Here is a 72,089-nt window from a genome sequence, read left to right as displayed (position 1 = left end):
CATCGATGCCTTGAACGAACAGTTAGGACTAGGGCTAACCTGGCATGACTTAGCATACATGTATGAGTGTCATAGCCAAAAAGGGGCGGGATACTATCTTAAATCCCGTTCTGACGTCGTTAGACTGTTCTCCTGCCATCCCAAATCGAATAAAGGGATGAAAGATGACTACTTGATCATCACGGGCGCATGGCATGACGGTCTACACTGTCCGACCAAGCCAGGAGAGCCAAGTGTGCCTTCTTAGACTTAGGGTCTCTAACAATAGTTGTAGGGCCTTCATTCTCCATAGCCTGTTCTTTTTTATATCATCCTGTTTCAATTTTCTGACCCGACCTGTTTGTTTGTTTTACAGATAAGCACATACTGCTCCTCGGCTCAGCCTTATCAACGCCCCCGCCCTCAATTACTTACTAGGCTCGGAGATACTCTTCAACGAGGATGGACAGCTGCGGTCCATCCCACTCATACTCGGCTACACGCCTAAGAAAGCAGACATCCAACCAGCTGGCAACGCCATCACACAAGGTGATCACCGGCTACGGCGAATAGACATTGCTCAGAAAAACTTTTTGGCCCCATACGACCTCGCACCTGTTTCACACCCCAACCCCCAGGGCGTTCCTTTGCTAATCCGACCAGTTCAACAAGTCCCCCTCGAACCGGCGGCTGCAGGTGAAAGGGTCGGCTCCTCATCCACCTCATTAGAGGAGCAGATTGACAAGTTTAGATTTGAAGGGGATACTCAATGAGGGGTTCAGATAATACCCTCTTCAGATTCAGAGGAGGAACCCGACAGGCAATCCTGCATCCGCCCACCCCTGCTGCTGACTACAGTCCCTGAGGACTTTTCAGAGGAAGAAGAAGAAATGTCTGACTTGAAGCTCCTTTTGAAGAAAAGAGGCAATAAAGCTGAGTCCAAGGGGACGGGGACCTCTCGGCCAGCGATGAATCTACCTCCACCTCCACCCCCACCCCAAGTCTTTGATCCGGCTCTGAAACCGATACCGGATTTAAAGAAAAAGAGACCAATCGAGCCCGAGGAGCGGGAGGTGGTGGTACCACCAAAGGCCAAGCAGCAAAAGGTGGGAAAAGACCACCGCAGCAAGAGGGCCTCTTCTGTGGAGAGCAGGGAGGAGCCCCTAGTGGCCGACGTACGCCGAGGGCAACGCACGTGGTCTCCCAGGCTGGAACTTGATGGCGTTCCTTTTTCCTGGGAGACTTCTGTCAGGAATTATGATAGGGGTAGAGCTGGACTCATAGCCGAAGCGCTGGAGCAACCACTGCTCCTCCCCCGAGACATGGAGTCATACAGGTGCTTCAGCCAGTATGATCTCTTTATGTCCCTGAAGATGGACTTGGCCATGGTAAGCATGCTCATTCGACTCCTCGGTTATAGTATTAATTTTCTATATTTTTATGCTAACACTATTATCTTATTTGTTCAGATTACCCAGCAGGTCTTCGTGGCCGAAGAATGGAATTGAAAGGCTTATGTAGAAGCCCAAGCGGAGGCCCAGGCTAGGTCCGAGGCAGAAAGGGCATTGGGCAGCCTAAAGGATGAAGTCTCTCAGATCTTGGACTAGCTAAAGGGAGTGACCCAGGAAAGGGATAGCTTCCATGCTGGTCTTAGAAATGCTGAGACCCAGGCCGAAGCCCAACGCAAGCTGCTAAACGAAACTCAGAGAAATCTGGCAACTGAAAAGGAGCTTGTGCGGAAGCTTCGCGCCGAACTCCTGAAGGCTAAGGAGGTTGCCAAAGAGGCTCGGAGGGATGCTCAGCTGGCCAAGAAGGCAACCGAGGCCGAGAAGAAAGCGTCTTACCAACTGGGAGTGGAGACGACAGAGAAAGGTCTTACCGAGCAATTCGCTTCAGTCGCTCGGGACTACTGCGATATGACCTGGGGCAAGGCGCTGGATGCTGTTGGAGTGCCTGCTAATTCAGAGATGAGGCTGCCTGAGAATATCTTTTATGATGCAAACATCCGACAGCTTCCAGAGGCTGACACCCCTCCTCCAACACAACTCCCAGAGGTCTCGGAGCAACCTTTAGTTAACCAAGCTCCCCTAGTCATCCTTAAGCCTACCAAGGATTCCAGCCAGCTAGGTAATCAGGGCCCCCCTACTGAGCCACAACAGGAGAAGGGCGAGGTCTTGGAAGGAAAGAAAATACCCTTGGATCCCCAAGACCAAGCCCCCACAAAAACTTAGGTTTTAGTTGTTTTGTTGTTGTTTTTTTTTTTTTTTTTTTTTCCCCTTCTTGCAGGGGGTTGTAAACTGTCTAATTTTGATCAATAAAATAGTTTTTCTTTTAGCTTTTGTGCATTTGTTGCATGCTGTATGGTTTTCTTTTGTTACGAGTAACTTCACTTTGTAATTATAGCAATAGAGGCAAACATAATTACTCTGTCTTGCTAATAATATATGCAATTAAAATTGGTTCCGAAGAAGACAACACATAGAGGTTATTGTTAAAGGATGGCCGTAACAAATATCATAAGAGTGGACAAATCCTTTTGCATGTATACTTAGGAATGTTAACACATGTTTAAAGTTGACACTAAACACAGCCAGTAATGTCAGGTAAGATTTATTCTAAAAATAACTCAGTATTAATAACAGCACAACAGTATTAACTAACTAAAAATCACTTGGTCCGAAGATCACAAACACGATTAGGTTTAAGCATAAGTATTTAGAGAACCAACAGGGAGTGTTAACTAACCCAAAATCATCTGGTCCGAGGACTACAGGCATGATTGGGTTTAAGTTTAAACACTTAGAGAACTAACAAGGAGTGTTAACTAACCCAAAATCATCTAGTCTGAGGACTACAGGCATGATTGGGTTTAAGTTTAAACACTTAGAGAACCAACAAGGAGTGTTAATTAACCCAAAATCATCTGGTCCGAGGACTACAGGCATGATTGGGTTTAAGTTTAAACACTTAGAGAACCAACAAGGAGTGTTAACTAACCCAAAATCATCTGGTCCGAGGACTATAGGCATGATTAAGTTTAAGTTTAAACACTTAGAGAACCAACAAGGAGTGTTAACTAACCCAAAATCATCTGGTCCGAGGACTACAGGCATGATTGGGTTTAAGTTTAAACACTTAGAGAACCAACAAGGAGTGTTAACTAACCCAAAATCATTTGGTCCGAGGACTACAGGCATGATTGGGTTTAAATTTAAACACTTAGAGAAACAATAAGGAGTGACAAGTTATCATAATGAACAAAGAAACGATTCGATTAATAATAGTACCTTTTGAGGTTATTTACATTCCAGGGGCGTGGTATTACATGACTATCCAAGTCCTCTAGGAAATATGCCCCAATGCTAGCACATGAAGTAATGCGATATGGTCCCTCCCAGTTTGGTCCTAATTTTCCCCAGGCTGGGTTTTTCGCAGTGCCGACGACTTTCCTGAGTACCAAATCACCATGTTCTAAGGGTCTTAGCTTGACGTTGGCATCATAGCCCTGCCTAAGCTTCTGCTGGTAATGCGTCAGCCGAACCATTGCACTTTCTCTTCTTTCTTCGACCAAATCCAAGCCTACTTCTAAGAGTTCATCATTGCTGGCCAGGCTGAACGAGCTAGTTCTTAAAGTTGGGAAACCTGTTTCCAAAGGAATGACAACTTCAGCTCCATAAGTCATTGAAAAAGGAGTCTCTCCAGTAGATCTGCGAGGTGTAGTTCTATAAGCCTAGAGCATGTATGGCAACTCTTCGACCCACTTACCCTTCGCGTCGTCCAGCCTCTTCTTTAACCCATTAACTATGACTTTATTAACTGCTTCAGCATGCCTATTCTCCTGAGGATAGGAAGGAGTAGAGTATCTGTTCGTGATTCATAGTTCGCTACAATAACTCCGAAATGCGTTACTGTCGAACTGTAAGCCGTTGTCCGAAATGAGAGTATGAGGAACTCCGAAACGGGTGACAATACTGTTCCACACAAATTTTTGCACATCCACGTCTCGGATATTGGCCAGAGGCTCGGCTTCGACCCATTTCGTGAAATAGTCTGTGCCAACCAGAAGGTACTTCCTGTTTCCTGCAGCCTTGGGGAATGGACCCACTATGTCCAAACCCCATTGGGCAAACGGCCACGGGCTAGATAGTGGGTTGAAGACTCCACCTGGTCGGTGTATGTTTGGTGCAAATCGCTGACATTGATTACACTTCTTTACATAGTTATGGGCTTCTTTTTGCATGTTCGGCCACCAATACCCTTGAGTAAAGGCTCGGTGGGCCAATGACCTGCCTCCAGTGTGACTCCCACAAATTCCTTCATGCAATTCCTCTAATAGCAACTCAGCCGCCTCTGGGTGAATACACAATAGGTATGGTCCTGAGTAGGAATGTTTGTATAACTTTCGGTCTTCGGATAGCCAAAACCTGGTAGCCTTCCTTCGGATTTTGTCAGCCTCTCCCCGCTCTTCTGGCAAGGTGTCATCCTTCAAGAATTTGATTAGGGGATCCATCCAGCAGGAACTTTCTCGAATTTGGTGCACTCAGACTGCGTCCTCTCCTGCTCCGGTGGGCTCATGGAGATCCTTAACGAGGATAACTCTCGGCAAGTCTTGCTCCTAAGAGGTGGCTAGTGTGGCCAAAGAATCTGCGTGCGCGTTGCTAATTCTAGAAACATGTAGCAAGCTAAAAAATTCAAATTCCACCTGCAGACGTTTGACTCGATTCAAGTATCCTTGCATTCTTTCATCCTTCACTTCAAACTCCCCTTGTACTTGGCCCACGACTAATCTTAAGTCCGAGAACAACTCCACGGCCTTTCCTCCCATTCTTCGGACTATAGCCATTCCCATCAATAGGGCTTCATACTCTTCCTCATTATTGTTCGCGCCAAAATCCAGCCTTAGTGACTTTCCAATGATGATTCCTTCTGGAGATATCAAGACCAGCCCCACTCTAGAACCTTTCCGGTTCACAGCGCCATCTACGTACACTTTCCATCGGGCAGGATCTTGTTGAGAAATCATGCCGACCGATTTTCCATCCATGTCTCTTTTTATCGTTACTTCTTCTAATCTAGGCTCCGTGAACTCGGCCACCAAATCCACAAGGATCTGCCCTTTGACTGAAGTACGAGGCATATACTTGATATCAAAAGCTCTTAGAATAGTGCCCCACTTGGCTATCCTTCCTGTGTAATCGGCACTCCGGAGTACTGTCTTAAGTGGGAGTTGCGTGAGCACAACGACAGTACGTGCTTGGAAGTAGTGGGGCAATTTTCGTGTTCCAAGTACTAAGGCCAAAATGGCTTTTTCCAATGGCAAGTATCTGATCTCGGCTTCATGTAGAGACTTACTTACACAGTAGACCGGCCTTTTTACACCTTGATCCACTCTTATCAGCACTAAACTTACAGCATGGGGGACCACTGCGATATAGGCAAATAAGACCTCATCTGGATCAGGGCTAGACATAATTGGTGGCCGAGACAGGTAGTCTTTAAGTTGTTGGAAAGCCGAGGCACATTCTTCAGTCCATTCAAATCCCTTCCACTTGTTGATCAGTAAGAAGAAGGGTTTACATCTATCTGTGGACCTGGAGATGAATCGGTTTAAAGCGGCTGTCATCCCCGTTAACTTCTGGACCTCTTTCGGATTCTGAGGAGGCTACAGATTTTGAATAGCCTTTATCTGATCAGGATTGACCTCAATTCCCCTGTGCGTTACCATGTAACCCAAAAATTTGCCTGATCCCACACCAAATGAGCACTTCGACGCGTTCAGGTGCAACTTATGTCTCCTTAGGGTCTCAAAAACGCTATCAAGATCCTTCAAATGCTCAGAAATAACCTTGCTTTTAACCACCATGTCATCTATATAGGCCTCAATGCTTTTGCCCAATTGTGATTCAAACATCTTGATCATTCGTTGATAAGTAGAACCTGCATTTTTCAGACCAAACGGCATCACTTTATAGTGGTAATTACCAATGGGGGTAACAAAAGCGGTTTTCTCCTGGTCATCTAGGGCTAATGGTATCTGATGGTAACCTTGGAAAGCATCCAAGAAACTCATCCGAGGATGGCCAACAGTAGCATCTACTAATTAATCAATTTTTGATATAGGGAAAAGATCTTTAGGAGAAGCTTTATTCAAGTCTGTGAAGTCCACACAAACTCGCCACTTTCCACTTTTCTTTTTTACCACCACAATATTTGCCAACCATTTGGGGTAAAAAACTTCTTTAATAGCCCCAGCCTGTTTGAGCTTCATCACCTCTTCATTGACTGCCTCAGCATGCTCTTTGGATGGCTGCTGAGAAGGTTGCTTCTTTGGTACACTCAGAGGGTTAACCCTCAAATGATGGCAAATGAACTCCAGGTCCACTTCTGGGGCTTCATAAGTACTCCAGGCGAATACATCAATATTTCTTTTAAGGAAGTCAATTAGCTCTTCTTTCTCTGGTTGAGGTATTTGAGATCCGATTTGAAAATATCTCTCAGGGTCGGTCCCGATTAAAACCTGTACTAAGTCCTCGCATTTAACACCTTCATCTTGACCCTCAACGGGTGACAACCGACCCTTTAACTGCTATAGGTCTCCTTCCACCCTGGCTGAGGATTCAATCTCAGGCTCGTGTCGTATGGTAGCCACCAAACATTGCCTAGCCAAGGATTGATCTCCGCGGATCTCACAAATGCGCCCTTCGGAAGGATATTTGACTTTCTGATGCAGAGTGGAGGAAACAGCCCCTAATGTATGTAACCAAGGCCTGGCTACAATCGCCGTATAAAGGGAATAGACATCTACCACAATGAAGTCCACCTTAACTACTTCTGAGCCAGTTTGTACAGGCAGCCGTATCTGTCCTTTCGGAGTAACCATCCTTCCCTCGAAGCTGACCAGGGGAGAATAGTATGGAGTTAAGTAATCAAGCGTGAGGTTCAGCCCCTTGAAGAGGTCAGGATACATGATCTCCACCGCGCTGCCCTGGTTCACCATCACCCTCTTCACATGATATCCCCCGATCCTAAGTGTGACTACCAAAGCGTCGTCGTGAGGCTGAATGGTCCTAGCTTTATCTTCATCCGAAAAGCCTAAAACAGACGGGGAAACCTATCTAGAGCTCCTCAGATCTCAGCCAATATCCCTTATTGGCAGCCGAGCTACTGACATAACCTTGGTCGGACAAGACCCTGTTCTTCCTGGCGCTGCAAAAATGACGTTAATAGTGCCTAATGGGGGTTTCGTAGAATCTCTCTTTTCAGACTCAAAATTCGCCTGACTTCCTCAGCCACTGGAATGGTGCAAAAGATGCCTCAACCTGCCTTCACGAACCAGCTGGTCCAAATGATCCCACAAACTTCTGCAGTCTTCAGTGGCATGCCCATGGTTTTAGTGGTATTGACAATAGAGATTGTGATTGTGTCTCTCAGGGTTCCCTACCATTTTACTTGGCCACCTAAAGAATGACTCGTTCTTGATCTTTTCCAAGACTCGATGAACGGGCTCTTTGAACACTATATTGACTGCTTGAGCATTTGCTGAGCCTGACTGCCCGACGAAATCTCTCCTCGGTTTGCTGTTGTTATAACGATCTAACCTGAAGTCCTTCCTGTCCTGGGGGGTAACTTTATCCTTACCCTTCCCTTGCTGTTGATCTTCCTCAACCCTTTTGTATTTCTCAATACGGTCCATAAGCTGACGCATGTTAGTGACAGGCTTGCCAGACAAGGATGTTCTTAAACCATGATCAGTGGGGAGACCCAGCTTAAACATCTCTAAGGCCATTGCATCAAAGTTGCCCTCCATATCATTAAACATCTCCCAATATCTATCCGAATACGCCTTAAGTGACTCGCCCTCATGCATGCTTAAGGATAGCAGAGAAGACAAGGGCCTGGCCACCCTTCGGCATGTGACGAATCGTGAACCAATAGCTTGAGTGAGCTCTTGATAAGAATCAATGGAGTCTGCTTTCAGGTTATCAAACCACCTCATGGCCATGGGTCCAAGACTAGAAGGGAATACCTTACACATCAGAGCTTCATCTCTGAAGTAGACAGTCATCCTTTGGTTAAAATGGCTCACATGTTCCACAAGGTCAATTTTACCGTTGTAAATAGTAAAGGTTGGTTGATTAAAACACCGAGGAAGCTTTGCTCCTTCAATCTTGCGCGTAAAAGGTGACCTGGAGATTTGATTCAAAACCTTGCACACGGCATCATTGCCCACCCCTCTAGGTGGTGGCCCTTGAGGTTGCTTCTTACGAAGGTGCTCATCCTCATATGAAAAAGATTCGCTGATTGGAGTTCGAGACCTCTGCTCATAGGTGATGTCTTGTCCGTCATCCGAGTCGTCATCAGAGTGTGAGGCAACACGTTTTCTTTTCACTTGACGCAACTCCCTTCTTAACCTTTCAATCTCTATTTGCATGTTGTTTTTCTCTGCATGAGAAACATGACTTCCGCCACGAGGTTGAGTTCGTTCAGTGTGCGTAGTATGCACACTGCCTTCACGGTCTTGCCTCCGCTCCAAATTGAGAAAAGGATCAATATGTTGGGACGCCCCAGACTCTGCTGGTTGTTGCCCTGGTTCAGCCATGATCAACTGCTACTACTTCCCCTTACACTCAAGCTCTTCCCACAGACGGCACCAATTGTAAGGTTGGGATTTGTGGCCCAAAACCAAAACAATAAATTTGTAAAGTATTGGTGAAAGAGATAGGTTAAGTATTGGATTGACAACAATGAATCACAACTTTCAAACACAAGCCAACATGAATTTACACGTAAAACCTGAAAATTCGAAGAGCTATACTATTATTTATCTGATGAACAAAGGTCTTAGGGTTACAGTCAAGTTCTCTCTTTCTTTTTTTGTTCTTCTTTTTCTCCTCCCCTCTTTCGTTAGGAGCCTCCTTCCTTTATATAGCCACCCTTCTCCTCATCTCCACCATCCACTTATCCCTCATCCACGAGTTTGCTTGAGTACATGTCACGTCAAGCATTTTCTTTTAGCTTTGTATGAGTGGCGGTAGGTTAGGATGCACTGTTCAGGGGTCTTCTCCACATAAATGCGGCCAAAAAAGTTGCTGCAGTGTATTAAATACGGTGGTAGCAGCTTTCCGCTTAGATATTTCTCCATCCTTATCGTTTCCCAGCATACTCAGAACTTATCTTGATCAAGTGGAGTCCTCGAAAGGTCATTTTGGCCTTTCACCCACAATTGATTTATAATATTTGCATCAAAGGATTATAACCTCTTCGGACAGGAGATATCCTCTTCGGATTGTAATAATTCTTCCTTCTGAGGGTCCCACTCCCAGATGGGCTCTGCCTTTTCCATCTCCTTCTTCTCGGTCGCAAAATAGCTCTTCTATGGGATTTCGGCCCATTATGTTGGGCTGGGCCCTTTTCCCCCCACACTTTCCATTATAGATGTTTATAGGGATACGGAAACTCGTGATAAACTCATATTACCTTCAGCTATCATAAGGATTTTATGCCATTTTTCTGTTCCCTTTCCTACATCTGACCACGTCGCCATTATGAGTGCCATAGACGCCGCTATCATTGAATGGAGCGAGGCAAAGCTACATTCGAGGCGGTCTGGTACGGTAGCTCCTCCCACTCCTTCAGCTCCATTCACCTCTATTCCCTCTTCTTCTGCGATTGGTGTGACTCTAGATGCGATCATGGCACAGCTTCAGGGCATGGATGCTCACCTTGACACTCTTACTGATGAGTTGTGTCTAGTGAACACCCATATCGACCGTATTGCTCTACGGTAGGCTTGCCTTGGTGGCTTTGTGGAGTCTCCCTCTCCTCCTTCCAAGGCATCCGAGGAGTTCGACGACGACTCTGATGACAATGATGATGATGGAGATGGCGATGCTAGCTCACCCAATGATGACAAGATGTTTACTTGATACTCTTACCCTTTATCACTCGTGACAAAAAGGAGGAGTAGTTTTGGATATGAGAGTAGTCATTCTCATAGGGGGAGGGTTAGTATAGGAGATTTTTGTTAGGGGGAGTGTTTATACTGAGGGATGTAGTGAGGATTAGATGTATTTTTTCCTTTTCTTTCTATTTTAGATACATTATTCTTGTATATGGGTCTTGTGACCATTTTGACATACATTGTACTTATATTCTTTATATATTGATGTATGTTTTTTACCTACCCTTACATGTGTTGTTTCTTTTCTTTCTTTATGCACATGCTTCTTATATCTTGTATGCAATCTATTATTTCTATTTCACACAAAGATGCATTGATGAGTTTTGTTTAAAGTGTTTCAGAAATATAGGTTGTCAAAATCTACTTACCATAAACTTTCTTCATGCAAAGTTTTTTAAGAGTTTGTGTTAAGATAAATTTTATTGTATTTAACAAATGAGTATGAGTTGAGTGATTTATGACTTCTCTCATATGTTCATTTGTTTCTTGTGGTTTTATCACGGATTGCCAAAGGGGGAGATTGTTAGGACATATGTGTTTCACATGTTAGGAACATATGTTACTAATCCTTTGACAAAACACACTTTACTTGTATTTGGGTAGATCTAGGATGTGTTTGATGCTTCAAGAAACCTTGTTTCAAGTTCAAGTGTTAAAACCATGCAAGTCTATCCAAGATTCAAGTGCAGAAAGTGCAGTTCATTAAAGCTCGATAGCTAGCTCGACAGCTAGCAATTTATTGAGACTTAAGAGCTGTCTGAATCCCGTGACTTGATAGAAGCTTAACAAATAGGTATCTGTTGAGGTTTATGAAACTCAGTTTTCCAACTGTTTTTCATCCAATCTGTGATTCTATGTTTAAGCTTTCTTTTCTCACAACCCTAAACATATATAAGGATTATTTTAAGGGCCGTAAACAAAGACACAAGTTGCACAAGTGTTGAGCAAAGTTTTGTTCAAGCAAATTATGACCAGAGAAAGAATTTACCCTAGTTCATCTTTCTTGTGAAGAAGCTGTTGTGTTTGTGTACCGTAGGGTTTTATGACCAAGAAGCTTTTTGATCTTCATCGTGTGATGAACTGAAGAACTTTGCAGCCAATAACCTTCTCTAGTTGGTGATTAAAGTCGCTTACTAGGATCTGCGCAATTAGTTAGTCACATACTGGTAGCTGAGCATTATAAGGAGAGATTGTCACTACAGAACAAGTCCAATTGAGTATTGGGGTAAGGGTTCAACTGTAGATTGGTATAAGGTACTGGGATTCCTTTACTTGTAACCGCTTGTTGTGATAATAGTAGATTCTCGAGAGTAATGACCTTAAAATCACTTGGTGGGGTTTTTGCCGTATAGGTTTTCCCCATTCATAAACAAATCACTATGTCAATTTATTTTCCTCTGCATACTTAGTTTAATTGGTGATTTGTTTATGCAACCACACGTTTTCATATTAATTTGATTAATTAATAAACTTGGCTAATTAATCAATTAATTCATCACAAGGGGTCAATATGTTTTTGGCCTATCTTCTTTTTTTCTTTTTTCTTTTTTTTTTTTTTAATTTTTATGTTGTAGTCATTGTTGGAAAGTTAGAATAGTTATATAAGGTTTTCTACTAGTTAGCTAGAAAACAATGATTTACTTGGTTTTAATTTTCTACACTTATAATCTTATCTAACGGAAACTTTGAATACCCATATATGCCTTTCGTTATCTTGTTCTTTTTAATTCATTTTATCATGCATAAAGGAGTTCATTAAGAACTAAGTAAGCTAAACATCATAGCTAGATAAGATAACAAAGGAAGTATTAATAAAAAAATCTTGATTGTGAATGGTTGTAAGTGTTTGATGAAAAGCTTTAATTGTAGCATATGACATCGCACATTTTAAAATTTTATCTATCATGAAAATGTCATAGCAAAACTTAGTTGCTTATTGTTGGAAGTTGATGATATTCCTTATCATTCTTAAAAACTGTTAGTCAATGGATCTAGCCTTTAACAAAGGGGTTTTAAGGGACTATCATAGTAAAAGAAATATAAATTTGTTAATTTTCTACTCTAAGTTTTTATGTAATCAATATTCTTGTAAAGGAGATAGTATTATATGACATACTTTTTTTATTATATTGTTTTGATACTTCTTCAAATAGAAGCTTTATCTTAATTTTTCACTCAATGGCCAACCAAACTAGTATATATACATACAGGTATAGTAGCCAGAGAGATGAAGTCCATTGTTGCCCAACCCACCACACAAAAATCTTCAACAAGTATGGCCCCCAATACTGCCGAACAACATTCATCTTTGCTACTATTTAAGGTCAATGGTGGTGATTTTTGGTAAAAAAATATATATGTAGCCCAAACTTATAAGTTAAAAATGACAAAGATGTTCTCAGCAATAAATAAATAAATAAATAATGACAAAGATGTAAGGTATGATAAAATATTTGGCTACTAAGACCGGCTCAACAACTTTGGGGCATAATTTTGAAATCAAACTGTTCAATGAACCATAAGAAGGAGAAAGTCAAGGTTTTCTTAGGTTAGACTAAGGTCTAACCGTGATGACGTCTGTGAGGGTCCTTTTTTTGGACAGCGTCTAGGCCCAAGCTGAAGCAAGGACCTTAGGCCTTCGAGTTGTTGTTTGAAGGCACTGGGCTTGGTTCACCACAGCTAAATGAGTTGTTTACAAACCAAGTGGTGCACAGAGCAAGAATCCTACAATATGTGCATACTAGCAAGCAAGAATATATATGTATTGAACAACAAGAAATAGTAAAGGAGCAATATAATAAAGAAAGAGACAAATATATTTTTAAGGATCCTTAAAACACTATGAAATATTTCATTATTTTCTTTAGTTGTAAATCACAATGTGCTCACTAAGACGTGTTATAAGGTCCAAACAAGCTCTAAAATTACAGACTTAGATAGTTATCTAAACTTCTAAGACTTACAAAATTTGAATCCCTTTGAATCCAAGTATGTTCTATAATGGCTGTTTTTGGGATACCAGGTGATATTTATCTTTCTTTTGCTACTTTCTTTGAGTTTTTGACAGAGTTTTCTTAGTAATTCTGTTATGATTCCCTATTGCTAAATACCCCTCCAATGTTGGCTGCTTCCCCCTTTTATAGTGTCACTCTAGGGTTCCGAGATACCACTGATTCCCCTCCTCTGCTCCCCTGGGTACTAGAGCCTACGTCATGCCAACCATTATGATAACTGGTCCTTTCCTTGTTTCTCATAGTTTTCTTCTTTCGATGCTGTTTCCCTAAAAACTTCTTGCTGACTTTCCATTCTGGAGTGTCCTTAGAGGGCAGACCTTCAATCTCTCTTCCCTCAAGGCTTCTAAACCTTACCTTTTTAGACTCAGCTATTTGGTTGTCCTTGTTTTTGTCATTTTCCCAGGTGATTCGAATTCATTCCTGCCAAATTGAAGGTTTTCCTGACTACTTCTCTTTATAATTATTTTTTCTGGGTTGCCCGAGGTACCAGCCCCCTTCTTCATGACTTGTAACTCTCTAAGCCTTCTGGTTCCTTTCTGCATCATTAGGCGATTGAGAAAGACGTATCTGTCCTTCGTTTTTCTTAGGTGCTCTTTTTGAACTATCTCAATCTCCTCCTAGTTGTTACACACCTCGAGGATCCCGAGCCCCTGGCAGCCTCTAGGTATCCCGGCCCAATTCTTCCCACTAAACTCTCTTTGATTTTCTGATCTTGACAGACTGCGCTTTTTTTCCTTTCTTCCCTTCGTTTTATAGGCCCTAAGGCCTGACCTTTCATGGGTTCTAGGCTTTAAATCCCTTTTTATTGGACTTGGGCCATCCTTTTCTCTTGCGGTGAGCTTAACTCCTTTATATGGGGTTCACCCATCATGCTATTTTTGGGCCTTGGTGTTATAACTTTTTAGACCTCAACATTTAGCCCCTCGAGCTTGTGGGTTACCTATAGCCCACACATGAGTAAATTAGAGTTTTAATTTCTGTAGGACTTCCTTCTTCACTATTTTAATTAACTTCAAGGTTCCCTTTTTCCTCCCTTTAGAATCCTAACTTTCACGTTACTTTTGGGTATCCTGGTCTTGTTGTGTGTTGTACTTCCTCCTTCTCCTTTTTTTTTTTGTAACCCCCCTTTTACTCGAGACGTGGCAATTGAATGTTGGAGTAAAAAAACTTCCTCTGCCCACTTTCCACGTTCCTCGTAACTCCCATTAATAACTGTCAATTAACTCTCCTCTTTAAAATTAAATTTTGACAATTAGCACGCCTTTCCATACATTGTCTTCTCCAACTGCTCTTTGCACCATTATTACAGCCAATTCATATTTTCCTTTCACTTTCTAGAGCTCTCTATTCCCAAGCTTATCTCCTTTTTTCCAATTTAGTATGCTTGTCTATTTTCTTCTTCTGGTCTTCTTTCCTTTGACTTTCCTATTTCCCAGTACATTCATTGTTCTATGGCTTCTTCTTTCTCACGAAAAAGGAGGGGGCATACTCCCAGTCCTTTTAAGGGTGAGAGTTCTTCTGGGTCTACTCAGGGTGAGTCACGAAGGGTTATGAAGCGCCAAGCCTTCCTTTTACAGGACCCCTGGTACACCCCCAGCCTGTTTTTTCCTTATGTGTCTCACAGTGAGACCCTCCTTCCCCTCATACCTGAGTGTTCTCTGGTTAGTCTAGTTTTGCCAATTTCGCCCAAGTTCCAGATTCAAGAGAGGTTTTAGATCTCCAAATTAGGCGAGGATCTCAAGAGGTGGTTCCTATTTTCTTTGACTTCGTTCTTGGAAAGATCATCAGCTGGCCTATTTGGGTGGACAGGGAACTTTCTGATAGGGAATTTGTTGGTTGTTTGGAGCGCACCGGGATCCTAAAAGCAGTGGTGATTTCCAGGAACCTTGAATGTTTCAGAGATGCCAAGGGCCTCAAACACTTAGTACACCATTGGTGCCCTTCTCTTCATACCTTCTTCTTTTCTGTTGGTGAGCTTACAAACACCTTGAAGGATGTGGTCAATAACTTCCTCCTTCTGGTGTTTGGAGATGAGAATCCTTTTGACATCAGTCATTCTAACGAGGATCTTGAAGTGGAAGGCAAATTATTCAATCATTTTGGCGGCATACTGTTTCTCTTGGTGGGAAACCGGCCAGAATGGGTAAGTGGATTATGAATCCTTCGCAAGAAAAGGACAAGGCAGTTAGGCAAGCTGGGTTCTTGGTGCTCTGGCTTAGTAAGTTTCTGTTCAATGAGTTACCCGAGTACGGGGTCAAGTTTGTTTTCTTCCCATTGGCAATCAAATTGGCCCAGGGTGCTTAGTATCCCCTAGCCCCCATGTTCTTGGGCCATGTTTACTCTCAATTGAATCTGCTTCATAGAGATGAAGTTGAAGGTGATTCTTGTTATGCTATCACCTCGTCCTTCCACTGTACCATTCTCTAGGTATTCATGTCAAACCGTTCTCCTGTTACTTTAGCAAAATGTTGAAATTTGAAATTTGTGAACGATAAATACCAAGGATCTCCTGACGTAGTCAAGGGTTTGTGTGGTAGTTCCACTGACAGTCACCCCATCATTTTTTGTTGGGCTAGTTTGAAAGGTGGCGGCCTTAATTTGGTTGAGTTATTTGATTAGGCAGGGCACTTGAGTTATTTGTGTATTATCATTATTATATTTACAATCCAATCTGAGAACTATACATTTTCTAATTTTAAAAGTGTTGGCGCATTTTAATATTATTCAATTAAAATGAATAAATATGACAACATAATTATAATGATATGGAAATTAATATGGAAGATAAAGAGTTGGTGAAATATTTAATCTCACATTAAAGAGGATAGAGACTCTTTTATTCTTTTTAATTATAGTGATTAATGAGCTAATATGTATTGAATAAGATATTGTACTAAATACATGCGCAAGGGGGAGGTGAAGGGAGCCAATCAAGGGCTTTAATCTCCTTAAAGAGAGCGAGTATCGTGCCTCCATCCAAATAGTGTTGTGTATTTTTATCTTCAAATTAATAATATTCAGAAGTATTATTCAGTTTCTATTTGTGTTATTTCCATTATTAGTGTGTTTGCACCAATAAAAAGTATATAAAACATAAAAATTTATAAGCTTAAAAATTACATGCTTCTGATTGTATAGTCATATTTAATTATATTATTAAAAAAATGAATATATTTACTCAATACTATAAGTCATTACAAAAACACTGCACCGAATTTGATCCTTCAATCTTCAGCTGACTTTATGTGTGTAGCCGTTTTATTATAACAAGATAATGTGCAAATGCTTGGTAATTTCATTTAAAAATAATTTTTATTTTTTTAAGACCCATATATAATTCTCATTTTTTATATAGTATTTATAATATTTCCCATAATATTGCTAAATACTTTGAAGCTTAATTTTCTTAATTCATATTTTTTTAATTTTTTGTTATCTTAGAAGTAGTTTCCAACTATTGAGTGGGCTTTCTTTACTTATATATATATATATATATATGAGATTAGAATTGCGTAGTTATTAGAAATTTCTAGGAATCTATACCATATTATAAATTTGATATTTAAAATAATAAAATAACATCTAAATAAAATGTAGACTTTATTTCTAAAATCAAACAATTCCTCATCCACTTCATTCTCACCACCAAATCCCGAGACTCCAATCTCAAACACTTCGTTCATAATCTAAATGAAAAAAATTATTTGTGTACCAACATAAAGAAAACGTAATCAAACAAAGAAAAATTGGATAAATATACTTCCATTTATCAATATTTAATTGCCTCTAATAGGACATTTATATCCTTTAAAAAAAAAAAACAAAGAGAATGCTAAAATTCAAGAAATTAAAACTGTAATTAGCTTACAATTGTATATCAAAACTGTAACAACAAATTAAATAATTTGAAACTAATCCTAACAAACCACAACAACTATAATTAATGGCACTAAGAAAAGTAATAAAAAAGAAACAGGTGGATAAGTATTGCACTTGGAAGATACATGAGAAAGAACATAAAAATTATGTGAAGGACTATTTAATTGTAGCTTTGATGGAGGGAACTAACAATATGATTGTAGTCTGTATACCATTTGCACACTATTCTTGAATAGTTGCAACTAAACTTGAGGTTGCAACTAAAGCTGAGATAATCTTGATTCCCAAAAAAAAAAATCCAAAATAATAATCATTTTTCACTTTTATGGTTGAGGCTCATACCAATACCACACTAAATAGTAGTAAAAAAATTACAAAGAAACCAAGAAATTATGAAGGCTAAAACATAATAAAAAACACCTAACATATGGCATCAAAGTTTTTTAACATTAGGTGTATATAAAGTAGTAGAAGTGCTATAGGTGAAAATGGTGATTGGAAATATGAAAAGTTTTGTGCTTGAGAGAAGGGAAAGTCTTGAAACAAGTCTATATTTTTAGGTTGGCAACCATGAAAAAAATGTAACTATTAGAACTTAGTTTGTCTAGTTGTTTAGTCTAGCAATATTAAGTTAAATAAGACAAATGAAGTTGTTAGGTTCTAAAACTTTAGAACAATTGGCAAACCGTAAGCACAAACTTGTCTAGATATAGATCTTAGAGTCTATAGGATTTATTAGACAATACTCAAGGTAATGCAAGTCAAAATACAAGAAAAAGGAAGCAGCAAGTTCAAGAATTCAAAACATGCCAGGTTCGACCAATCGGGAATCACATCTGCAGAATTTAAATTTCGGCCCAAGAGTCCGTATGCCTATTAAGTAATTAGGGTTTAAATCTATTTCACATAGTATATAAAGGAAACCCGAAGGCATGTTTTTTAGAGACTTTGGAAGTGCTCTTATGAGATCTAAAAGGTATTATGCCTTCCCCTTTCAAAGTCACTACTGAAAATCATTCTCAAACCATTAAAACCGGTAGATCTAAAATTGCTACAACAAGATCAACACCTGTTGATGATCTAAACCTTCAAGGGTAGTCTTGGAGTCACAAACTAGAAAGTTTATGTTGCTAAACCTTTGAGTAGGATCTCAAAGTCACAAGTGTGGGTGCTTAATATGGTGCAAATCCAATAGAGAAGGAGTCCATGAATTCAAAACTTGCACGTAGTCATGTCAGTAAGTAACTACTGGAGGTAGCAATAGATTTTGGGTTAAAACTTATTATAAAATCTTCAATTCTCTTATAGTGGATTTGTTTTACCTTGAGGATAGCTAGATTAAATCTTCCACATGTTTTATCTTGAAACAGTTTGTTTCATTGGTTTTCCTATGTAATCATATCGTTGTGTTATTTATTTTTCCGCTACTGTGTATGATATTATGTATTACTGTTTAACCTAGATCTCATAATTAACCTAAGTAAACACTTAGCTAATTCATTAGGTTAAACAATCTTTTTTAAGGAGTCTAAACAAATAAACAAAAGTTCTACAAAGATGAAGACTCAAGAAATCAGAAAAAGATAAGTGCAGAAAAGAATCATTTATCTCGACTGATCAAGATTCAACCCAGATTTTAGGTCTTGCTTTTATTCTCAACAACATGAGGTAGCAATAGATTTAGGGTTAAGCCTACTGTACTAACTTCTATTCTATTAGTGAAATGTTGCATTGAGGATTTTTTTAGGTTAAATCCTCTCTAGTTTTTTTTTTTTTTTTTTAAAAAAAATTTGAAATCACGGTTTCAAAAGTTTTCCTAGGCCATCATTCTTGGCATTCATGTGATTTGTGAATGTTTGATATTTGTTTAAATCATATCTACAGCATAATTAATCTAACTAATTATTTGGTTAAAATTTGATAAAATATGACTCAATTAGGGTCTAAACCTAACACAATGAACCCAAGAACATAAAGAGTCCTTATCTTTGATATGACACTTGAGTAAAGAATTTATGTGAAAAAAATTCCTTGTCAAAGAGAGCTCCACATGACAATGCTTACAATGTTTGAGTTGTCTTTTAAAGTATGTGATGTCATATGCATATGGTGTTTGAGTTGTCTTGAATACTATTAGCAATGCTTATTTGAATATAAATCACCTTGTTTTGAACAGTAAACACAAAAACACTTTGCACAATTCTACTCGAGAAGACTTAACCCAAATATAACAACAAGATTTTCCCAAGTGGTTCAAAGAACGTGTAAGACATTTTGAATTTTATCACACATTAAATACTATTAAACAGTTGTATAGTTTGATCATTGCTCATTGCTAATTAATGTCACATGTTGTATTTCATTATAGATAAATATTGAAAGTTAACGAGTCATCAGAAGTTACAAAACAATTATGGTCATTAGCAAACAGTCCGAAGCCGCTAGTGAAAGATTACACAGTTTGTATGTTCAATGATGCAAGGTTCCATACAAGTAACCTAGACAATCATTGTGTAACTGAAAATAGTGGTGTATCTATCGAAGAGGATCATGAGGGAGAAATGCACTACTTCTATGGTCAGGTGTGCAAAATTTGGAAATTAGGATATATGTTTCACCATAAAGTTATTTTTTGTTCTCATGTGAATGGTACAATACTGGTACCAATGGTCAAAGAAGAACAATAAGAACCGACGCACACTACACAAGCATTAATGTCTTGGTGGTATCAAAATGACCATTTTATACTACCTAGTCAAGCAAAACAAGTACTCTACCTTCATGATACCAAATTGGGTGAACCTTGGCAAGTTGTGCAATACATCTAACATAGATGCATGTTTGATGTCCTGGAAGTCAGGGATGGAGAATACAATGACAATACAGAAACTAATGATGCATTCCAACAAGAAGAAATTGTTGATGTTATCCCTATCAATGTTGAAGATAATGTTCCTGAAGGTGGAACTTTAAGAGACGCTAATCAAAATGAAGAGCATGACATACCTAAGCTTAATCTTGATATGGATTATGATATGTAAAATTCGTAACAATTGTCTTAAAGTTTTGTGCTTGTCTTGTCTTGATCTTGGCTTTGTTTATTAATGTGGATTATGATATGTAGAGTTCATAACAATTGTCTTAAAGTTTTTAATGGTCTTAATCTTGAAATGGATAATGATGTGGATTATGATGAGTCATTTATGTAGCAATTGTCTTAAAGTTTTGTGCCTATCTTAATCATGACTTTGTTTATTCATGTGTAATACATCCAACATAGAAGCGTGTTTGATGTCTTGGAAGTCGGGAATGAAGAATCCATTGACAATACAAAAGCTAATGATGCATTCCAACAAGAAGTAATTGTTGATGTTGTCCCTATCAATGTTGAAGATAATGTTCAATATTGTATGGGTGATATTGAAGTTGAGGTTGTTCCTAAAGGTGGAACTTCAAGAGACGCTGATCAAAATGAAGAGCATGTCATACCTAATCTTGATCTTGATATGGATTATGATATGTAGAGTTCATAACAATTGTCTTAAAGTTTTTAATGGTCTTGATCTTGAAATGGATAATGATATAGATTATGATGAGTCATCTAAATAGCAATTTTCTTAAAGTTTCATGCTTGTCTTGATCATGACTTTGTTTATTAATATGGATTACAATATGTAGAGTTCATAACAATTGTCTAAAAGTTTTTAATGGTCATAAACTTGAAATGGATAATAATGTGGATTATGATGCATCATCTAAGTAGTAATTGTCTTAAAGTTTTGTACTTGTCTTGATCTTGATATGGATATTGATTTGGAGTCATCTAAGTAGCAATTGTCTTAAAGTTTTTTACTTATCTTGATCTTGATTTGAATTATGATATGTAAAGTTAGTAGCAATTGTCTTAAAGTTTACACAATTGTTATGGATATTTTAACGTTTTGTACTTATCTTGAACATGATATAAATATTGATGTGAATTATGATGTGTGGATTATGTTTGTAACAATTGTGTTAAAGTTTTGCCCTTGTCTTGATTTTGATATGGATAAAGATGTGAATTATGATATATAATGTTAGTAGCAATTGTACTTATTTCTCATGTCAATATATAGTTCCAAAAAGGCCAAAGATACTCATCATATACCAAAGTATGAGATGGAAAGATTAGTTAGAATGAAGCATAACCAAGAGAGAATCGATGCTTTAGGGTTGAAGCATTTGTCAACTTCTCTAAAAGATTCTTCTCAGCCCAATTGTGCAAATGGGAAAAAAAATAGAGCTAGACCTGTGGTAAATGATGATGATTATGTACGACCTATTAGTGAAGATAACAATGATAATGAGTCATCTAATTTATATTGGTTTGTTTAGATTTTTATTTTTGTTTTTGGTTATGGATATACCCATTTTCTTTATTGATTTTTTTTCAACCTTTGAAAATTTTAGCTTTCAAAATACTTGCATTAGGAGCAAAATTCTGTTTCCAAAGATTATCGGGCTCCCAGTCACAAGTTGCAAAACTCAAAGGCATATTTGTCATGGAATTAGCCAATACCAAAAAATCCTATCACCAAACATGAAATTTGTATACTATGAACAATTTTTTTCTCTATATGCATGATCCTACTCATTAAGATCATTGGTTACTTATTGAGTTGTTAAGCCAAGATATTTCCTTCTTTTATTTCAAATCTTAAGGAATAGCAAGCAGATTGAAATTGAAATCGTATCGGAATGGTGTGCAAATAAATTTTAGGATTGTATTATAACATGTTAGACATTTAGGGTCATGGTAACTCTTGGAATTCAAAGAAATTTGTGGATTTTCTTTTTAGTTAGAAAATGATTTCATTTGAAGGTTTTTGAGACCTTGTAAACATACCAGAGTATTTCCATTGGGTAATGCAAAATTTACCAGGTAGCGAACAAAATGCTTAAAAACAGCACATTTATTACCGTGGCAAACAATACATATAGCATAATGCATCTAATATTTTAGCGTTGATGTTTTGTTTTTTATTTTAAAATATGTTCATTTAATTGATGGGATAAATTGAAAAATAAAGAATGGGATAAGAGTTAAGTTTTATTAAAATGATAATGTAAAATAAATAAAATGTATAATGGTGATGCAAATTACATATATTTTTTAAGAAGCCAATGGGAATGATCTAAGGTAAAATATTATAGATGTGCAATCCTTGTCACATATCAAACTCATGATATCATTAGTCGGTTTGGAGCATCACAAGATGATTGACAATCTCGATGGCTAGGGATATTTTCAAGAAATTTCAACCCTTGCCGAGAGATTTCTTAAGTTGACCACATGGAGAGAGGGACCTCAAAGGGAAGGACAAAAAAAAATTCATTCAGTAGATAGTCAGGATATGTGCCCATTTTTAAATATGTATGGTGTCCAGTCCAATTCACTCTCACACTAGACGCAACCCAAATTACGCAAAATAGTCACGCTTGAGGTGCTCTCAAATCACCGCCCTGGATTGCTCAAACACCTTGAAAATAGCATAAGAGGTGGTCCAGATCAATAATTATATGTTAACATATTATTCAGCAAAAACAAATTATATGTTGAAATTTTTTTACTTTTTAATTTTCTCACTTTCCAAAAATTTCAACCAACAAATTATTGGCCTCCATGAATGGGAGCAAAGCAAATGCCTAAAAAAATATTTCATTCCCTAAATGGCTAGTCTAAGCAGAGCATACACATCAGTGGTTGCAAAATCTTGTATAATAGAAAAAGTCACTACTTTTACACATTTTGCCTAAAAAATGCTTCACATCAGTGCTTCTAAAAGTGTGCAAAGATATATATATTTATAAACTTGCTACAGTAACCGTGTATATTTACACAATTACTGTAGCTCTTCTATTTATTATTTTAGTATTTGTTTCTCTCTCCTCTCTGTTTCTCTCTCAGATCAACTCTCTTTTTCTCTCTCCTCTCTGTACCTGACTCTCACCTCACTCTCTTTCTCTCATCTCATAAATTGTTGGAGGCGTCGATCTCTAACTCAAGCTTTATGCCGAAGGGTTCGATCTCTCTGTCAAGCTTCACAGTGCTTCGCTGTTCGCCCAGCTTCGCCACCAGCTTCACCATCGATCTCGTTGTTTGATCAATGGGTTTGATCTCTCTGTCAAGCTTCACAGTGCTTCACTGTTCGCCCAGTTTCACCGCCAGCTTCACCGTCAATCTCATTGTTTGATTAGTGGTTTCAATCTCTCTGTCAAGCTTCATAGTGCTTCACCGTTCACCTAGCTTTGCCACCAGCTTCATCGTCAATCTCATTGTTTGATCTGTGGGTTTGATCTCTCTGACCTTTATCGCCGTCCCTCACTCTTTCTGATAAATGGGTTTCTGGATCTTTGGATTTTGGTAGGTTGATGATGGTGGCTCGGTTGAGTGGGTATGTGAATTTCATTGATGGTAGCTTGGTTGAATGGGATGGTGGTTGGGTTGTTGTGTGGCTTGATGATGGTGGTTGGGTGGTTGGATGATGGTGGCTGTGGGTTGACTTGGTTCTGTGAGAGAGATGATAATGGGAAAAAATTAATATTATTGAATAAATGTGTAAAATAGATAAACTGATGTGAGTGTTTTGTAAAAATGAGTGTGTAAAATAGAAAAAGTATGTTTCAGATGTGTAAATTTACAAAAAAATTGCATGAACTGATGCAAATGCTCTAAGCAAGTGCGATTGATTGATAAGTTTAAACTTTATGCGCGTCATGCCCTCATAGGCTCATACTGTCATGTATGGTTATCTTGAATAAAATTAGTACTTATGGAAGTGAGGTTGTCAAGTTCTGTTTTGATTAATATGGCTTACTTAGAGATAATCCTAATAAAATTAACTAATGGGAGGGTCTACCACTTTAGAAAAGCGAGAGTGGCAACAAAAATTTGATGATAATTAATTGTCTTATATAAGATTCTGCAAATATATGATACTAGATATTTTATCGAAAAAATGCTAGCTCACGGTAGCTCATGAGAAGGACTAATATATTATATATTGTAAAATATTTGAAATAGATTTTACTACATTTATATAATGAGATGTGTTTTACCAACGAATTTGTTTTTCATATTCATTTAACTGGTGAGGTGAAGATTGATCTTTGACCCGATATTGTGCTAATAAATTAATCATTATTGTGATTGATGTCGGTACTAAAATAATTTCTGTTGTGGTGTTGGCTAACCTTATCACAAACCCACATGCTCTTCTTGTACCCATTCTTCACAACTTTCTATGGCCGTCATATTCGCCCTTTTCATGTTTCCCTTCTTTCTACCATGGTTATCAAGAAGACTTCAAAGAATTGCTAGTAAAAAGACAGCTCCACCTGAAGCTGGCGGTGCATGGCCTTTGATGGCCACCTCCACCTCTTAAGAGGGTCACAACCACCCCATATAACCTTGGGTAATATGGCTGACAAGTACGGACCAATCTTCACTATCTGCATGGTGTGTAAATAAATTTTAGGATTGTATTATAACATGTTAGACATTTAGGGTCATGGTAATTACTCTTGGAATTCAAAGAAATTTGTGGGTTTTCTTTTTAGTTAGAAAATAATTTTATTAGAAGGTTTTTGAGACCTTGTAAACATACCAAAGCATTTCCATTGGGCAATGCAAAATTTACCAGGTAGCAAACAAAACCCTTAAAAATAGCACATTTATTACTGTACGGCACTGAAATGCCCAGGCATATTTGGGCCTTGAGCTGCCGTAATGTCCAAGCCCATTTAGGCCTTATGCGCCATCACAACGTTTCGTCCCTTTCACCCCTAGGCCCAAGCCTTAAACAACTCCAAAGCCCACCGTTCAGGTAGTTTTCATCAGCACATGCTACGCCACGCCACCTGGACCGCACTCAGCGAACCACTCCCCGAGCAGTAAGGCAACTACTCGGGGTGTCATCTCCAGGCCACCTAGTAACGTTTAGAGGCATACCGTTGCCGAGCAGTTCTACTAAAGTGGGAACCAATTCTGAAGCCACTCCCACCTAAACACCCACCTATGACTAACGACATTGAACCTTCGGTTACACTAGTTTTGAAGGCAATCATCACCACTCCACTCACGCCTGGCTATAAATAGGAGAATCAAAGGAAGGAAAAAGGTTGGTGAATAAGTTCTGAAAACAGTCTAGGATTGAGAGCAAGGAAGTGACTAAGAAGGGGAGAGGGGATACACAGAGACTTAAGAGTCATCATTGGGTCTCTTGGCTAGGATCACCCAAAGCAGGAAATCCTAATCCCACGTTACAAATATATTGTGTGCCTAAGAGTGAGTTGGCCCATTGAGCCCGTTTTGGGTGCGCACAATTGGCGCCGTCTGTGGGAACCTCCTACAATGCTGTGGTTCTGCCGAGACACAATCCTGAGAGGATGTTTGATAGACGTTCAAAGAGCAATGCTGCAAGTGATTCTGTGGGGTCTTCTCAGGGGTCTTCCTGGTGAGAGAGGAGGCAAAAAAGGCGTGAGGATAGGGACCGCGAACTAGAGGAAGAGCGTTCTGACCTCGAGGAGGGATCATACCAAACAAAACAGATAGTATCGGGCGCCTTGGGGCACAGACAACTTGACGAAAGAGATGAGGAGCTTGAACGGCTACGCAGGTTGGTGACAGATTTGGAGTTGGAAGCAGGGGGTAGACACCAAAGAAAGGACTGAGACGACCGAGATAGGAGATCTCGTACAGGGGGAGATCACCATGGGATAAGGTCTAATCAATCTGGTTCCCATTGACGTTAGGAACGTTCACGTTCACAGGAATCCCACCATCACTAGGAACATTCACATTCACGGGGATCCCGTTATCACCGAGATCGTTCACGTTCACAAGAGTATGCAGACCAGGGTTTTGATTCCCCCGAAGAGCGGCGACCCCACAATGCCGCCATGGACGCAATGAGCCGTGCTTTACGCTGAGCTGCTCGGTCGCCATTCTCAAATGATATTGAGGGTGCCTCAATGCCGAGCAGATTTACACACCCACCATTCAATATCTACGATGGAAAAACGAATTTGGTTGAACACGTCAGCCATTACATCCACATGATGTCCCTACATTCTCACAATGATATGCTGATGTACAAGGTGTTTCCCTCAAGCCTCAACGTAATCGCTCTAAGATAGTTTAATGCGTTATGGAAGGGTTCCATCCATACTTTTGCTGAGCTGATCCAGGAGTTCAGTATCCGGTTTGTAACTTGTAGCCGGGTGCCACAACCAGTAGATGCTTTACTATCGATGAGGATGAGGGTTAGGGAGACCCTTCATAGCTACGCCAATCGATATTGGGAGCTTTATAATGAAATAGAAGGGGGTGATGAGAAAATTGCGGCAAGCACCTTCAAGATGGGGTTGCCCGAAGATTCTGAACTATAGGAGTCGCTGACAAAGAAGACTCTCGAGGACATGAGGCGTATCGAGAAGTATAAGCACCTAGAGGATGATAGGTTGCAGAGCAAGGGTAAGGACCCATTGATAAATCGACCTTAGCAGAGTAGTTTTCAACCAAGGCCTTGAAAGGATTTTAAGATACAGGAGCTCGAATGGCAGCTTAGGGAGGTGAACGTGACATTCAAGGAACCAGTGCATAGGATTATAAATCGAATCTGTACTGCACCTATCACAAAGATAAGGGGCATACCACTGAGCAATGCCGGGTATTGAAAGACCATCTTGGGCAGTTGGTAAAAGTAGGACATTTGAAGGAGTTCGTAGTGAATCCCAGTGATCAGGGCACCGGGCAAGGTGCTCAGCAAAAAGGGAACCCCCTCCCACCACTGTTAGGAGTGATTAAAGTGATTCACGCTACCCCAAGGGGTACGACTGTGACCAAAAAGGGGGTATTAACTGTTGTGCCCGTAGAAGAACTCCCGGAGAAAAGACCCCCGGAGAAGAAAGTGAAGCTTGCTCGAAAGACCCTTGCTTTTGATGAGGACAACTTAGAAGGAACAATTCAACCGCATGACAACGCGTTGGTAGTCATGGTCTCGGTAAGCAGCTTCTTGGTGAAAAGGGTGATGATAGATCAGGGGAGCAGGGCTGACATCATGTATCCAAACCTATTCAAAAGGCTCTGGTTAATGAAGCAGGATCTGTTAAAGTACAATACGCTGTTGGTCGGGTTTGATGGCAGGGTGGTGATTCCTGAGGGACAAATTTTCCTCCCAGTGAACATGGAAGGTAAGGAGGTGACGGTGACATTCGTAATAGTCAATTCGTTTTCACCATACACAGCGATTCTAGGCAAGTCGTGGATTCACGCAATGGGGGCTATTCCATCCACCCTACATGTGAAGGTCAAATTCCCCACCGAGCATGGTATTGCTGTAGTGAATGGAAACCAGCAGATGGCTAGGCAATGCTTAGTGGCCGCGGTCGGTTGGAAGAATAAACAGAATTCCGGAGAGGGAACAGAGGCTAGTTGTGCCGAGGAATTAATTAGAGTAAAGATACTGTCGAACTCTAACCAATATTTCCAGGTAGGAGCAAGCATGGAGGACAAGGACAAAGTAAAAACATTGCTATTTTTTATACAAAATGTAGACGTGTTCACATGGAGCCCATATGAGGTGCTCGGAGTTAATCCCGAGTTCATTGTTCATAAGCTTAACATAGACCCGTCATTTCCACCGAAGAAGCAGAGGCCGAGAAGGTCGACCGAGGAACACGTTAAGGCAGTAAGGCAGGAGGTCTAGAAGCTAAAGGAGGCCAGGGAAATAAGGGAAATCTTCTTCCCTGAGTGGTTGACAAATACCGTGGTGGTTAAAAAGAAGAGTGAAAAATGGAGAGTTTGTGTAGATTTCACAGATTTGAACCAAACATGCCCAAAGGATGCTACCTATGGACACCCGAGGATGAGTTTTCTGGATGTCTTTCAAGGTTATCATCAGATCGCCTTGGCTACCGAGGATTAAGAGAAGACCGCATTCATCTCTTCAGACGTAAATTATCACTACACCCTGATGCCTTTTGGATTAAAGAATGTCGGGGCAACATACCAACGAATGATGACCAGAATGTTTCGGGACAAGATCGGGAAAATAGTTGAGGTGTACATCGATGACATGGTGATGAAATGTAAACAAGAAGCACGGTATCTTGAGGATCTACGAGGGGTATTTGAGGTGCTTCGGCAACACAAGCTGCGCCTAAATGTGGACAAGTGTGCCTTTGGAGTGAGGGGCTGGCAAGTTCCTAGGCTATCTGATCACTAGCCATGGGATAGAGGTCAACCCCGATCAAATTGAAGCCGTGCAGCGCCTTAGGTCGCCGAGCATCCAAATGAGGTATAAATCTTGACCGGAATGCTAGCTACCCTTAACCGGTTTATTTCTAAGTTTGCAAATCGTTGCCATCCATTCTACTAGCTTCTCAAGAAATGGATGGGGTTTCAATGGGACGAGGAGTGCGAAAGGGCTTTATTTGAAAGAATATCTAACGCAGGCACCCATGTTAGTAACCCCGGATCCCGGGGAGGACTTGTTTATGCAACTCTCAGTGTCTGAACATGCTGTAAGCACTATGCTCTTGAAGGATCGGGGAGCGCAGCAGCCTATTTACTATGTTAGCAAGACCATGGTCAACACTAAAACCAAATACCTACCACTGGAGAAGTTTATGTTGGCCCTAGTGCATGCAACAAGGAAACTGTCTCACTACTTTCAAGCCCACACTATCTACGTTCTAACCAAGTATCCTTTACAATCATTATTAAAGAGACCTGACTTTACGGGCCGGATAGCTAAGTGGGCAACCCGGCTAGGATCCTTTAACATAAGGTACAGACTAAGGAATTCAGTGAAGGGCTAAATTCTTGTGGATTTTGTTGCAAAGTTTTCTCCTAAAAACAATGGGGAAATGGTCCGACCTGTAAAGAGTCGCCCATGGAAGGTATTTGTGGATGGGGCATCAAATACCCTAGGGGCCGGTGCCGGAATTGTCATTATCACTCCTGAAGGAATACAGTTGGAGCATTCTTTTAGGCTAGGGTTTAGAGCCTCTAATAACAAAGCTGAGTACGAAGCGTTACTTGCCAGATTAAGAGCTGTTCTGGCTATGGATGCACAAGATGTGGAAATTTATTCAGATTCCCAGCTGGTTGTTAACCAAGTGCAGGGCAATTTTAAGGCCCGAGATTCACGAATGAAAGCTTACTTGCAGGTCGTGAAGCAAATTATGGATAAGTTTTGTACAGCGAAGGTGGCCCAAGTATCCCAGACACAGAATCGACATGTTGACTCCCTAGCAACGTTGGCATCATCGATGACAGGAGAAGTGCCTCAGTTGATCAAAGTGGAACTTAAAGAAGAACCGAGCATTGGTACGACAATTGGTGTTGATGCCACTAGGATTGAAGTGGCCATAATTTTGATGACCAAGTCGTGCTGGATAGACCCGATCATTGATTTCCTAGTCGAAGATCGAGTCTCGAATGACCCGTGTGGCTACTTAGTATTGGTTATCGGCAAACCGTAAGTTATACCGAAGGTCTTTTGGGGGGCCATACCTTTTATGTCTGCACCCCAAGAAGGTGGGCGAACTGTTAGCCAAATTGCACAACGGGGTATGTGGCAGTCACGTAGGGGACGTTCGTTGGCCCACCGAGCAATGACTCAGGGGTTTTGGTGGCCACAAATGCAGAACGATGCCACCGAGTATGTACGTAAATGCGAACAGTGTCAAAGGCATGCCCCTTTAATCCATCAGCCAGCAAGTCACTTGAATCCAGTCAGCAGTCCTTGGCCCTTCGCGCAATGGGGGCTAGATATTCTCGGTCCATTTCCCCGCGCAATTGGAAACCGAAGGTTCGTGTTCGTAGCAGTTGATTACTTCACCAAATGGGCAGAGGCAGAGGCCGTAGCTAATGTTCGGGACATGGATGTCAAAAAGTTTATGTGGTAAAATATAGTCACAAGGTTTGAGGTGTCAGACTCACTGATATCTGACAATGGACTGCAATTCGACAGTAGGGCATTTTGTGAGTTTTGTACTGACCTCGGCATCAAGAATAGATATTCGACCCCAGTATACCCACAGTGCAACGGCCAAGCCAAGGCCACAAACAAGGTGATTGTGAACGGATTAAAGAAAATGCTAGATGAAGCAAAAGGAAGATAGGCTGAAGAGCTGCCAAACGTCTTATGGGCATACCGCACAACACCCAGGAGGTCCACGGGAGAGACCCCATTCTCTTATACATACGGAACAGAAGTTGTTATTCCAACCAAGATAAATTTATGTAGTGCGAGGGTTGCTGAGTTTGCCCCTGAACAGAATAACCGAATGTTGATGGAACGTCTAAATTCACTAGAAGAATACCGAGAATCAACCATTGTACGATTAGCCCAGTACCAACAAAATCTTGACCAACGCTATAACAGGGACGTAAAGGTAAGGGAGCTTAGCGCCAGGGACCTGGTGTTAAGAAAAGCAGTATGGCACATGCAGGACGCTAACGCCGGGAAGTTAGCCCCATCCTGGGAAGGGCCTTATAGAGTAACCGCCATTGCAAGTGCAGGGGCATACTACTTGGAAGATTTAGATGAAAGGCCGCTCCCTCGGCCATGGAACGTTCACAATTTGAAGAAGTTTTATCACTAATCGATTGTACAATAGGGTGTAAATTAAATGTAGCCATGTATACATATTTAACTAATGAATGTGGTGCTATCTACTCGTGCAGGTGCATTTAATTCCATTATCAATTTTGTAAAGCACTGATCAGCAAACCCAAAATTTTCTAAGGACAGAAGCCTGTTTCTCAGATCAATTCCTTTCGTCGAGCAGGTGGAAACCTCACTAAATTCTTTAAGCAGAAAAGCCTATCTCTCGGCTTAATCCCTATCGCCAAGCAGGTGGAAACCTCAAAAATTCTCTAAGGACAGAAGCCTGTCTCTCGGCTCGATCCCTATCATCGAGCAAGAGGAAACCTCCAAAATTCGCTAAGGACAGAAGCCTATCTCTCGGTTCGATCCTATCGCCGAACAGGTAGAAACCTCAAAGAATTTCTAAGAATAGAGGCCTACCTCTCGGTCCAATCCCTACCGCCGAGCAGGTGGAGACCTTTCAAAATTCTTCTTAGGATAGAAGCCTATTTCTCAGTTCAATTCCTATCACCAAGCAGGTGGAAACCTCACAAAATTCTCTAAGGACAAAAGCCTTTTTGTCGACTCGATCCCTATCGCCGAGTAGGAGGAAACCTCACAAATTCGCTGACAGAAGCCTGCTCTCAGTTCGATCCTATCGCTAAGCAGGTAGGAACCTCAAAGAATTTCTAAGAATTGAGGCCTACCTCTCAATCTAATCCCTATCGCCGAGCAGGTAGAGACCTTTCAAAATTCTTCTTAGGGCAGGAGCCTACTTCTGGGTGCTATCAGAGTTCATCTAAGTACCAGAGAATCAACACGCCAAGTTTTATTGTTATCATCGAGTCTCCGATACTCTTTAGATACAAGTGACCCCGTCCAAGGTAATCTAACCTACCCCGAGATTGAATCACCTGATCGTGTAGAGTGCATACATAAAACAGTCCGCGAACACAGCAAATAACAAACAAATATGTAAAAAATAAAAATACGACGGAAAAATGTTCATAAACATAGTTTAAAATAACGCATAAAATTTAAACCGATGTTTAGTTACCATAACGCGGTAACCAATAAAAAAGGTTAAACCCAGGAAAAATAATTGTTCCGTCACCACAACCTGGTGACGTAGGTAAACTTGTTAAAAAGAAAAATTATTCAAGCAGGAGAAAAATAAAGTTTGAGAAATTCGGTTCGGCAATCAATTTGAAGGGTCTGTAGGATGAAAGTGAGAAACATTCTCGGAAGACTGCTGGGCGGCTAGTATCTGGGCATTCCCACTGAATTGATCCTTGAGGGTTGCTAGTGGCCTCTAGGTTAGTCGGCTCCACATGGGAGTCGATCACCTCCACCAACTCCCTCATACTAGCGGTCTCTTCTTCATCAATGATGTTGAGGGTGTTCTGCACAACAGCTGGAGGATTCGAGAAAGGGATCTGACTAGGGTTTCTCAAAGGAGAATCCTTGAGGAACCCTATAGCTTGAAGGGCGGCCAACCACCCCTTCTCAAATCCGAGCTTTGGGGCCTGACGAACAACTAGCTCTGCAGAATTCTCAGCATCAGCAAACCCTTCGTTGTACCACTTATTTTCATAAGCTTCCAACGTTGCCTTCAAATCAGCCAACTCTTCTCCTAAAGCAGTGTTCAAACTCTGGGCCTCCACCAGCTTAAGCTTGGTACCCCCTAGTTGCACCTCCAACTCCACGGATTTTCCCTCTGCTAGAACCCTCACTTCCTCAACCAAAGCAGCCTTCTTCTCTACATCCTCGGCAACCTTCAATTTTTCCTTCATGGTAGCCTCGGCAACGTCCTTTAGAGCTTTTTCCCGCTTGGCATCTTCAGATAGCTCCTTCATCCTCCCATCAACGATATGAGATAGTTGCGCGGCCTGAACAAACAATAATAAAGGGTATGAAAAAAGAAAAGGATGCGCGCGTACAAAAGCTAATAGAAAAACCGAAAGCAAAATTTTTAAATCATTACCGCTATAGTGTGCCATGGCAACTGTCTCCCTAATGACTCATCCATCCCTTCTGTGAAGGCATGCACGTCGTTGGGCAAAAGGAGGCCGTGCACCAAACTTTGGGCAACACGACCCTTATGGCCCTTGTCCCAAACCCTTACACTTGCGGACACAAGAAGAGGCTTACTATCAAGCTAGAAGGAGGGTTGCCAATCTGCCAAAGCTTGAGGAGTGGACGCCATGTTCACTCCAATTTGTACCACCAACTTACGGATGACGATGCCAGTTGATGGTTGAGGAGGCGTTCTGACAGGCACGTTACCCGAGCTTATCTGCGTCTGTTCAGTTATGCACTACCTTTTTAGGGTACGGCTCACTGGAGCGGAAGGAGGCGTAGGATCTTGGCCGAGAGTTTCTTGCTGTTGAGCGGCTGGCCAGGCACTTGGCGTAAAACGGCTGATTGTCATCGTCTTCCTTGTCACCATGGCGTGTCTGTGATCGGATTCTGTTTCTAAAGAACTAACTGATTCGGCTGCTGCACCCTCGGCTTCCTGAACAGGAGCCTCGAATTCTACAAAAGCCTTAGGTTGAGCAGGAGCCTTAGGCTGAACCAGCTCGTGAGCCTGCTCTCAACGCTGTCATGACATGCGCTCGGCCGACTCGTCATGTATGGGCTAACGCTTGTCCAAACAAATGTACCGGGGACCGAGATCACGCACCTCACCTACCGTGAATCTTAGGGGGAGAAAGTTCGCATGCCATACGTCTATATAGGAAAGGAAGGGGTTATAAACTAACAAAGATTGGCTAAATGCTTGCCAAGTGGAATAAACGGGGTCAACACCAAGGATTAAATGAGATGCTTGGAGTTGTCTGTCTGAGTGAACAAAAATCTCTAACCTGAGCACAAAATTCAGGTCCTGAACATGTACTACACTGAGATTCGGGTTGAACCTTTTACTCTCTGCACGGAAGCAACATAAAAGCTGGTTAGTGATTATTTATTCGGATCAGAATCAAAGAAAGGCAATTAAATAAAAGGCGTTTGATACCGACCAACATTGGGCGGTGAACACGCACAAGGGAGTTCCTCGGCAAACCAATTGCCTCTCACCCGTACAAAGTCTCCAGCAAAATTTCTATTCGAATCAGGTAGGCATGAAATAAGTCATACCCTCATATCCCTAGTTTTCAAGTAATAATCTGAGTTGATATTCACAAACTATACATGAAATTAATATCCTGATGATTCAGTTGCAACCCGAACAACTGATTCAACCTACTAACGCAACTCACCACTCAGTAAAAATTAGAAGGGAGTTTGTCGAGACAGAGACCATAAAATCTAAGAGTACCTAGGATTAGGGGGTCAACCGAGAACTTAACCCCACCCTCAAGAATAGCCATCAAGAGGAAGAAAATCGTATTTACACCACGACGCCTTTGGATGTCAATATCGCCCACATGGCAGTAGGCAATATCGACGTCCCTAGGAATGTTAAAGGTAACCAAAGTGGCTTTAGAAGAAAGGAGATGAGAGTAGCCCATTCTCTAAGCTAGGATTTTCTAAAGAAAAAGACTACAATTACTGCAGAATAGAGTGAAATAGAACAAATAGGAAGAAGGGGAGAAGAAACTTACTACGGGCTCTAAGGAGGAAGGGTGTTATGGGCTAGGAGATGAACGCACGAAAATAGTATGCTCGACAAAGTGAAAGTTTGGAGGATGAAGAATGCAAAAGTGAAGGAAAGAGTCAGAAGTGATTATTTATAGGGGCAGAAGGAAAAATAAGTAGCATCAAATAATTGATTGATAGGAAAACTTACGAATCCCCACCTTAACTACCACGCACGTGATGCCTCGGTTCACGAACCGTTAGACAATAATGACAGCTAAGCCATCAGTTAGGTTTAACACGTCTTTTGAGGGTGCATTAATGGGTTCCTCAACCGCCGAATATTTACCCTTTCGAATTCCCGAGTGATTGTTGCCTCTTGGGTTCCTTGATTCATCCCCAGGAATGGAGCACGAATCAAGGGGGGCTAATGTACGACACTGAAATGCCCAGGCATATTTGGGCCTTGAGCTGCTGTAATTTAGGCCTTATGCGCCAACACAAGGCTTCGTCCCTTTCACCCCTGGGCCCGGGCCGTAAACCACTCCAAAGCCCACCGTTCAGGCAATTTTCATCAGCACATACTACGCCACACCACCGGGACCGCACTCAGCGAACCACTCCCCGAGCAGTAAGGCAACTGCCCGGGGTGTCATCTCCCGACCACCTAGTAACATTTAGAGGCGTACCATTGCTGAGAAGTTCTACTGAAGTGGGAACCAATTCCAAAGCCTTCCCACCTAAACACCTACCTATGATTAACGACATTAGACCTTTAGTTGCACTAGTTTTGAAGGCAATCATCACCACTCCAGTCATGCTTGGCTATAAAAAGGAGAATCAAAGGAAGGAAAAGGGTTGGTGAATAAGTTCTGAAAACAGTCTAGGATTGAGAGCAAGGAAGTGACTAAGAAGGGGAGAGGGGATACACAGAGACTTGAGAGTCATCACTGGGTCTCTTGGCTAGGATCACCCAAAGTAGGAAATCCTAAGCCCACGTTACAATATGTTTAGTCTTGTTTAGGCTTGCTCAAAGTTGTGTAATTCATGTAAAGTTGGAATCGAGAGGTTGCAAAAAGTATTAGTGACTATTGGCCTAGCTCGATCGATTGAAGTTTAGACTTGATCGATCGAATATCGGGCAAAACATTTTTTCTACAGAATTTCCAACTCAACCCAAGCCCATTAAGGATTAGGGTTTCAGATCTAATTCTCCTAGTATATAAAGAAAACCCTAGGCACATTTTGGAGTGCAGTCCTTGTTGCTCTGGTTGTATTGTTGCTCATATTTTGCAGTTAGTGTGAATCTCTTGTGAGATCCTTGAGGAGCTTTCCTTCACATAAACTTAGGGTTTTCAAGGTAGAGATAATATCAACATCTTGATGATCAACTCAGTTGCTGCCATTAGAGCTTAAAGAAACATAAGCGGGGATGCTTGTATCTTGTGGAGAATCCAAGAAAGAATGAGTCCGTGGATTCGGAGCTTGCACGTGGTCGTGTCAGTAAGTTCTACTGATGGGTAGCATTAGGAAGTCGAGCGTGGGTGCTTGTAAGTCTTTTTGTATGAACTTCGATTCTTTCAAGATAGTAGATTCAAGTTTACCTTGAGCATAGCTAGGTCAAATCCTCCCAAGGTTTTTACCGTGTGGTTTCCTAGGTCATCATATCATTGTATTATTTACTTTTCCGCTACTTTATATTCTTGATGATATGATTGTGTGTTTGTGATAACCTAGATTTGCATAATTTGACTAAGTTAATCACTTGGCTAATTAACTAGATTAATCCAATTGTTGTGTTTTAAGAGGTCTAAAAATCGTTCAAGTGGTATCAAAGTAAGTAGCTCTTTTGTTTTAGATCTTTTGATCTCTGAGCTGATCCTTAACCCTTGTTATCATGGATAATTTGAAGTGTCTTTCTGCTCATGTTTGTGATGATTTGAATAAAAAGGACATTGTTGTTTCTGTTGATTTTATTGATGTCTGTGAAACTCTTCATAAAGAATTATCTAAATCTTTGAAAACTTCTAAGAAATTTAAAAAAGAGTTAAAATTGGCTAATCTTGAAAAAGATGAATTGATTGTGAGATTGGATGAGTCTAATAAAAAGAATGATTTTTTGAGAAATCAAATTTCCTCTCAAGATGAGAAAATGAAAATTTTGGAACAAGAGTTAGTTGAATCTAAAGCTAAAATTGAAAATTTGACTAGTGCCAAGCCTGCTGTTGATAACAGAAGTGTTTCTGTTTCTCTTAAGCCTAAAACTGAGAAAGTTTATATCCCTCCTTTCAAGAGAAATAATAAAGAAAATGCTTATTTTGCTAAGTTAGACAAACGTAAAAGTTCTAATGTAGACGCTGAAGTTTCTAAACCTATGTCTAAACCTACTGCTAGTGTGCAAAAGAAATCTGTTTTTGTGCCTACCTGTCACCTTTGTGGTGTTGTTGGGCATATTAGCCAAATTTTCCTTTGTTAAGGTAAAAACCAAAATCTGAGACTAGATTTGCTGTTAGGAATATTGATGTTCTTAAATTTATTCCTGTTTGTCACTTTTGTGGTGTCCGTGATCACATTCGTCCTAATTGTCATAAATTGAAATTTAAGCATTCTATGGTTCAATCTAGGATATGTGATGATATTTCTCCTATCATAAGTCCATATAAATTATTTCTTATGCTTTTGAAAAATTTGAGCTTGTTGGCTTGTGAAAGGAATTTGCAAGATTTCAGTCTCTCTCAGAAGATTGGTGTAAACCCTCAAATACACTCTGCTTCTCATGGACTTTCACCTGCAAAGCCAAAGACTTGTGCTATATGGGTGAGAAAAGATTCTTCAAGGTGAGTGTTGCTGACTTATCCCTGATTTATTTCTTTCAATTGTTTGTGGACATGTCTTGATTCTGTTTTTGGTTGTTTTATTTTTTAGGTTGTTTTTTTTTTATTTTATTTAAAAAAAATCCAAAAACATTGAAAATTTTTCAAAAAGAAAAAAATATTTTATTTTTTGTCTAGTTTTTCTTTTTGAGGATTACATGAATTATGATATCTCTCTCTTGATTTAGAACATGCTTGACATTGTGGAGAAACTTGAATAGTATGTACTAAGCTAGTTTTGATTTTGTGTGAGTATGTACTAGTTTGTGCATGTACTCATGGGTTAATTAAGAAATTGATATTTCTTGTTTGTGTACCCTCTATAACTTAGTAAAGCACTGTCATGCATAGTTTTGCATTGATAATTTAACACAATGTATGCTTTTTGTGTTTAGTCATAAATTTTTTAAACCAAAAATATTTTTGTGTTTTGCATTACAAATCATGGATTTGAAATCAAGGTTGGCCGCCTTATCTTTACATAACAAGTTTATGTACCTTGTTTAGCTTTGATGAGCTTATTTATTACACTTGACTAGTTGAATTGTGTGGGAAAGATGTTTATGGTGTTTATCACTTTGTCTTAATCTTGAAGTCACATGTTATTTGACTGTCGGACTTTATCCTTTTGAGAAAGGCATAAATAACCATCTCACTACTGTTCACTAGCCAATCATGAACACCTTAGTGCATATCGTAAAATTATGTGCTCGAGAAAGTGTAGCACATGCACAAAAAGAACATAAGATGTAGTCTCAGTTTAAATGCTTAATGCTTAAAATTAGTGTGTACTATTAGGCTTGATGCCAAATCACATAATTAAAATTGGTGTGTATATTATGAGGCAAAATTCAAAAAACTTACATGATTGCAAGCTTATGATCTAGGAAATGTGAGAGTTATATGATGTAACTCTTTAGGTGATAGTCTTTTTTAAATTCTATGTGATGAATTTTGTAGACTTTGTGTTTGGATTCTATTCACATATCACCTCATATGTATCTCAAGTTTTTACTAGTTGCACATACTACACAAGTTATTTTTTGTTAAACTTGGTACATTTTATTGTGTGTGATCTTGTTGTGGCCATCCAAGATTAAATATTCCTTGATCTTAATGTAAAATGTGTTTAATATTTGATAAATTGGAAATTCTAGAGCTTGAATGTATTCGAATTGGGGATTTGTTCAAATTGGGTTCAATTGATGCAATTGGCTTGTTGAATTGATGTAATTGATCATTATATTATGTATTCTAGCTTGTGTAATGATCAATTAGTCAAATTTTTTCAAAATCTTAACAAGTGGTTTTCAATTTTGGGGTTTTAATTAGAAACTCTATGCTCAAACCAATTTTGTGAATTTAACCTCATATTGAACTTATTTTCACTGCATTAGAGCATGCATCATTTGTATTTAGGATTCACATGCATTGCATTGTTTTTGTATTCATCTTGCAGCTTTGCTGTCATATCTCTTATTGTTTTCACACATAACATGCATACACTTTGCTACATTGGGTATTCAACTTGATCAAACAATTGATTGATTAATTTTTGAGCTATGTACTTTCTAGTATATGCCTTTTTTTTTTGTATGAACTGTAGAAAATATTTTTCTTAAGAGATATGATGGATAATCAATGTGTAAATATTTTCTCTACTCATGCAACTGTTTATGGGTCACATAGTGCCATGTTTTCTTTTTATTGAAAGAGAGAATATTTTTTCTTCGTGTGTATCCTCAACTTAATTTTTTTTTAACTTGGTTTGTGTCTTTTTATTTATTCCCCCCCTATTTTTCCCCAAAATTGTTTTTCCCAACACTTGTTTTGTGTTTCCTATTTTTATAGGGGGGAAGCTTGTTTTTAACCTTTGTTGTTCCTAGGGGGAGTTGTCTCTATTTTCTATAGAGTTGTATTGTTTTGTGTTCCCTTGATTCTCTTATCCTTTATTGCGCGTGTTTACTCTTTATTGAGTTGTCTTTGTCAATACGTGACAAAAAGGGCGAGATTTATTTGGATTTGTGGGAATATGTGTGAAAAATACAAGAATGTTATGTTTAAGGGGTGTTAACATTGTTTTTGATGTATTTAACTTAGGGGGAGAGTTAGTTTACATATTTGTTGATCTACTGTTTTTCTGTCACACATGCATTTATGCGTTTTGTTTAGTGTTTCAGGAAATATACAGGTTGATTCAATTAAGCTGTTATCTACACTTGCAACTGATAGATAGTAGTTAGGATTGGATTTGTTATAATGGGCATTATTTTTGTAAATGGCTTTTATTTGTAAATTTTGAGTTTTTAATTTGTGTTTTGTCATAGATTGCCAAAGGGGGAGTTTGTTAGGTTTCAAAGACTTAGGATTTGATGTATTTAGAACTTTAATGTGTAATGTTGGTAAACCATGATCAAAACAATATGTTTAGTCTTGTTTAGGCTTGCTCAAAGTTGTGTAATTCATGTAAAGTTGGAATCGAGAGGCTACAAAAAGTATTAGTGAGTTTCGGCCTGGCTCGATCGATCGAAGCTTAGACTTGATCGATCGAATATCAAGCAGAACGTTTTTTCTGCAGAATTTCCAACTCAGCCCAAGCCCATTAAGGATTAGGGTTTCAGATCTAATTCTCCTAGTATATAAAGAAAACCCTAGCCACGTTTTGGAGTGCAGTCCTTGTTGCTCTAGTTGTATTATTGCTCATATTTTGCAGTTTGTGTGAATCTCTTGTGAGATTCTTGATAAGCTTTCCTTCACATAAACTTAGGATTTTCAAGGTAGAGATAATATCAACATCTTGATGATCAACTCAGTTGCTGCCATTGGAACTTAAAGAAACACAAGCGGGGGTGCTTGTATCTTGTGGAAAATCCAAGAAAGAAGGAGTCCGTGGATTTGGAGCTTGCACGTGGTCGTGTCAGTAAGTTCTACTAGTAGGTAGCATTAGGAAGTTGAGCGTGGGTGCTTGTAAGTCCTTTTGTATGAACTTCAATTATTTCAAGATAGTGGATTCAAGTTTATCTTGAGAATAACTAAGTCAAATCCTCTCCAGGTTTTTACCATGTGGTTTCCTGGGTTATCATATCATTGTGTTCTTTACTTTTCCGCTGCTTTATATTCTTGATATGATTGTGTGTTTGTGATAACCTAGATTTACATAATTTGACTAAGTTAATCACTTGGCTAATTAACTAGGTTAATCCAATTGTTTTGTTTTAAGGGGTCTAAAAACCATTCATTTTGTTTTTATTTTTAAAATATGTTCAATTAATTAAAGGGATAAATTGAAAAATAAAGAGTGGGATAAGGGGTAAATTTTACTATAAAGTGAAAATGTAAAATAAATATTTTTCTAAAAAAAAGAAAATGTAAAATAAATAAAATGTATAATGGTGATGTAAATTACATATATTTTTTAAGAAGCCAATGGGAATGATCTAAGGAGAAATATTATAGATGTGCAATCATTGTCACATATCAAACTCATGATATCATTAGTCGGTTTGGAGCATCACAAGATGATTGACAATCTTGATGGCTAGGGATATTTTCAAGAAATTTCAACCCTTGCCGAGAGATTTCTTAAGTTAACCACATGGACCCCCGAGGAAAGGACAAAAAAAATTCATTCAATACATAGTCAAGACATGTGCCCATTTTTTAATATGTATGGCGTCCAGTCCAATTCACTTTCACACTAGAAGCAAACCAAACTTAAATCCTTAATTTGTGAAAAAAATGATCAAATTCGTGACATCCAGTCAAAAGTGGAATTCAACAAAGTCAGATTTTGCCTGCTACATTTGGCTTTTATTTACCTGCTACATTTGAAGAATGAGAGTAAGAGGCGTGTTTCAGTGCTTCACCTAATGAATATTTTATCCATATTCACTTTAAGTGGTGATCACGTAAAATGGATATTTGGTCCAATAATATGTTTATAAATACGTGGACAATTACGTACCCAAGTACAATATACTTTCTGTTGCCTAAGCTTTACTTGTTTGGGCTATATTTTACATCACAAAACCTCCATGCGAAAAGACCAGAAACAGCAACCATGGTCTTCTCGTACCCATCCTTCACAACTTCTATGGCTAGCATTTTTTCCCTTTTCCTGTTCATCTTCTTTCTACTATGGATATCAAGAAGAGTTCGAAGAACTGCCAGTAAAAAGATAGTTCCACCTGGAGCTGGTGGCGCCTGGCCTTTGATTGGCCACCTCCGCCTATTAAGAGAGTTACAACCGCCTCATATAACTTTGGGTAAAATGGCTGACAAGTATGGACCAATCTTCACTATCTACTTGGGTGTGCATCGAACTCTAGTAGTAAGCAGTTGGGAGATAGCTAAAGAGTGTTTTACCACCAATGACAAAGCCTTTGCCAACCGTCCAAAAGCTATAGCCGCAGAAATCATGGGTTACAACTATGCTATGTTTGGGTCTAGCCCTTACGGTCCCTATTGGCGTCAATTACGAAAAATAACCGTGCTTGAGGTCCTCTCAAATCACCGACTTGAGTTGCTCAAGCACATTCGGCAAGCCGAGGTAAGTGCATCTATAAAAGACATGTATTACCAATGGGTCAAGAGTGAAAACGTACCAGTGGAGATGAAAAGATGGTTTGGTTACACAACCCTAAACGTTGTATTGAAGACTGTTGTAGGAGAGCGATTTAGTGGGGCTGTGACCAATTTAGAGAATGAGGAGAATGATCAACGTCGAAAGGCTTTGAGAGATTTTTTCGATTTGACTGGGGCATTTGTGTTGTCTGATGCAATACCATATCTAAGATGGTTGGACTTGGGAGGCTACAAGGAAGCAATGAAGAAAACAGGAAAAGAATTGGATTATATGGTTGGAGAATGGCTAGAAGAACATAAGCGCGCAAAAATTTCAGGTGAGGTGAAGGGACACCAAGACTTTATGGATGTGATGTTGTCCAATGTTACTGACGATGATGCTGAGACTTCCAGTTATGATGCTGATACAATCATCAAAGCTACAAGCTTGGTAAGCTATTCATAACCCCATTAATTAATTCTCACACATATATATTAAGAGTCAGTGAAGCAAGTGAAATTGTTTGATAAGTTCATTCAAATGTTGGTGCTCCAATATTTCAAACTTTATGCATGTACATGCATGCACTCATGCATCTTTATCTTGAATAAAAGTTAGTAATTGACCAAACCGCCAAAAGAAAGAGGAAATTTAAGCCTTTTTTTTTTTTTAATTTGCTAAATACATGTAGATTGGACTACATTTTGAGATTTTGAGAGTTTTTTTGTTATTCTTGTCTTATTAGTAATTTGTAGAAAGTACCAGAGTGGGGTTGTCGACTCTGTAATTCTGTTTTGAGGTAATTGGGATAACTTCGAAATAAATGATACGGCTTGTGTCTAATACACTTAACACATTGGAACATGGATAAGTCCAAATTAAATTGGTTCAAAACTAACTTATTTGCTTAAAGATGCTTTTTGTCTCCTCTTAAACCAGATAATTAAGCTAGGCCAAATACATTTTTTTTCTTATTCTATACTTTCTGTAGGTCCTTATGTTAGCAGGTACAGACGCAACAACAATAACATTAACATGGGCTCTCTCTTTACTTCTCAATAATTATGACGTCTTAAGGAAAGCCCAACAAGAATTAGACCTTCAGGTTGGTAGAGAAAGGCAAGTAGAGGAATCGGACATGAAAAATTTGGTCTATCTTCAAGCTATTATCAAAGAAACAATGCGTTTATATCCTGCAGCATCACTCTCAGTGCCACACGAGTCTACTGAAGACTGTACTTTGGCTGGCTATCATGTCCCAGCCGGCACTCGACTCATTGTTAATGTTTCAAAGCTCCATCGAGACCCAAATGTATGGTCAAATCCAAATGAATTTCAACCTGAAAGATTCCTTACAACCCACAAGGATGTTGATGTTAGGGGCCAACATTTCGAATACTTACCATTTGGTAGTGGTAGAAGAGTGTGCCCTGGGATATCATTTGCACTACAAGTTATACAACTCACATTAGCTACCTTGTTGCATGCTTTTGAAATCTCGACCCCGTTAAATGAACCTGTGGACATGAGTGAGGAAGCAGGACAAACCAACTTGAAAGTCACCCCACTTGAAGTCCATGTCACTCCTCGCCTTCCTGCCCAAGTATATACACTAGATATTATATATAATAAAAATGCGAACTACTAAGGCATTTTCATTTGTTAGGGTACTTTTGTATTTTTTTTTTTTCTTTCTTTTTTTTGTTGAATGGTAAAAGAATGTTTTCAGTGTGGGCTTATTGACTCTATGCACGACAATAAATAATGCATACCACCGAGGCCTTGTTATGGTTATCATTGTAACTACCGGCAAGTGGTGTCGTGCATACCACCGAGGCCTTGTTATGGTTCTCATTGTAACTACCGGCAAGTGGTGTACTTTTTGTACTTGTTTTAAGCATAATTCCAAGTTTTCATTTACTAGATAGTGTGACACATGTATGGTCCACAATCATGTATTGTCCATCTTTTAACACGCATTATATGGGCCTGGTGCTGGTCTACAATCATCTTGGCAATATATTGAAGGCAAAGGTAGGTTTAATTGACTTATGTGGCTGGGCCTAAAGCTATCATAGATATGAGAGGAAGTCGGGCTCTTGCAAATTATTGGTTAAACCATGGTTTAAATATATAAATACTAAACATCATAGGCTATCATCGCAACCATAAAAAATATATTATTATTATTTAATAAAAATTTTAAAAAGAATTCTTTTTATTATAAGAATAGAATCAGATTTGAAACATATGACACTACTTTGTATCTATAATCCATAATCTTATATAAAATAAAAAATGTTTGACTTTTTGTTCACTTTCTAATATTTTACTTTTGAAACATTATAATTTTACAAGTCATTATTTTTATACATATTTTTTAAATAATTTTAAAATATATTCTATATTTAAATTGTCTATTAAAATCTTGTTACATCGTAATTTTATAATTATATGAAACGAAATTGCTTATTAAAAATTAATCAAATTTATCATATAACTCCCATACATGAATAGTAAAAGAGAGAAAAAAATGATTTTTTTCTCTTAAACTTTCTACTAACTAATCTCATTTATAAATAAAACTTAAAATTTGTATTAAGTCAGGCAGATCTGGTATTGATTTGAAAAATTTTTTTAAAGGAATTAATTTGAAACTTTGATTCAAGACTAGGACTAATAGTAAAATATTTGAAATAGATTTTACTACATTTAAATAATGAAATGTGTTTCACCTACGAATTTTTTTTTCACATTCATTTAAATGGTGAAGTGAAGATTGATCTTTGACCTGATATTATATGCTAATAAATTAGCCATTATTGTGATTAGGGATGTTCACCAAATTGCACAAACTGTAAAAACCGCACCAAAATTACCTACAAAATTGCATAATCACACCACACCGCAAGTAACAGTGCACCACACCGCACCGCACCGTACCCTTTTTATATATTAATATATTTTTTTAATACTAAATATATTATTAATAGTTTAATAATCCTAGCAAGCGTTAATTAGGAAAGTCAACCCAAAATAAAGAAAAAAACTAGCTCAACAGTTTAAAATTTAGCCCAAAATAAAGGGCAAAATTAGTTTTGTGTTGGTAAGAAAAGCCCAAAATTTGAAAAATATACCGACTTTAAATCATTCAAGCTGCATCTTATACACCGCATTGCATATGTGACCGCAAAAATAAGGTACAATACAGTTATGGTTTTAGCTAAATTTTAAACTACCCCGCACCGTACCGCACCGCATATGACCTCAAAAATTAAGTACAATGCAGTTATAGTTTTAGCTAAATTTTAAATTAAACTGTACTGCACGTGTAATCGCAAAAATAAAATGCAGTGCGGTTATAATTTTGGCTAAACCGCATCACAAAGTGCAGCAATAAAAATAGCCCAAAAAAACACCCCTAATTGTGATTGATGTCCGTACTTAGATAATTTCTGTTGCGGTGTTGCCTAACCTTATCACAACACAAACCCACATGCTCTTCTCGTACCCTTTCTTAACAACTTTCTGTGGCCATCGTATTCGCCTTTTTCCTGTTTCTAATCGGATATCAAGAAGACTTCAAAGAATTGCTACTAAAAAGATAGCTCCACTTGAAGTTGGCGGTTCGTGGCCTTTGATTGGCCACCTCCGCCGATTAGGAGGGTCACAACCACCCCATATAACCTTGGGTAATATGGCTGACAAGTACAGACCAATCTCCACTATCATGGGTGTGCATCGAACTCTAGTAGCAAGCAATTAGGAGATAACCAAAAAGTGTTTCACTACCAATGACAAAGGCTTTGCCAGCTGTCCAAAATTCTTAACCGCAGATCTCTTGGGTTACAACTATGGCGCCATGTTTTGAGTCAGCCCTTATGGCCCCTATTGGCATTTGTGTTGTCAGATGCAATACCATATCTAAGGTGCTTTGACTTGGGAGGGTACAAAAAAGCCATGAAGAATACAGCAAAAAAAATTGGATCATATAGTTGGACAATGGCTAGAAAAACGTAAGCAAGTGAAAATTTCAGGCGAGGTGAAAGAACACCAAGACTTTATAGATGTGATATAGCCCAATGTTGCAGATGATGATGATGAGACTTCAAGTTATGATGCTGATACAATCATCAAATCTACTTGCCTAGTAAGCCACTCATAATCCTATTAATTAATGCATATATTGAATATAATTAACATTAAAACCTCTTATCGTTCATCCAATAATATCAAGTATGCATTCTAGTAGACATAGGAGTTCAGTTCATGGTTGAGATTGGTAGATTATCTAAATGCTCCTCCATGACATTCTAGGAATATCTCATAGAGTGATGCTACACTTATTACAAATTTTAGTATATAAATTTTATAAACTGAAGTATTAATTTTTAAACAAGAATAAAAAATTATATATTATGTTGATAATATTTTACCAATCACATCGATTGTTAGATTAGTTTGTAAGCCTTCTATAATAGTATAGAAAATGGCTTTTATAGTCTTCTTATTTCATATATATATATATATATATATAACCTTCACTTATTTCAAATCATTTGTTCATGAATATGATTGGTACCGTTTAAATAATATTACTATAAATAATTGAATATTTGAATTACTTTTTTATTCATACTAAAAAAAGAAATCACTTTTATTTGAATAATATTTTAGTTTATATAGTAAAATTTATAGTGTATCTAACATCACTCTTCTATGATTATTGACACATTTGTTTGTAACATTATTTAGTAAAATTTATAATATTTCCAACATCACTTAAAAAATAAGTTCTACCTTAAACTTTTTTCTTTTTTTCTTTTTGAGAAGATTTCTACCTTAAACCTAATGCTAGGTTTCTCTAGATCACAAGATAACATATGTCTCTTTCTTCCTATATATAGCAGTTTAGATGTGACAATAATTTTGTTGACATAATTAGATAGTATCATACGCTCAACACCTTGAAAATAGCATAGGAGGTGGTCCAGATCAATAATTATATGTTAACATATTATTCAGCAAAAACAAATTATATGTTAAAATTTTTTACTTTTTTTTTTTTCTCTCACTTTCCAAAAATTTCAACAAATTATTGGCCTCTATGAATGGGAGCAAAGCAAATGACTAAAAATTATTTCATTCCCTAAATAGTCAGTCTAAGCAAGTGAGATTGATTGATAAGTTTATCCAAATGTCGGTGCTCCAATAATTTAAACTTTATGCGTGTCATGCCCTCATAGGCTCATTCTGTCATGCATGCTTATCTTGAATAAAATTAGCACTAAGGAAGTCGGATTGTCGAGTTCTGTTTTGATTAATATGGCTTACTTAGAGATAATCCTAATAAAAATAACTTATGGGAGGGTCTACCACTTTAGAAAAGCGAGAGTGGCACAAAAATTTGATGATAATTAATTGTCTTATATAAGATTCTGCAAATATATGATACTGAATATTTAATCAAAAAAATGCTAGCTCACGGTAGGTCATGAAAAGGATTTATTAGTTATGAATTAAACTTGATTTTTTTTTTAATACAAAATCAACATCAGTTAGTGCAGTGCAGACCAGGGGTTAGAGATGATTCAGAGACTTTAAATAATTCTACTATTAGTGTCAATATTCAATACTTGAATCTTATAGAAAAGACCCAAAGAGGTAATCTGATCATGCCAAACCAAGTTCATGATAAACAAGAAAAAAAGAATTCGAACTTCTATGTTGATCTTTTATAAATAAGATACCAATACAAGTTTTATTTCTGATAGAAAGATATCAATACAAGCTGATAAACAAGAAAAAGGATTTATATATACTTGTCAACTAATATAAATAAGATACTAAAAAACCAATTTCCCAAACTTAAAACATTTTATTCCTATATGAAGCCATAAGTAAGACATGATATACTTTTGGATTCTTAAATCTCAACCCGTGCATGGAGCCATTATATAAACTAATTTATTTGAGCTGAAAGAGTTCACTAATACTATTTCGAAATCTTTACAAAGAGAATTAAAATTCAAATTCAAATCTCTTATTTTACTTGATGTAATAATTAAATTATTAAAAAACAATAGCCTATTTGTTTAAACCTAACTTATATATTTTAAAATAATTAACTTTTTTTTTTTGGGCTTAAAGACATTTTTTGACTCATTTTTAATCAAATAACTCTGTACACTTTTGTAGGCCCTTATCTTAGCGGGTACAAACACAACAACAGTAACATTGACATGGGCTCTCTCATTACTTCTCAACAACTATGAAGTCCTAAGGAAAGTCCATCAAGAATTAGACCTCCTAGTTGGTAGAGAAAGGCTCATAGAGGAATCAGACATGAAACATTTGGTCTATTTCCAAGTTGTTATCAAAGAAACAATGCGTTTATATCCTACAGCAACACTCTTAGTGCCATAGGAGTCCATTGAAGACTGTACTTTGCCTGGTTATCATGTCCCAGCAGGCACTCGACTCATTTTTAATCTTCCAAAGCTCCAATGAGACCTACATGTGTGATAAGATCCAAATGAATTTCGACCTGAAAGGTTCCTTACAATCCACTAGGATGTTGATGTTAGGGGGCCAAAATTTCGAATACATACCATTACAAGTTATGCAACTCACATTAGTTACCTTGTTGCATGCTTTGGAAATTTCAACCCCTGCAAATGAACCCGTGGACATGATCGAGAAAGCAAGACAAACCAACTTCAAAGCCACCCCACTTGAAGTCCATCTCACTCCCCGTCTTAATGTCCAAGTATATGCATAGTGTAACCAATTTAGAACTACTGAAGCATTTCAATTAGAACTGTTGTGTGCTTCTTGTACTTGTTTTAAGCATGGAATTGGGATCTTCATCTAGAACAATTTCTAAAAATGAAAAAATATCTAAACTACAAAGCTATGTAATATCATTTTGATATTTACTATCAGATCTAAGACTAATACATTTTCTAGAATTTAAAATATGAAAAATTATACTTTTAAAGATTACATTGTTCTTAACATATAGTCATTTTTATTAAAACAAGAAACGAAAAACAAAAGTTATTCAGTACTATAAGTCTATAACATCATAAAAAACTACACCAAATAACTCGAGCTGACTTATATGTGCTCGTTTCATTATAATTTGTTTAGAACTTTCTTTCAGTCATGGATTCACTCATTTCTTGTTTGATTTTTCTTTCAGTTACGGTCCTTATGGACCAGAAGTATCTACTGCTATAGTCCACAAAACTCAATACTCAAATATAGTCCTGGGCCTCCTGGAAAATCTAGACTTGGACCCATTAATCTGACTCAAATTCGAAGGACAATACCCGACCCAAACCATTTAATTTTCGGGTCGGATCAACCTGCGGGTCAGATGGGTTTTCCCGTACTATAAACTGGTTTTTTTTTTTTTTTAATATATAAAACAAACAAACCCAATGGCCTAAACAAAATTTTCATATGGCCCGCTTCGAAAAATGTGCTACCCAAGAAGCTCAGACATGCAAGCAAGAGGGTGAGTCGGTGTGGCCCCTTAGCCCAAAACGTGTGGACACTGGGGCTAAGGAAGATCCAGACAAAAAATGAATTCGAGTTGTTAGGAACAATTACATGGGCCATTTGAAATTTCAGAAATGGTTTTTATTTGTCATATCGTACGCTAAAAGATTTTCAACGATTGTAGAATTATTCTTTAGATTTTATTTCAGTTTTTTAACTTTATTTTCATTTATTTCAATCCTCTAAGTTTTAAATTTATTCAATTAAGATATTTCTGTCAACTTTTATTAACATTTTTGGAAAAAAAAAATCTAGAAAATATTTTTCAATCATTAATTGAATTTTTTTAATTTAAAATTTTTGAAAAAATATTTAAAATTTTGAAAAATTAACCACAACATTTAATAAAAATTGATGGAAAAGTCTTAATTGAATAAACTTGAAAATTAGAAAACTGAAATAAACGAAAATAAAGTTAGATGACTAAAATGAAATCTAAAAAAACTTAGAGAGTCAATTTTGCATTTTAGCCAATTATTTACAAGTCAAACTAGTGTCACCAAAAAGCAAAGGGATCCTTATCGAGCACAGGCCACACGACAACAAATGAAAAAGGTCGAAGGCTAGGTAGATCTCGATCGTACATGGTATGGGGACGAAATTGCTACCCAAGTTGTATTTAGCCTCGAATGAGTGTACTGCTTTATATTACCACAAAGAGAGAGAGAGAGAGAGAGAGAGAGAGAGAGAGAGAGAGAGAGAGAGAGAGAGAGAGAGAGAGAGAGAGAGAGAGAGAGAGAGAGAGAGAGAGAGAGAGAGAGAGAGAGAGAGTGTGTTGCTTTTCAGGTTGTGATCAATATTGCTCATGGGTTTAGGCCTATGGTCCCATCCATACATTTGGGAGCATTTTCTTCCTTACTATACTTTTTGCATCACTTTTTCTTACAATATCAATTGATGATGCAAAAAATCCTTAATGGCCACTCATCTAAATCTAGAGCTTTAAAAGATCTGTAATGGGAAAACATGAATCAAAGGACACTTGTGTAGTATCACTATATTAGCCAAAAGACCCTAAACTTCTCTGATGCCTAAGTTGGGAATTCACTAAACCCAATATGAATGGAGAATGACAAAGTTTTTAGTTTTTTCTCACACATTGGCAAATGGGATGATGATGTCCTTATATAAGTGCTCTAACTAACCATTACTCTCGTAAATGTCCCCATTTTCCCTTAGTAGAATTTGGTAGGAGCATTAGTGGTAACTGTTGTTAGAGACTCAAGGTTCATAACCATTATGGGTGATAATGGTGTACTTTCTATACAATTATGACCAATAAATCACATTTTTTATTTATTGAATATGGGAACTAGGTTGATGGTCGAGGTGGACACCTAATCTTTGGTCAACTGTTGATGACAACAATGAGGGTGTTGGACTATTGCCCATCATCAATTAAATTTTGCCTTTAAATCCCCCACGCACACACACCCAAAAGGGGAGGGGTGAATCCATTTTTTTTTTTTTTTTTTTTTTGGAAAATAACTAAAATTACTATCAATTTTACTATACAGGCATAGATGGTGTTGTTCGAAACTCCACAAGGGCTATTATTGGTGCTTTGTCTTAGCGAATCAAAATCCCCACCTCGGCAACAATAGTTGAACTTCTAGCATGCCGTCTTTGCAAAGGATCTCAGGGCAGTGCAGTGCATAGTGAAGGGTGATGCTGAGGTGATTATCCAAGCAATTCAGCATGAGGATTCATCTCACCTAGAGAATGGGCATGTGGTCCAAGATGTTGTGTTTTTAGCTAGAGAGTTTCATTTTTGTAGTTTTTCCCATGTGAAACATATAGGCAATTTAGTTGCCCATTGTTGATACCCATTTTCGCAACACATTTTATACAAGCCCAATTCAACCAAGCTCGACTTCATTGTGGGCTCAATTCATATATTATATTTTATTTTATTCTTTTAAGCATGGCCCAAGCCCATGTTTATGGGAGAAATTGAGAAAGTATGGTTTGGAGGGTATGGGTCAGTTTCTTTCGAACCTTTTACATAAGCCCAACACATACGTGCTACCAAGTGAGCAAGGGACACTAGTAGCACCTTAGACTCATGGAGGAGGTCTTGTACCCGAAAATTTCACCCTAAAACAACTTTTATGCTCTAGGTGACTGTGGCCCAACTTTTCTGCTATACCATTTTTTGCCTAAAACACATAGCTGACCTTAAGTGGCTGGCCTTGTCTGCTGCAATAACCAAATGCAATCTCCAAAGACCTGCCATGTCTAGGAAACATCAGCCCATGAATTTAGGCTATTTTATTTCCCAAATTATGCAAAAAGTAAGGCATCCCTCTTACCCAATTAAATCAAATCTGATCATAACTTCTTTGATTCATACCTTAGGGTTCAAAGCCTCTTCTATTGACCAAAAACAGTCACTTAGAGCACCCCAATTTCAATACAGAAGGCCACAATCAAATTCAAAATCAACTAACCACATTCTACCCACATACTTGAAACTTCAGAGCAAAAACTCATTTAGCCAATCAATAATCTCACAATTCCGAAGCTTGGGGTGGAAATATAGGTACAAGGGAACCTTCCCTCTCTTCCTCACAACCTCTCTCAATTTCCTCTTCTTGGTGACTGTGGGTCAAAATTTCAGACCTGTTAAACCACGTTTTCCCCATAGAGCTAAAACTTGAGAGCAAAAACCCACTAAGCCAGGAAATATTCTCACAATACTGAACCTTAGGGGTGGAAATATGGATATAGGGGAACCTTCCCTCTCTTCCTCACAACCTCTCTCAATTTCCTCTTCTTGATGACTATGGGTCTTAGTTTCAGACCTGTTATGTTTTTATACTTTTTTTGCACTTTTGTAATTAGCATTTTGATTTTCTCTTATCAAAACACCATTAGCCTTTTGTTCATTATACATTTGGAATTTTGGGCTTGATTCCCCACAATAAACACCTCTAAAGAACCCAAAGGGAGATTTGAGTCGTTCTCACATTTTCAATCCTTGTAGCAAAACATCCTCGACACACATTTTTTAGCTCTAAGTCTGGTAGTGAGTTACAGGTTTGGTATAATACCATCCTCGATCATATAGTTCCCCTTGTCACTCATGACTCTTTGCAGTTCTCTTTATTTTTTTTTCAATAATGCAGGGCCTTTGGGTTTGGATTCTTTAAAAAAAATAATAAAAATAAAAATAAAAAAAACTATGAAATGCTAATAAATTAAGAAGGCGAAAAACCCATTTTAGTCCTTACATTTTCACACGATTCCCGCTTTGGTCCCTAACTTTTTTTTTTCACTGATTTTATTCCCTATCCTGGAAAATGCATCTCGTTTTAGTCCCTAACGTTACATCAGAGATGGAAATTGCACAGCTGGTAAATGGAAAAAATTCAAAATATTAAAATAATGCCCACTGTGTCCACGTGGCTTTCCACGTCAGCCTCTAAATTAAAAAATTAATTTATTAATTTTAACTAAATAAAAAATTAAAAATAGAAATAAAAACCAAACCCAGCAAGAACAAGATCAACAAAAAACAAAACCCAACAAATTTAAAACCCAAAAAATTAAATTCAAACCCATATTTCAAATCCCCACAACCAAAACATCAAACTCAAAACTCAAAACCCAAATTTTCTTATACTTTCTGAGAAACTAAACACAAACCTCAAATCCAAACCATAGAGTTGAAACCAAACCACCTCCAACCTCAGATTCAAAACTATCAAACCCAAACGAAATCAACCTCACCTGACAACAAACCCATCTCCTCTCTAAGCCGACGTTGCTTTCTTCTTGCTCGTGTTTGCCTGGGATGTGGGTTTGCATGGAGGTGCTTTCATGGTGGAGATCGTGGGTCTTGGGTTTTGGGTCGTTGGTCATGGAAATCGTTTTGTAGATCGGTGGGTTTGGGTTTCTTGCTCATTCTCTCTACAAAACTCATCGAAGAAGAACAATCGTAGCGTTGTTGTTGTTGTTGTTATTGTTCTTGGTCTTCGTCTTTGGGAAGCTCTCTCCGCCTCTGCGTTCTTCGTCGCCTCTCGCGCCGTATCGCTTCAAGACCACGAGGAAGAACTAGTCCTCGCTGCTATTCTCGCGATTGCTTCATGACCACAAGGAAGAACCAATCTTCGCTGGTGGCGACTCATGCCGTCTCCTCCCACTCTGCCTGTACTGGTGTCGGGGTAGACCGAGAACTGGTGCGGCGATATTCCGATCTTTCGGCTCAAAATCGATTGGAAGCCCTTGAATTGCAACGACGGGTAAATGAACACGCTTCTAATCTTCTGATGTCAGTGTGGGTGTGATGTAGCCGTGGGTATGGTGGATTCCGGAGTGTTTTGGTGGTGTGGGGGTTTGAATATGGGTTTGAATTTAATTTTTTGGGTTTTAAATTTGTTGGGTTTGTGTTTTATTGATCTTGTTCTTGTTGGAATTTAAATTTGCTGGGTTTTAAATTTGTTGTTTTTGCTGGGTTTGGTTTTTATTTCTGTTTTTAATTTTTTTATTTAGTTAAAATTAATAAATTAGTTTTTTAAATTTAAAGGCTGACGTGGAAAGCCACGTGGACACAGTAGGCATTATTTTAATATTTTTAATTTTTTTCCGTTTGCCAGCTGTGCAATTTTCATCTCTGATGTAACGTCAAGGACTAAAAAGAGACGCGTTTTCCAAGATAGGGACTATAATCAGTGAAAAAAAAAAATTAGGGACCAAAGTGGGAATCGCGTGAAAATATAGAGACTAAAATGGATTTTTTGCCTAATTATTATGATTGGATTACCCAAAAAAAAAAAATTATTATGATTGATGTCACTTCATTCAACAATATAATAAATTTATGAATTAATATTTTTTTATTGACTACAATTCAATTTATAAAACTAATACTAATGATTAATTTTTTTTTTTTTTTTTAAAAAAACCTTTATGATGCCTGAACTAGGTAATGCTGACGCATCAGGCATTCAATGATTCAAGCTTAAATGTAACAGGCCAAGTTTTGGAGAAATTATAGAGTTCTCTGGAGGACCACGTCATTTGTCCACCATTCCACTAAAAAACTTCCACTTGTTTAAAATTGCTGAGTCAGTAATTAATTTCTGTTTAAAATTTTTTTTTCTAACTAACAATTTTAAACAAGTGGCAGTTTTTTAGTGGAATGGTAGACCACATCACTTGTCCACTATGTGGAAGTTTTGGCCATGTTACTTATATAACAAAAAAGGCAGGGGAGTACGAAGTACGAGTCCATCAATCTTAAGCAAGGCCATCACCACGTGCGAAGTGCGAACCCAGAAGTTTTCTTTATAATAAAAGCGGCTATGCTGCTACAATACTTCGATACAATACATCCAGAGTGTTAGCACTGTACAGCATTGTAGCTGTAACAGTGCTTTAGTTTCGTGAGTCTTTTTTTTCAACCCTTTTGTTTATTTAATTGGCATTGTAACTACAGTGCCTAAAGTTTTTTTTTTTCTCTAGTAATCGGTTTATGTTTTTGTTTTTTTAAATATTGATGTAAGCTAACATTTATATTGTTATACTGACACAACAAATTTCATAATATTTTCACAATTATTGACGTGTCAATTTCTTACAAGTCGAAATAAAATAATAAAATATGAGACTGTAGCCAACCACAACTGAAAATAAATGTTTAAAAAAAATATTATAATACTTATTGTTATCACAATATTTTCACAATTGTTGAAATCTCAGTTTCTTATATATCAAATAAAAAAAATGTTAAATCCACAACATTTTAACATTAATTTCACAACAAATCATAGATAAGCTATTATTGATGGATAGCATTGGAGCTACAGTGCTTTTGGTTTATTCAACTAGCACTGTAGCTACAGTGCCTAAAGTTGGTTTTTTTTTTTTTTTTTTTCTTCTTCTTCAGTAATCAGTTTGTTTTTTTTTTCTTGGAAATATTTATGTAAATTGGCTCAACTAGCACTGTAGCTACAGTGCCTAAAGTTGGTTTTTTTTTTTTTTTTTTTCTTCTTCTTCAGTAATCAGTTTGTTTTTTTTTTCTTGGAAATATTTATGTAAATTGGCATATATATTGTTATACTGACACAACAAATTTCACAATATTTTCACAATTATTGACGTGCCAATTTCTTACAAGTCGAAATAAAATAATAAAATATGAGACTGTGACTAACCACAATTGAAAATAAATGTTTTGAGAAAATGTTACAACACTTATTATTATCACAATATTTTCACAACTGTTAAGATCTCAGTTTCTTAAAAATCAAATAAAAAAATGCTATGTCCACAACATTTTAACATTAATTTCTACCATGCCTAAATTTTTTTTTTCCCTAGTAATCGGTTTGTGTTTTTTTTTTTTTTCTTTTAAATATTTATGTAAGCTGGCATATATATTGTTATACCGACACAACAAATTTCACAATATTTTTACAAATATTTTTTTTTTTTGAGAATCATATTTTTACAAATATTGAAGTATCACTTTTTTACAAGTCAAAATAAAATAATAAAATATGAGACTGGGACCAACTACAACTGAAAATAAATGTTTTGAGAATAAAAATAACAATGTTATCAACTTAAAACCAATAATAACTTGTCATTTAGAATTTGTTCTAAAAATATTATAAATGTAATATTTCTCTCAAATAAAAAAAAAATATCTATTCGGATCCTAAAAATGAAGATATTGGGAAAATATTGTGATATTTTGTTGTATTTTTTTTTTTTTTTAGAGAGTTTCAACCTATAGCATCCGCTCTTGATAATTGTTGTATTCTTAAACTTCTTTTTCAATATAATCAAATTGGGTGAGACAAAATTTACAATTTTACACACAAAATCTATATTAATTTTCTCACTATTGGGGCAGCACGTTGCACATGCAGCCAACGCTAGTTATTAACAAAAAATCATCAACAATAATATTGTCCTGTTGCCCATTTTTTTAGCTCTAAGCCTGGCAGTGAGCTACAGGTCTAGTATAATACTATCCTCAATTCCTATAAAATATTAAAAAAAAATAAAAATAAAAATAAAAAATAAAAAAAAACTATCCTCAACGTTATAGTTGCACTTGTCACACGTGACTCTTTGTATAATACTCTTTGTTTCTTTTTCAATAACACAAGGCCTTTGGGTTTGGATTCTCAAAAAAATAAAATTTAGTAATTTACTATGAAATGCCAATAAATTAAGATGATAATTATTATGATTGGATTACCCAAAAAAAAATTATTATGATTGATGTCACTTCATTCAACAATATAATAAATTTATGAATTAATATTTTTTATTGACTACAATTCAATTTATAAAACTAATACTAGTCATTAATTTTTTTTATTTTTTTTAAAAACCTTTATGATGCCTGACCTTAAAAAAAAAAAAAAAAAGACATAAAAGCCAGCTTGAGTACGAAGTACAAGTCCATCAATCTTAAGCAGGACCATCACCATGTGCGAACCCAGAAGTTTTTATTAGCAAAAAATCATCAACAATAGTACTGTCCTATCCTATTCCTAGCGGGACAAGATTGAAATATCAATATGGTGCTGACGTATGTGTGTATGTGACCTTTTGTGTAAAAAAAAATGCTGTTTGGCTCCTTTTGTTAGAGTATTAGTAGCAGATGTTCTAAAAATTATATCATTTTACTACACTAAAAGCTTACTTTATTATTTTACCATATTATTTTATAATATTTCATTTATCAAATGTTTTATAATTCAATTCTATACATTAAAATAATATTTACTACATATTAAAATAATATTTATTACAACTCATCAATACAATCTACACATTAAAAGAAAAAAAATTTTGCCACATGCATTCCGTACCGTGACAAATTTGCCGCAATACTGTTTAATGTTGCAAAAAAAATAATATATCCCACATCTACTAAATGGGCTAAAATTGGGTTTGATGTGGGATATGTGCCAAATATTTAGCATTTGGCACATATCCCACATCTAGTGTGGGTGCTCATAGTGCTGATTTATTGATTACTCATCTTCATCTTTCTCAAGATATCCCAACCATCCATTAATGCTCATACATCAATGTCACTCCTTGTCATTCCACTTTCCTCACTTAATGAGTGATGTGTATAACTCAACAGATTTTTCCCAGCTTGCTTCACTGAACCACTAACGAGTTACCTACCAAAATAGGCAAAAATAAAATCGCACCTAACCTCTTTCTTTTTACTGTTTTTAGTGAATTTCAATTAGCTCTATTAGTAAAAAAATTTATCGTTAAATTAATTGATATCTGTATCTCACGACAAAGTGAAATCTTCATAGAGTGTCATAAGTAGAATTTATATCATATTTATTAAAAAAATATTTCTTTTAATAAATAATAATACACCAGTGATACAATGTGTTTGGATGACAAGATTTGAGTATGCGGATTTGGATTTAGATTTGGATTATTAAAATCCAAATACTTTGTTTAGATAGATTAAGAAAAATTAAGGATTTGGATTTGACAAATTCACCATGAATTTTAAACCTTGAAACCTTTGAATTTGAAATATCTTCTAACCCCATAATACTTTAGAACTTCTTCTTTTTTGAAAGGTACTTTAGAACTTCTTAAGACATTCTTTAATAAATTTTATAATTTTATAATTTCAAATTATCATAAGTATAAAATGCATTCAAACAAGAAATTTTAAAATATATAAATTTGGAATCAAGACATTTAAAATCTATTAATTCAAATATCTAAATGTAGAATCGGTTGATCTCTCCCATCAGACAGATCAACAATACTGGGCATGGGATAGATAGACAAGAGAGTTGATTTAACCAGGTAGACCAAGAGAGGGTCTCGGGAGCAATTTGATTGGATGACATAGAAGCAACATCCAATCTGGACCTTATCTTTTTTACTATATATATACATATATACATACATATATATATATATATGTGTGTGTGCGTATATATATTCATTTATATATATTTTTTCCATTTTCACTCTATTCATAAACTTCTTTCAACAACCCAAATGTGTATGATTGGAAAGTCGACCAGCAAAAAGCATGCACATAAGCTAAATGGGTTTCAACCCATCTTATGATTACTCGGAGGTTGGGCAGTGCAATCAAAATATTGAGTGCCTATAAATTCGTCCTAGTAGCTATCGGTCTATCAGGCCATCATAGAACCGAAGAGGGCCGGCAACATCTTATTTATAAACTTGTCTGTTTTTATAAAGATAGGATAGCATTTTTAATTTTATGAAATGTTTTGTATAATGATGAGCAAGTATAATGAACTTTTACTATCATAGCAAGACACCAGCGTAATATATCTATATCACTTATTTAACACAAAAAACTTTAAATTAACCGACAGTAAATTATATCTATATCACTTATTATATGACTATCGTTATTAGAGGGGCCTTTTTGTCAACATGGCCTAGTGAGCAATGGGTCGGTCAAATGAAATATTAGCTATTTTTCATTACCTATAGGTAACTTAAATTTCATGGTGTTTGGCTGAAAAAGTTTTATGTATCTCCTTAACTCTTTGGGTCCGTTTGGATATCACTTATTATTGCTGAAAGTTGATAAAAACTGATTGTTGCTGAAAATACTGTAGCAAAATAATTTTTAAATGTGTGAATAGTATTGTGAGACCCACTTTTAATATTAAATATTACATGAACAGTGCATGAACAGTATATGAACAGTGCATGCACAGTAAATTTTGTCCCCGTGCAAGAAAAAAAAAAAAAACACAAAACGCAACTTTACTTTGAGTAAGAAAAATTGCTATCCAAATGCAGGCTTTATTTCCTTTCTCCGCCATTGACCTTAACTTGAGGAGGCTGAGGGTTTTTTTTTTTTTTTTTTTTTTTTTTTTTTTTTTTTGGGTTTCATTGATGGTGCGCTTTGATTTTAGTGAGATGGTGGTGGCTAGTCCTTTTTCCTGTTATTTGAAAGATGGCTTCAAATATTTCTTCTCATGGGTGGTAGGATAACTTAGTGTTGGAGAAAATGCGTCGTTTTAGTCGGTTGGCGTCATGATTTCAGTAGGAATACTCATACTGTTAGGAGCATCTTGAGGAATTGATGCAGCAGGAACAAGAATATTCTATGTACAGGTTCAACTTTAAAAATGTTGTTAATAGACAAATGTAAAATCATATATGCAATCAAATTGAGTTATCCATAAAGATTATCCAATTTCTCTTACCTGGAGATGTAAATTTCAAAGTGCACTACAAACAGGCTTACACAAAATTCTTAGCAAATGATTATTGACAAGAAAGAGCAATGTTCCCCATTGTATTCCTTGCAATCTGGTGAAAAAAATCTCTATATATTTGGCAAGAGTGTTCTTAATCCAAAGTTTCACAATTTTAAAAAATATGCTTTTAAATCTTGATATTTATGTTTTTATTATATTTTTTGTGTTTTTAACTGTAAAAGTACAAAAGTTGGTTACAGAAGCTTAACGAAGCGAACTTCAGGTGAGTAAAGTGCAAACTTTTAAACTACAAATAAGCAACTTAAATTTCAGTCAAACCACATGTGGATAATTTGTAATTTGTCCTATATATAATAAAATGGATGTTTAAAATTAACACGAAACCAAGAACAAATGATTTTAGTCTGAATGCTAAAAATTTTTTGGTACGATAGTTAAGAAAATACTATAAATTGAAATGTTAATTTTGCATCTTATTCCTCAATTAAACTATCTAAACAAAGTTGGAATCTCAAGAAATTTGGCTTTTAAAAAAAGAAGAAAAAAAAATAGTCTTCTAAAAAAAATATATATATATATAATAAATTGGTAAATTAAATTATATAATTTCAAAAGTTTCATATTAAATGTTTATGCTTATTAGTTTCAAATGAAACTCCAAATTTTTAAAATTTTATCAATTTAAACTGTTTGTACCTTTTGGGTTTGGGTTCAAACTTTGATCGGGGTTGGAATTGATACTTTTTTAAAAGTTTAGTATTCAATTTAAACTGAATGAAACTTTAAGGTTAATTTGTAGAATTTGATTTAATTTTAAATATTTGAAATTATAAAATCACACCTAAAGTATATATAATGCTTAAAAATATAATTTGTTCAAAAAAGTAAAAGATCCAATTGCATAAAGTCCTCACCATTAAATTGGCAATACCGTTAGAATAAAATTTCAAAATAAAAAATAAAAATAAAAAATGGGTCCCCCAACCAAGTCCCAACATGTTACTTAACTTTTATTCTGTGGTCAAATTAAGACCCGATTCTAAAGTAATCATGATTAAAATGATTGCTCGGTTTAATATAAATAATTGGGCCCCAAAAGCCAGTTCAAGTAGTGCTAAACTAAACAAAGTCTCTACGCATTTCTGAGGCATCGAAAAAGCAAGAAGGCCCCCCGAGAAACGAGGACTCAATTAATGTTGCCGGAAGAGATGGAAGGTAGCGAAAGGCAAAGCCGCTCCACCACCACCACCAACAACAACAACAACAGAGCATCGCATAAAGTATTAGTCGCCGTTAAAGCCGAGAAGGTGATTTCAAAGGCTGCATTAGCATGGGCTCTAACGCACGTCGTTCATCCTGGCGATTGCATAACTTTGCTCGCCATAATTCCCAAGGAGAAAACCAGTAAATCTCTTCACTCTCTTATTATTATTATTTTAATAATTCAATAGTTGCGAAGTGTTAGGTGAGCTATGAAGCTAAATTTGTTGACGGTGTTTTTCTGATGAATGGCGCAGGTAGAAGGTTCTGGAACTTTACGCTATTTAGAGGAGACTGTAGTAGCAGCCAACGAGAAAAGTTGCCGGAAAAGATTCATCAGATCTCGGAGTCTTGTTCTCAGATGGCTCTTCAGTTTCGCAACCAAATTGAGGTAACTGTCTGACTTAACTTTACTAAAAATTACCAAATTACCACTTGCCGCCTTTATTAATACCTTAGAAATACGACGTGTAGTTCCGTTGGTACTTTTAACCAAGAACACGTGGTTTTGGCTTGCCCAAACAGTTTCCTCGTTTACACTACAGTAGTTTCTGACCTGTCATTGTCTAATTTGCTTGATTTTTAGTTTTTGCTTTATTTATTTATTTAAGCATTTAAGAAAAAGAATGATTGCTTTATTTATGGTCACGTTAATGGATATTTTTTAGAAAATTATTAGTAAATTATTTTAGAAAAATTTTTATATCATTTTTATTAGATATTGAAAAGATTGTCAAAATATTAATTGATTTTTTTTAATATAATTTTTAAAAATGGTTCACTAGGCATTTGTTAACATTTTTCCTTGTATATTGTGTCTCTGGCAAATGATCATTCTAGAATCAGAAGTAGAGTTTTAGAAGATTTTGGATCATCTGTTTCTAGTGCATGAACATTATACGTTAATGATTTGAGGGCCAGCTAGGCTAGAGTAGAGAGGAACCCATGTGCCTTGACATTGTTACTCAAGAATCAAGATCTATAATGGACAAGTTCAAATAAAAAAGATGGTCAAAAAAAATTTGCGGACCCCAGGAATCTATAGCTTTTCATTAAAAAATAAAAAAAAAAAAAAAAAACCTTTAGCTTTACGTTATGAACAATTAAGTTTATAGTTGATTACATTATCATTGATTAATTACTAATTTTGACTTCCCACAAAAAAATATACGAAATGTTTGTATTTAATGTTGATCGGTTATGCTTTATTTATCTTGTGTACAACCCTATTTCACGTTTTAAAATGTATTTAATGTTGATCACGTTTTAAAATGTATTTAATTTTGATCATATATTATCATCTTAATAAGTTTAGTACATTAAACTCAAACTTTATTTGTGTTTTTATTTATTTATTTTAAATATATAATATTTATCTGTGGTACATAAAGTAGAAATCCATGATTTGAATTAGGGGACAAAAAGTGAACAAATAAAACGTTAAGTACTCTGTAGTCTGTACATGCCTTTAAAGAAAAGTGCAATGTAAACTTTGTTTGATCTGCATATAGATATGGCCATCTGGGTCCTACATCAAAATTGGAAGGCCCCGGCGGGCTTTTTTGCCTAATACAATAATTGAATTAATAATGACTCAAAAATTAACTAAGTACGACACTTTAATTTCAGGTTAAAGTGAGGATTAAGGTGGTGTCAAGTTCGCCTGGTGGTGCTGTGGCTGCTGAAGCAAAGAGCAATGGTGTCAACTGGGTCGTACTTGACAAGTAATTAAACATATATATTAAAAAAAAAGCATTATTTCTTTTACTAAGTTAATATTTAATCTGTGGTTGATAACCTATTTTCACCTTTATTGATAACTAAATAAGATTCATTGGTTGTGTAAAATTTTATTAATTGTATGGTTATTTTTATATGCAAAATAAATTTTAAATTTGAGAATGAACAAAAATATACATAAATAAATAGACATAAGAAAAAACACCAAGTGAAAAATTATTCGGTGTTTTCAGCATGATGTCTCTCTCACATTTCTAGGTGCTGACTTCTAAATTCTATCTTTTGTTTTCCATTTTGTTAATTTTTATTGCTGAATCATTATGATTTGTGTGTGTTAGTTTTGGTATCAAAGAAAAATCAAGCATGTCCACTAGAAGCCCCAATTTTCTAAACCCACCATAAAGCTCCCAAGCCAATTAGAATTAGAATTAGAATTAAGGTTTAGCACTCCTCATATCAAAGGAAGTTATTTTGATGAATAAAAGTTTCAATTGAAATTGTCTGATTGGACTGCAGTCTTTGCAACTTCTGCTAACTATTTGTTTTGTGAATAAACAAACCATATAATTTCATATACTTGTATTGTTGTATGCCATCTAACTATTTACCATGAAGGCATGTCTCTCTCAAATGGTTGAAAAAGGTTTGAAAAAGTAGTTCACCACATGACTTGTGAAAACAGGAAATTGAAACAAGAGCGGAAGCGTTGCATGGAGGAATTGCAGTGCAACATTGTAGTAATGAAGGGTGGTCAACCAAAAGTCCTTAGGCTTAATTTAGGATGCTCAAATGAGCTCCAAACACCCTTCTTTTCTGCCACTTCTACACCAGGAATAGAGGGTGAAAAGTTGCAAGGCCATCAAATGAAGCAGTCTATGGTTTCTACCCCACAGAGCAGCCCTGAAGAATCAAGAACTTCCCACACAAGAAATACATGGGAAAGTTCACGATGGAGTTATGACACAGCGAGTTCTCTTCTCCTTGTCTATGGACAAAATCCTCTCTTTGAAGGACAACACAATGGAATTCACAAGCCGATTGCTAAGCGAAGAGACCTGAATGTCCCACTGTCAACCCCTGAATTGAACGGGCAAAGGTTTACCTCTGTGTCTAAACCCCCAACACCATCTTTAGCTAGAAATCAAAAGAGAGTCCTTTGGATTCCCCAAAACCACCTTGTTGATGAAAAGTCCCCTACAACTCAAAACTATGGAAAAACTAAAGAAATTAGATCTCCAACTTCCAAAAGTTTACTTGATAAGTTTGTTGATTCTGATCAAGATATGGGGAGTAATAGAGCCAGCATCGATCAAATGAGTCAGGGAGACCACACTACAAACTCAAGCATCAGGGATGCCGTTTCAATTGGTAGAAATTGCTCAATACCTCCTCCTTTATGCCCACAATGTCAACACAAAGCACCTGTTTTTGGAAAACCTCCAAGACATTTCTCTTACAAAGAGCTAGAGGAAGCTACAGACGGGTTCTCAGATATAAATTTCTTAGCAGAAGGTGGTTTCAGTACAGTTCACCGGGGCATGCTGAGAGATGGCCAGGCTGTTGTAGTTAAGCGATTAAAGTTTGGTGGCTCTCAATCACATTCTGATTTCTGCAGGGAAGTGCGGATATTGAGCTGTGCACAACACAGAAATGTGGTGTTGTTGATTGGGTTTTGCATTGAGGAAAGGAAGAGAGTGTTGGTCTATGAGTACATATGCAATGGATCCTTGGACTTCCATTTAAATGGTACAATCTATTTTCTCTTTTCTATGTTCTTATTTTTTTTCCAAAGAGCATTGGCTTATAAAACATAGGAAATGGCTCCTTTCATTTCCATGGACTTGTTGAACATTCTTTATTGATGTTGTATGGCTTTCAATAAAAGTTCAGGTCATGATAGTTTAATATTCGTCTGTGGCTGACAGGAAACAACACAACCCTTTTAGATTGGCAGTCAAGGCTAAAGATAGCAATAGGGACAGCACGGGGCTTACGATATATTCACGAGGACTGCAGAGTGGGTTCTATAGCGCACAGAGATCTGCGACCCAACAATATCCTCCTAACCCACGAATTTGAGCCTCTGGTACTATATCAATATTGACTCTGTTAATGTTTACAGAATAAGCAGTTATTTCTCTGACCAATTTTTTTTGTGCTTGTTAGATTGCTGGTTTTGGGCTTGCTAGGTGGCACTCTGAATGGGATATCAGCACTGAGGATCAAGTGATTGGAACATCGGGGTACATATCTTTCTGCTAGGCATCCAAAATGTTGCTTAAAATTGACATAATCAAATTAGATGCATTCCAAGATATGTAAAGAAACTATTAACATGCTTAATTAATCTGATTTTTTATGATGCTGAATTACTTACCCTCAAAAAGAATTAATGGTGCTGAATATGTCTGAACCAGGTACCTGGCACCAGAATACTTGGAAGGTGGACAAATTACAAATAAAGTTGATGTGTACGCATTTGGTGTTATTTTATTAGAGCTAATGACAGGTAAAAGAATGGATGAGCTGCAGTATATTGAGAGACAGCAGTTCCTGTCTGAATGGTTCCACCCACTAGCCGCATTAGAACCAGGCCATGTTATAGCAAATAACTATCATTTACTGGATCCATGCTTGGCCTGTGAACCATCCTTTGACTTCCCTCATCAACTAGAGGCAATGTGTCGAGCTGCTTCCTTGTGCCTACGTCGAGATCCTGAATCCAGACCCCCAATGTCAAAGGTTTCTTGTCTCTCCCTCTTGATTCCAATTCTTATTCCTCAATGTTTAGTGCTTATCTTCATGATTAAATGTTGTACCCTATTTTCTGGATAAACAAGTTGTTTAAGTTGAAAACCATTCTCTTTATTATAGGTTCTCAGAGTGCTAGAAGGAGGAGATTTGGTTCCTCTGGGTTTAGACTTGAACACAGTCGGTTGTAGAAGTGGCCATTTGGGTGGTATCAGTTCATTTAGACAACCTGAACTGAAGAGAAAGCATTCACGTAGGCTCTCACATTGAACAATTGGTTGGCTTTTGGATGAGAGGACTTCTAATTACTTGTATAGTTGAAATGGATTGTTTTTTAACTGGTGAGTAGGCAGCATATGGCAATTATCCACTTAGATATAGAGATTACATTTTGTTACGGCTGTGATGTCATTTTTGTATCATCTTCACTATTTTATAGGAATTATAGTTTAAGTCCTCATATATGTCAGATATTTTTCTCAATCAGTTCACCTAAATAAGCAGGCTAAATAAATTCAATTGTAACTTGAGAGGAGGGTTACCTTTGCCTTAGGCTCAGAGCATTGAATCTGCTATGTGCCTTTGCAAAAAGAGCAACAATCAACAACTTGGGTTGACCACTGTAGTTTGCCTTTATTGGACAAATACATTTGTAGCCCCAAACAACTTCACTTCTACTAAAGAACATTTAAAACATGAACTTGTTCAATATCAAACACTTTTTTTCAGATACACCAAAAACAATATCACAAGAGTGTGCCAGCATTCTTGTTACTGCATAAGCAGCTAGGACTCTGACAAGAGCAATCACTCACAGTGAGCCACACAGTGCCTTAATAACATGTCTCGCATGCACAAATATTCATACTAGATTGAAACTCACATGTTGACTGCTCAACCTCAAATAATCTTCCACACACTGGCGCAAGTATGTTGCATGCCCATCAAACTTTTAATTGTAACTTACAATCAAGATGTCTTATGCAACAGACCATGTGTGGTTTCTCATAGTAGTTGATTTATTGCAGTGTGACAAACTTACACAAAGAGGTGATAGATTGCAGTTTAGAGTTAGAGAGTTTGTGCTGTCTATAAATAGCCTTGTCAATTGTTATCTTCATCTTGCAAATGTTGTGGGAACTGTCATATTATCTGAAGAATGCCTATGGATCTTTGCCTCTATCTGCAACTGATATTGCTAAATAGTTGCAGACTCTAAGCACCTTAGAGTAAACTCATGCATTAGACTAAGACATCCAAAAGCAAATATGATCAAATCCGTGGCAATAGAATTGAGCCTTGAACTTATAATTAAATATTTAATGAATACTCAATGTAATTTGATTACCAGTTCTAGAACTGTTTGATCTTTATTTTAAATCTCTGCCAAGTATGAGACCAACATTGTCAAGTGCGCTTTGCCTTCAAGTTTTCTAGTTGTGTTGGGTCGGTGGTATACCTAGAAGAGAATCGTCATCCATGTTCCACAATGGTGCTTTGCGTCAAATGTACTTCAAGACCTTACCTAGTTTGAATCGATCAAGAAGCTGATGATTATAGGATTGTAAAAACAACATAGGTAGGGGAAATATATCAATGAAGTAATTGAAGTCTAAAGACAGAAAAAGTTGTTGTAAAGTGCCTGTTCAACCAGTCAATCTTGTTCTGAAGAATCTGAACATAAGCATTTCACACTGTCTTCCCAACCACCCAGGTTAGAATGATTTCAGGATAAAGATTATGTAGTTCACTCCAACAAATTTTTCCTCTCAACGTTACAATCACGCAAAGCAATCTTTAAGTTGGTAAAAAGTTCGAGTTCAAATTATTATTATTATTATGACAAAATCAAAAGAAGGGTGAGAATGCATCATCTTATGAGAAGGGCACAATATGCACTGAATCAATGAGGAGAATAATGAAATTAATCAAACAAGAACTAATTTAGAGGCACCTAAGACAGCTTTGAGCTATCTCAAGGACCAAATCCTCCTAAATAATTAATAGTACTAGCAAATAACAATAAGGAATCAATTCATCAAAAAAATAAATAAGGAATCCCAATAACCACGTAGAAAGCAAAAAATATACATATTAATTTTAATTCATTCCCACTCATAAAATATACATATCATCCATCTCAATCCACACCCACACCAATCTTCCAAATCCATTTAAAAATAACATCAATCCCTCATAATCTTTCTTCCCTTCCATATAGGCAAACCCTCAACATAACTACCTCAAACCCCAACATCCACTAGCCTTAAATCCACGTGTCACCAAGTTGCAATTTTTGGTTTTTTTATTTTTATTTTTTATTTTTTGGGTTTCAAATTCAACTAAACGAATATATAACATCTATCTCACATAAAAGTGAATCCCATACTATTTGAAATTCACCTTATATAAGAAGAATATTATATGTATCGTTTACATAAAATAAAAATTTCACGAAATATATCCTCGACACGTGGATATGATTTACCGGATCTCAAGGGCCCACAAAGGTTGTTGTTGTTGTTGGGATCATCAGTGCTTCTTGGGCATGCTAACTCTGCCTGTAGAGGAGAAACTCCCATCAGATGGCACTGAATCCGCATCAAAAACCATTTGATTATGATTATGATCATGATCATGATTATGATTTTGATTATGCTTATGGTTCTGATTCGGACTCTGCTGTTGCTGAAACTGAAACTGATACTGTTGTTGTTGTTGCTGCTGTTGTTGCCTCATAACCATCAGATTCAAATCAGGAGCCAAATTAGAAATACACCAAACCTTCACAGACTTATCAAGACTGCCGCTATAAACAATCCACCGTTGATCACCATTATTGGACGGCTCACGATCCTCCTCAATAGCCAAGCACTTAACGGGCCCGTTATGTCCCGTCAAAACGGAAAGACACGTGTGAATAACGCCGTCTTTCCTCCACACACAGATGGTCTTATCAGCCGAACCACTCAGCACCAAGCTCCCTGCAGCCGCGAGACACAGTACAGCCAATTTGTGTCCCCTGAGGACACCCCCATGTGATAGTTGCTTCTCACACCGTTCCCAAAAGTTAACGATTCCGTCAGAGGACCCACAGTACATGACCGAACCGGAGGCGTTAACGGCTAACGCCGTTACAGCGCACTCTTGCTCCAACAGTTTCTGAGTCAGAGAATGCTTCGTAACCTTGCCATTAACTTCTCTTTTCCAAACCTTAACGGTTCCGTCAGCTGAGCCTGTGTAAACCAACCCTTCGGCACTGGCCACAACAGAATTAACGGCGTCATCGTGAGCGTTAATCGATTCGATGCATTTCGAGTTGTCAATTTTCCAAACCTTAATAGTCCTATCCCACGAAGCCGAATACAGAAACAGTTTGTCTTCGCTCAAACTCAAACACGACACCGCGTCCGTGTGTTTGATCCATAGAGCAGTACGACGTCGTCTCACTTCGACATAATTACTAGGTTTGATCGAGCTTTTGAAGATATCCATCAAACTCGGTAAAGTCCCAGCTCGTTTGTGAACGCTTGGGTTCTTAGGAGAAACTTTCCAAACTCGAACTTTCCCGTCTTGGTGACCCGTGAAAATCTTTTCCCCGGAAAGTATAATAGCTTTAACCAAACCGCTATTCCCTTTGAACCCCGAGAATTCTTTGAGGTTTTTCCAGACCCGAATGTTCTTACTGTCTGAGCCAGTGTATAAGAGATCACCGGACGCGGCTAACGAATAAATATGGCCTTCTTCGCGAACCAGCGAGCCGATGAGAGCGTTTTGAGAAACGGTTTCGTCGAAATCAGCCCAAGCTGACTTGGCGAAAGGTGAAGTTTGGTTCCATGGTGACATTGTCATAGGAGAACCCTCACCGCTCATTCTACTCGGGTCATAACAAGCAGATAGGTTTAGGGAGGCACTGCTGTTACGCATTGGGAAATCATCGTCGACATTGTTTGCCGAAGATGAGATATTAGGATCAGAATGCAAGACGGTTCCGAACTTCGACCTCGACATGCTAGTCGTTCTGGCTGTGTTGGCGTACAGCATTGGAGCGCCTCCTCCATCGGGGCCTCCTTCTTTAATATCTCGCATTGCAAATCCCAACATTTAGGAAGATGGAGAAGGGAAAAAAAAAACAACAACAACACAAAAAAAAGTGTTGAAATTGAAGAGAAAAAAATGGTTTAAGAGACTGAAAATGGAAAAAAGAAAAAAAAAAGTAATGGTGAAAGATTGGGATGGTTGAGAGAAAAAGAAGGATAATATGAAAGAAGGAAAGGCGGGAGAAGAGTGAGAGTCTATATATATAAATAGTATGAGGATTGAACGGTAGAGAAGATAGGGGCGGTGAGATGTTGACACGTGTGGGGATGATACGCTGAGTTTGTTTTGATTCCTGAAAGGCCGGGTCCCATATTAAGAATAGCATATGACTGTTTGTTTTATGAGTAATTGTCTACTGTCACCAATTATTTCACAACATTTTTTAAAATATTGGTTTGGCTAATTATTTATTAATTTTCATTTAAATTTACCATTAATATCATTTTTTCGTTTATTAATAATCATTCATTATATCAACAGTTTGTAAAAAATTTTATAAAATAGTTTGTATCTCTAACATTATTCATTGTAAGATATCATATAAACAACAATTTTTTTAGTAATATTTGTGTAACTGATGAGTTGGCAAATTTTTATTGTTAATATTACTATTTACTAACCAATGAAAATTTTTTCATACATTTTTTTTGGTTTGATTAGTTGGGGCAGTTGTTATAATTGAGTGGATGATGGTTTTCAAGCTAATCTTGGGATATATTAAGTTGTCAAGGAGTGAATTGCATATAATGATTAAAGCTGTTCTTGTTGGTTTTTCAAAGCTAATCTTGGCACGAATTAAGTTGTGAAGGAGTGAATTGCAAATATTCAAAAAAAAAAAAAAAAAGTTCTTGTTGGTTTATAAGTTAATCTTGGGGTCAATTAAGTTGTGAAAGAGTGAATTGCAAATAAGCAAAATGGTTATAAATTGTTTGAAGAAACAATAAATACAATATTTATAGTGAAGCAAAATTTGTACTAAGATTGACTTGATCTGTTGTGAGTGTAAAAAATAAAAGTTGTGTAGATATGACCATGCAATATAGTAATTATCAAAATTTTAATAAATTCTTAAAACCACCACCACCATTGGTGTGGTTGTCACTCTACAAATATAAGTGTTTGTAGAGTGTGGAAGGTAAGAGTCGAAGTTCATGTCTCCAGGGGAGAATTTCACATATATATACACTTAAATTATTCTAAGTAGAATTTTTATTTTGTATAATAATAATAATAATAAATTATTTAAAAAAAAAGTTTTAGAAAATTTTCTACCTATAATATTGCTCTCAAAGATAATAAGATTGCAATTACTTAGAGTTGCCCCCCAAAAAAATGGAATTATACACACTTTGATTGGCTTTCATTTTAAGAAAACATGAAAAGATTTTGGCTGCCTAGGCTATGATGAGCTTTGCTTTTGCTCAATGAGGAAGAGCATGATCTGTTGGTTAAACTTCAAGAGTAAATTTCTTCAATTCTAGCAAGGGGAGACTTTCTTTACTTGTATTGAATTGTTGTTTATCTTATAAACAAAACGGTTGGAGACACGAAGACCCTGTTTATAATGAAAATAAGGATCAAAATATCCCAACCACTTTAAACTTGTGGAAATAGTAGCTGCTTCTTTACTAATTAGCGAAATTGACAGTTATAACAATTATAAATAAACCATATATCAAAAGTCTTGCTTGATTGCAAATTCTAGATGTTTTTATTTAAATTTCTTCTTGGCTGCTAGACACTGAGAGTGAGATATCAACAAAGTTACGTTCTTCAACCGCAATTTGAAAATAGAAATTTGAAGCTTGTGGAATAGGTTCTATCATGGTCCACCTTTAGAATGTTTGTGCAGGGTAAATCTGAGGGTCCAAGATCAATGAGAGTGATAGATTTTTGTCACAAATCATAGTTGTGGGGGGTAAAGCCCAGCCATACATAGTGGGCTTAAAGCCCAAGGTGAAGATTAGTCTATATCCGAGGAGGCTCAAATTGTCGAGAAGTATTTCATGTAAAAGGAGGACACGTGGGAACGAATAAAATCCGTCCGAAGAGAGCATCGTTGTTCTGAAGAGACAATCATCCTTGGATGAAAGGATTTTGGGGTCATGTGAACATCTGGGGGGTCTAAAGTAGTTTACTAGTGACTTCAGCAATTTGGATAAACTCTAGACACGCCTGGAGATAAGAGGAACGGAGAAATATCTAAAAGGAAAACCTGCCACCACCGTATTAAATGCACTGCAGCAACTTTTCTGGCCGCATTTATGTGGAGAAGACTTCTGAACAGTACAACTGGAACTACCGTCACTCACAAAAGCTAAGGGAGATACATGACATGACATGCACTCAAGTAGGGGGCTGGATGAAGAACAGGTGGACGATGGGGATGGTAGTGGAGGAAGATATATAAAGAAAAGGGGTTCCTAATCAAAAAAAAAAAAAGGGAAAAAGGGGAGAAAAAATTGTAACCTGTATCCAATCTATCATAAGCCTCTTCGGACTTGAATTTACTTAATCTTTACGTGTACTGTTTTGTTGGTTTATACTTGTATGCTATGATCAATCGTTGTTAGCTCCATAGTTAACCTAGTTCTATCACCCACACTCTACAAATTTATTGTTTTTGGGCTTGGGCCACAAATCCTAACCCTACAATAGTCAAAAGCGATGTTAAAGATATTATTACAAATTTGACTACATAATTAGCTTTATAAGAATTGTGTCACTAATCACAAAAAAGTAATTTAATATTTATTTTTTAGATTGTTGAAATAACACTACCAATGAATTTGTAAGTTATGTTGTAAAATTTATTAGTATTTTCCTTAATGTTATCATCTTTGCATAAGATCCAATTCTCTGAATATAAGGGCCCCTTGGCTCTTGCTGAAAAAACAAACATTTTATCAGTTTGGAGTTTGGATCACACTCTCTTGTGATATGTTTAGTCGGCAAACTGATTTGT

The 72,089-nt window shown here is 37.2% G+C and overlaps 4 protein-coding genes and 1 pseudogene across 4 annotated transcripts; 4 read left to right on the top strand and 1 right to left on the bottom strand.

Moving 5' to 3' along the window:
* The first annotated feature begins 26,292 nt into the window (after positions 1-26,292).
* LOC111985711 (uncharacterized) lies at positions 26,293-27,581 on the top strand. Its single transcript, XM_024017371.1, has 2 exons — positions 26,293-26,347; positions 26,515-27,581. Exons 1-2 carry the CDS (start codon positions 26,293-26,295, stop codon positions 27,579-27,581), a joined length of 1,122 nt encoding a protein of 373 aa, XP_023873139.1.
* Positions 27,582-40,878: 13,297 nt separating this feature from the next.
* Positions 40,879-43,421, top strand: LOC111998690 (cytochrome P450 CYP82D47-like). The gene is made up of 2 exons (XM_065769133.1): positions 40,879-41,936; positions 42,478-43,421. The coding sequence occupies exons 1-2, from the start codon at positions 40,983-40,985 to the stop codon at positions 43,132-43,134; spliced, it is 1,611 nt and encodes a 536-aa protein (XP_065625205.1). The 5' UTR covers positions 40,879-40,982; the 3' UTR covers positions 43,135-43,421.
* A 1,561-nt stretch (positions 43,422-44,982) lies between these two features.
* Positions 44,983-48,267, top strand: LOC136065640 (cytochrome P450 82C3-like; annotated as a pseudogene).
* Positions 48,268-60,384: 12,117 nt separating this feature from the next.
* On the top strand, positions 60,385-65,506 carry LOC136065641 (inactive protein kinase SELMODRAFT_444075-like). The gene is made up of 8 exons (XM_065769131.1): positions 60,385-60,676; positions 60,790-60,923; positions 62,162-62,256; positions 62,955-64,018; positions 64,198-64,358; positions 64,439-64,515; positions 64,690-65,014; positions 65,147-65,506. The coding sequence occupies exons 1-8, from the start codon at positions 60,466-60,468 to the stop codon at positions 65,291-65,293; spliced, it is 2,214 nt and encodes a 737-aa protein (XP_065625203.1). The 5' UTR covers positions 60,385-60,465; the 3' UTR covers positions 65,294-65,506.
* A 937-nt stretch (positions 65,507-66,443) lies between these two features.
* LOC136065642 (protein JINGUBANG) lies at positions 66,444-69,219 on the bottom strand. The gene is made up of 2 exons (XM_065769132.1): positions 67,512-69,219; positions 66,444-66,548 (listed from the first exon to the last, which is right to left on the bottom strand). Exon 1 carries the CDS (start codon positions 69,125-69,127, stop codon positions 67,556-67,558), a length of 1,572 nt encoding a protein of 523 aa, XP_065625204.1. The 5' UTR covers positions 69,128-69,219; the 3' UTR covers positions 66,444-66,548; positions 67,512-67,555.
* Between the last annotated feature and the right edge of the window lie 2,870 nt (positions 69,220-72,089).

The sequence above is a fragment of the Quercus suber genome, unplaced genomic scaffold (assembly GCF_002906115.3).
Source record: "Quercus suber isolate HL8 unplaced genomic scaffold, Cork oak 2.0 scaffold_1061, whole genome shotgun sequence".
NCBI classification, from domain to species: Eukaryota; Viridiplantae; Streptophyta; class Magnoliopsida; order Fagales; family Fagaceae; genus Quercus; species Quercus suber.
This window is presented reverse-complemented; position numbering and strand designations above follow the sequence as displayed.

Bases quoted from the DNA above. Each gene is read 5' to 3' on its own strand.
- LOC111998690 (XM_065769133.1), top strand. From the start codon at position 40,983: ATGGTCTTCTCGTACCCATCCTTCACAACTTCTATGGCTAGCATTTTT. The intron at 41,937-42,477 runs GTAAGCTATTCA...TACTTTCTGTAG, and splicing joins TCATCAAAGCTACAAGCTTG to GTCCTTATGTTAGCAGGTAC.
- LOC136065641 (XM_065769131.1), top strand. From the start codon at position 60,466: ATGTTGCCGGAAGAGATGGAAGGTAGCGAAAGGCAAAGCCGCTCCACC. The intron at 64,516-64,689 runs GTACATATCTTT...TGTCTGAACCAG, and splicing joins CAAGTGATTGGAACATCGGG to GTACCTGGCACCAGAATACT. The intron at 65,015-65,146 runs GTTTCTTGTCTC...TCTTTATTATAG, and splicing joins CCAGACCCCCAATGTCAAAG to GTTCTCAGAGTGCTAGAAGG.
- LOC136065642 (XM_065769132.1), bottom strand. From the start codon at position 69,127: ATGTTGGGATTTGCAATGCGAGATATTAAAGAAGGAGGCCCCGATGGA.
- LOC111985711 (XM_024017371.1), top strand. From the start codon at position 26,293: ATGAGGCGTATCGAGAAGTATAAGCACCTAGAGGATGATAGGTTGCAG. The intron at 26,348-26,514 runs GTAAGGACCCAT...CCTATCACAAAG, and splicing joins TGATAGGTTGCAGAGCAAGG to ATAAGGGGCATACCACTGAG.